Source organism: Prosopis cineraria, unplaced genomic scaffold, assembly GCF_029017545.1.
Source record: "Prosopis cineraria cultivar Desert tree isolate PC_DT_omini unplaced genomic scaffold, ASM2901754v1 PC10, whole genome shotgun sequence".
Classification (NCBI taxonomy): domain Eukaryota; kingdom Viridiplantae; phylum Streptophyta; class Magnoliopsida; order Fabales; family Fabaceae; genus Prosopis; species Prosopis cineraria.
Genome location: NW_026555341.1, coordinates 3,205,673 through 3,277,761, shown reverse-complemented (window position 1 = coordinate 3,277,761; position 72,089 = coordinate 3,205,673). Strand labels below are relative to the sequence as shown.

Below are 72,089 nucleotides of genomic sequence, written 5' to 3'. Positions count from 1 at the left end.
ATATCCAATGCAGAAGTTGAAATTAAATTCCTTTGCACAAAAGGTACATAAACAACATTGTTCAAATATAAAACATGACCAGAATTTAAATACAAAGAAACAGTTCTAATACATTCAACTGATGCCTTGCTCCCTGCTATGCCAAAGACTGACTTCTGTGCCTCACTTGAAACCTTCTGGTTTCTTAGCTCCTGTAAAGAATTCACAACATGTACAGTAGCACCACAATCCAGCCACCATGAGTCAAAGGAAGTTTCAATGGTATTAGATTCAAAACAAACTAGAGCTAGAGGAGCAGTTTAAAGAATTGTACCTTCACTTTCTTGTTTGTTCTTCAGTTTGAAGCAATTAGCTTTAATGTGACCTGGTTTCTTGTAATAATTGCACAACCCCTTAAAGGGTTTCTTCCTCGACTTCTCACTCTTGTCACCATCCTTCTTAAAGGTTGGATTATTAGGCTTTAGGGCATATGCTTCTTCCCCTTTTTCTTATATGACCCTCCAGATTTGCTGCTAGAGCCATGAGAAACATAGTTTATTGAGTAAGAGGCATTCTTCTTTATAGCTTCCTCTTCTTGAGTGACTATCGATATCATCTGGTCAACAGACCATTTAGCTTCTTGTGAGTTGTATGAAGTCCTCAAGAATGCGTACTCTGATGGCAGTGATTGAAGAACACGGTAAACTAAGGTACTTTCACCCAAATTAATCCCATATGACTTAAACTTGTTATAGTAATGAATAAACTTTAGAATGTGCTTCCTGACACCAGAAACTCCATCATATCGAGTATTATCAAGAAGTTACAGATAGTAGTTCTTTTGAGTCTTATCAAGCTTCTTGTATTTGTTACCAATAGCTTTCAAGTACTCTACTGCAGTATTCTTTTCAGGAATGCTGTCCCTAATTCCCTTTTTAATTGTGTACTTGATAATCGCTAGACAGATCTGGTTGGACTCACTCTATTGTTTATGGAAGGCCATTTCAAAAGCACTGGACTCAGAAGAGAGATCCACAGGCTTGGGGTTCTCTCAGAGCTAAATCTTTCTCAGAAATGGTCAAATACATAGTCAGGGACTCCTTCCAGTCATCATAATTAGTCCCATTAAAAGCCTTCATAAAGGATAGTTGCGTAAAAGCGAAAACTAAAATTGCAAAACAGAAAATGAGAAATATTAATTATGCGTGCACAACATAATTATAAAACAAAATTCCCCAACAAGCGATTATCAATTATGCAACTATAATCATGCACCAAGAAGGCTCATATACGATAAAATTTTAGCTCATACAAAAGTCCATACAAAATAATGCATTAAACATTTCCATACCTATAGGGTACAATAAATATCTAACACATTAAAGGAGTGCTATTAGCCTATCCTCAAAACCAACCATCAAAATCACATTAATAGTGTCACACCTATAGGGTATGTCCATTATCAATGCTACAAGATCCTAAGTATCATCAATAATTCACAAAATCATAAATTTTATGACCTTAGGACAAAACAAAATATTTTTTTTAAAAAAAGTCCTTAGGGTCTTTTGGGAATTAGGAAACAAATTTAGGACTTAAGTGAAATTTTAAAAGGTAATCAAGGGCAAATAAGTAATTCTTGAAGAGATTTGGGTCAAAATTGCAATTCTAGAAGTTAAGGGACTAAAATGTAATTTTCAAAAATATCCTAGGTTTAATTCGTAACAATTCAATAAATTATAGGCCAAAGGAGGTAATTTAAAACTGGGGCCAAAACGTAATTAATAGAAATATTTTTTTAATAATGATCTGGGTCTAAATAGCTTTGGCCCAGAACCACCACCTCCCTTCCCTTTTTTTTAAAAAATTTGGGCCCAAACCAAATTATGGGGCCCTGTCAGACGAACCGGATCCCTAAGACCCAGGATCCACTTTGTCTGACCCGGTTTCATCTCCTCTTCTAGCTGCCAGCAGCCCTTGGAAGCCATGGAAGGATGCTGTAACCTGTGCAGCGACCAAGACGCTGGCCAACGTGAACAAGGGGAGGCATCGTCAGCCACCCACAACACCGGCGAACCAGAACTATAGGAGAGACGCTGTCACAGCACCGTGAATGAGGGGCAAGAGGGAACGTTGAAGAATGGAATGCCACCATGAACCTGAAAAGGGGAGGAAACGTTGGTGACCACGCTGAACCAGGACAGTGGAGATGGCGCCAGCTAAAGAATCTCCGTCGATGGTGAAGGCAAAACGACGGTAACAGTCAAGGTGCAGCGGTGATGACACAACCCCCCCTTTTTTTATGCAACAGTACAGTAACTCGAAGAAGAAGCATAGATTCGCATACATAAAAAAAATTGAGATATATATAAATTCAAAATTCATAACCTTGCTCTGATATCAAGTGTTATCTTTAAATATCTCAATTTATATAAACAAGAGATGTAAAGAATATATGCGTACCTGAAGAATCCATGAGCGTTTGAGAAATCTCGATTACCTCGAATATAGGCAGGTACACAACCCACTGGTCCCCAGAGTCTTCAGAGAGTTCAGAGATAATGGAAGTAGAAGAATGAGTCATGTGTTTGTAGTTATTGACTAATTGTCTTATATATATCAGATCGGTAACCGCCTTATTAAATAATAAATAATTATATTATCTATTTTCCTGACTCAGTCAGTTAAGAGATAGAAAATAAATAACGGCTACTGGGTTGTGGGTTGGGCCTCTACCCATTGGGCTCACTTATGTGGTCCACCTATCACAGTCCACACAATATCATAAAGACCAAACTATTGGGCTTATTAATTAATGCTAATTCATAAATGATATTCCAACAGGGAGTAGATTTAGAATTAATATTCTCAAGATTTACGGCCGTTAGGGTAAGGAGCATTTGACATTTGAAAAACACTTTTTGGCTTTTCAAATGCTAAAAGTTGTTTGAAAATTTTTTAAGGGAGCAAAATAAATTTTGAAATGTGAATTGAAATGAATTTGGAAGTAGATTTTCAAAAACAAGTGAGAGTTGAATTTGAAATGTTAAATGGAAGTCACATCTTTTAGTAAGGGGGTCAAATTTTGTAAATGACTATACTACCTCTTAATTTTTTTTCCTCTTCTCTTTATACACAACAAGCCCAACTTTCCTTGGATTCTCTCTATCTCGTCTCTAATGCTCTCCTCCAAGTATAGTTTTAAGTGTGGCTTATAATATATAGATTAATAGAGTTTGTAATTTAATTAGAGATGAAACTATAAATTATAGATTGAATCATTATTCATGTTAACATTCAATTCAATATTAATTAATGTTAACTATTTATTATATAATTTTTTCAACATATTAAATTTTTTATTTTAAATTTTTATTATTTAACTTATTAAATTTTATGTTATTTTAAATTTTTTACATTTTTTAACATTTATAATCTAGTTGTAAAATAAAATTAAAAATAATCATGAATTAATGTCCTTTTTAATCATTATATATTTAAAAGTACATTTTAAAAACACTATTCATCATTAATTTAAATAATTTTTAGTTTATCTAATTAATTTATAAAAAAATTTATTCAAATATAAGTTTAGTTACAGCAATTAATTTAATTGAATGTATTCATGTCACCTTCTGTCACTACCACATCACCTTCAGGTGGCTACCATATCACCTGTAGGGACCAATTTTGTCAGTGTAGCGTTGCCTTTGAGGTTGCCGTTGGATCTTCATAAACATATTCATTAATTGAATCATCATTTGTATCATTGCTCCTTCATTATACTACACTCGCGTGAGTGTGATAACGAAAGGTTCAAATTAAAGTGGAAAAAATTAAACGCCCAACATTAAATGCATTGAAAAGAGATAAAAAAAATGACGAAGTCTCGTGCTTTGCACATGGGTGGGACATCTTCTCTCATGCAATTAACTAGCAAGTGATGAGCTTGGCGTGAACATTGTGTGGCGGAGATTCTGTGGCAAAATCAAGGTCCCGCATACAAGTGATCATAAGATTGATTAGATTTGGAATTAGTAACCATTCAATGAGGTTCTTAATTGTAACTTTTGAATTTTATCAATATTACAAATTATTAAGATGTATTTTTTTTAAAAGATTAAAAGCAATCCTCATGATTAAAATATTCCTTACTTACAACATCCCATCTTTCAAAAAATTAAAATTTAATATTTTCTAATTATTACATAATAAAATCATTAACAACTATTTAATTAAATCAAATCATTGTTATTGTGTCACTTGAAACACTCATCGAGTGGGTATACTTAAACTAGTCAAGACAGTGTGTTCGTGTATGAACAACAAATACTAGACGTGTCAGAAACGTTGAGTCTCAATTGATAATAAAAAGGATTTCTAGCTCCTTTATCATAGTTCACTCAGATGTAAAAGATACACAAGGCCTGGTAGAACAAGTGCTTTTGATTTTTATTGAAATGTGAAAAGGTTATAAGTCTAAATTAAAAACAAAACTAACTGATAAAACTAAAAGCTAGAGATGCAAAATACGAGTCTTTGATTGAGTATTGACTGCCTTTTTTTGTGTCTTTATCTTTTATTTATAGTGTCAGAATGGTGGTAGCCTTTCCCTTAAGACCTAGAACATTTTGTTGAAGAATTAAGGAGCCCGTGAAATTCATGGCATAGTTTTTACTCAGTGTTCTCTACTTTTGGTGATTAACTCGTCTCACCGAGATACTTGGGCATGATGTTCATAGATTTTGAAATTACTCGAGATTGTGTCTTTATGTGCCAACAGTCCAATGTTTATAACTGATGGGATTTCAGCATGTTTATTCTATCGTGGCCTTCTATTGAGCTCTGGGTCAGTCCCTTTATTTAGATTGGGCTTGACTCTTCAGTTACTCAATCCAAATAGCTTTGTGACCTATTTGAGTGAAGTTTTATGTTTTAGCCCAAACACAGTGAGCATAGCACACTCTGTTTTAATTTCTTTTCTTCTCCAATAGTCCGACTATTGTCTTCATGCGAAGTGCTTCAACCTTCTTTAGAATCGTCACGCATGTGTCGTCGTTATCCCCCTTCTCTTCAATGTCGATAGTGTTTTGTATAGTCTACATCTGCATCTTGCAAAACTTCAACTCTTTCCCTCGTCTTCATAGATTTTCGCCCACCCCTGAACTAGGTTACAGTGAGTTGCATTCTTGTTTTTGAAAAATAAAAGTATATGTTGAGAATAATTATGTGACTACATATGTGGTAATTTTTTATTCCAAGTTAGTTGTGTTTAACTACATATGCACAATATGACACCGTTTGTGCACGTGGCGTGTTAAGATGGGGTAATAATGTTTTGGGTAAGCATTCATTCCTATTTCCTTTACGTTTTCCCCTTCTTCTTTTTATAGCAATCAGATTAAAGTTTTGATGATTTAGATTTAATTTCCTATATAATATTTTTTTATTTTGTTGTTATGTATTTTTAAATTGCTCATGTTAAATTTTAGTACTTTAAATTTCATTGTTTTATATTTTTTTATTTTAACATTTCAATAATAATTTTATAGGAGATTAAATTTAAATAATTCAAATTTTGATTTGATGATTGAAAAGAGAAAAGGGAAGAGGTAGAGAAGAAAAGAGAAGATAATCCTTGCCCTTTGAGAAGTGATAGATTTGATAGACAAAATTGCGAGATTGATTTATAGCATTTAAAACTATTGAAACCATCCAGGTCAAAAGAGGGGATATAAGCTATAGGGAATGATATATTTTTCCCTTTATATGTTAGTTTTATATGCATATCACAATTTGTTTCCTATTTTAAGTGGATAATTTTTTAGAAGAATGACAGTCAAATCCCAATTGATCAAATTAATGACATCAGGTCCTTGATAAATTTTTTTAAAACTAAATTATAAATATCAATCCAAACAATACTATAAGAAGGCCTTTTTATATAAATTATTTTGAACTTTTAATGTTGATTAAAAGGGGGTACATTGTCAAAAATTCTATCATTGAAAGTATGACTTTTCACATTGATTAAAGCCCAAACCAACATTGAATGTTCATATTTTTTTTTAAATACAATTTGTTCCCCACTATATCCATAATTTAAACCTATAAACCATACAAAATATTCAACAAATAAAAATAGCCGACCAGCCAGCATAATCAATTACTATATAGTAAGTTAAACATATACATAACTAGTATAATTTTTATCCATTGTATCTAAACTAATCAATTTACCTATTTGATCAACTAATTGTAATTGATGTAAGATTTTTTCATTATACCTAAATTAATTAATCTACATATATGTTCAACTACCAATTTGGCAATCTCCAACATTGAAAAGTGCTCTTGAAAATTTGATCAGGGAAATTTTATTGAATGCCATTAATCTCCTCGTTATTACAGGGCTCTAAATTATCAAAAATCTAAATAATGAAACCAATCAAAATAATAATAATAAGATGTTAAGTGAAATAATTTAAACTAAAATTGCAAAACCAAATAAATACCTTCTTCAATTTTGTGGTACTTCTCACTTCCAACTATCTCATACATGCAACGGATAATGAAATATTCACATTCTATTTGTTTTAGCTACTTATGGCACTGAAAATAAATCAAAAGTTAAAATTAAACTAACACATGTGAATGATGATTAAAGATAGAAGCTAAGTGTTCATACTCAATTTTGGATAAATCCAACAAATTGCTATTTTTCCTTACATAATCTAATCGACATATAATATGATGGAAGCGCTCTATTATCAATTGTAATTGTAAATGAAAAAACATTAAAAAGTATACTATAACTTCAAGAGGGCAAGGAACACAAAGTGACTAATAATACCTGCAATATATAAAAATTTTAATGTGTATTAAATAGCATGAAAAAACTTTATAAATATACAGACATGAATAAAAAAAATACTTGCCCTTCAATAATCGACGCTAGATAACATGGCATCTTTATATCTGCCATATGATTCATTGTGTATGTCATCCTTCAACGTATCGCGTTGTTCTTTCCTTGCAAAGCTTCTAGGCATAGATATCAAAATTTTTCCTTGTTTTGTCCCATTTCACATTAAACATTATAAAGGGTCATATCATTGAAATGTAATCAAAATGTTAACATTATGAAAGAAAACTAAAAAAAAATGGACAAAATTAAACAGAAAAGTTACAAGATTCTTAATTTGCCAAATGAGATGTTCAGCTCTTCTAAAATTAGGAACTCCTTGAAATCTTTCTTGTCGATTGGAAAATATATTATGTTTTAAGACCCATGACCCTAATGGCATTTTAATGTTAATAGCCTTTGTCATATTCTTATAAACTTGATGCTACATTGCCAGACAAGAAAATTTATCATTCTTCAAGTCCTCAATCAAGGATGCCAAGTACACATCAATATTGTGTTCGAGTTGTTTTGGTCTTGAGATCATCATGATCAACATGATATACCTGTCTTTCATACATAACGAGGAGGTAGATTGTGAATTGCTAGAAGAATTGGCCACATACTATGTGTGTTGTTGAGATTATTGAAAAAGTTAATTCCATTCATATAAAGTCCAAGTTGAAGGTTTCTCTACTCACTACCAAAATCAAGAAATTAAACTTCTAGTCTATCATCTTTCATCAAGGAAAATTGACCAAATGCCAAAGTTTGCTATCGAACATTCTCTCATCAAAATGATATCTCAAGTTCTTTACTTTTATGGCATGAGAAAACAAATGCTCAAACCATGATATTATTAGAAAATACCATTACACTTTTAAATATGAACCTTTAGTGCTCCCATTATCATCACCACCGACATCTTTTCTTACTTTGTATAGTGATGTCCCACATTTCGAATATTTATATAGCCCTTCATACTCCTTTCTGTACAACACACAGTCGTTAGGGCAATCGTGTATTTTTTATACTGCATACCTATCAGGCATAAAATTTTCTTAGCCTCACAGTGACATTGGGAAATGTATTAACATATCTACTAATAATTCAAGCAACCAAGTAAAACTAGTATCGATCTTCCCACCTCTTACCTTCAAGTTGATCAATCTCAACACACCAATCAAATGTGTATACTTTTGACACCCTAAAAACAAAAGCTTCTTTGCATTACTCAATTAGCTTTCATATGCATGTGCTTGCGTATAAGACTCCATTCTAATATCACATATCATATCCTTTATTCTATTATCCTAAGCATTTTTACCTACTTTTTTCTCTTGAAACATAGAACTTCATCCTCCGAGTTCCCCATGTCATATCCATTTTCTACACCTTAAATTTATCTCATCACAAAGTAAATGCTGTTTTATTTCATTAATATTAAGTCGACTCTCATTTAAATATTTCACATATGGATAAAAATATAGTTTATTTTTACTAAGGATATTCTTTTTAGAAAATTTAAGAAAATATCCCACCCCATTCTCATATTCTTCAATTATTCTTTTAGCATTCGTTCAACCATGGTCCATTATTTAACTACATAATTAATCAATATAAATAATATTATATTTAAAATTTTTTTAACTTAATTTAAAAATTTTCAGTAGTTTTTGCTTAAAACAAAACCTCCCAAAATTTCAACAAAATCAAATTAAACACAAATCTCAATAACAATAAAATTGAAATCAAACTTCCAATCCATGACTAAATTATATCAATTTTGTGAAGATAATAAAAAATTTTGGCAAAATTTCTCCTCATAATAGGACCTCTCAAAATTTCAATAATAATTAAATTCAATAACAATCCATAAAATCAAGAAATAAAGTCCACCTTATTTAAACATATGACTAAATTATTTAGCAATCCATACCAAACTAAAAGAAATAAACTAGGTATTATAACTAAATGAAATAAATTTACAATTGAAACTATAATTTAGTTGAAGAAATTAGAGAAAAAATTGACAAAGTTTCCCTATAAATAAGACTATCTAAAATTCAAACAACAATCAGAACATGAGAACAATTGAAACAATAACAACCAATACCCTACAACAATTGAAATAACAAAAAAAGCATAAAATTTATATATTTCCATAGCATAGTTAAACAATAATTAAGTAAAAATTTTCATATCTACAACTATTAAATACTAAAAATTTCATAAATCAATGAAAAATTAGCCAAAAAAATTACCAAACTTACTTGAAAGAACATAGGAGTCAATGACAACGAAACTACAATAAGGAAGTAGATAGAAACATGAAGAAATGTTGAAAAATCAACAATGGAAGAAGTTTGGAACTCCAACTCAAAGGAATAAATGATGAAGAAATCAAGAATGGAAGAAGGAAGAAGAGAACCATACCAAACAGGATGAAAGGCAACAGCAACCTAGCGAAATGGTGATCGAGCGAAATGGCAAATTGTGGAATGACCTTTAAGAGGTGACGGTAACCTTCTACTCTAACAACGGATTGAACAAAGACAAGTGGCAATGACAAAGGTAGGAGCTTTGACGGTTTTTAGGTCTAGAAGAAAAGAGAGAGATGCGTGCAAACTGAAAATTTTCATAAGCAAAATGAAATGGGGGGCTGTTTGAGTTCGATGTGCCTCTTAAAAAGGGAAACAATGTTGGTTATTTGTTTAACCGACATGGTTACCTATTTACACATTGGTTACTTAAGCAACTGACGTGGAAAATGAGAACTAATTTTTTTTTTTTACACCCCACGTCAATTGGTCAAATAAATGCCATGGTATAGTATTTTGACGTCAGTTAAAGGCATAAACAATGTGAAAAGGTTTACACTTAATTATAATTATGTCACCACCTTTTTTATTATGGATTTTTAAATAATTGATGTGAATAAGCAACGTAAAAAGGTTACTTTATAGTAGTGAAATAGTTATAAATAGAAATTCATGTTTCAATCTAAAAGTTACATTTGGTACTTAAATATTTATTTACAATTGATGAAACTTTAAGATTTGTACTTATTTAAATTGATATTTTTAACTTATTTTTTTAAAAAAAATCACAGACTTAAGTGTCACCAATTCAATATGTTAAGACCTTATTATGATTTTTCCTAATTTTTCTTCAGTTATTATGTGTGTGTCTATTTCTATCTTGACTTCCATAACCAAGTCCTAGGTGTGCCTTCTGTGCAACAAGACCCGCAATGAAATAAAAAGAAAGAGAAGTACTACAGCATATTTTTAGTTTCATTTTCTATAAAATCTAGTATGTTATTTTATTCACCGCCATGAAAGGCACAATTCATGAAAAGGGATAAAGATGTAACGATGATTGCAGACCCGTCTGGCGTAGAATCATTTTCTCTGGATAACTTCCGTTATATATGTGGATTTAGTTTGGATCATCCGGGTCAAAATTATATGATTCAAGTTTAATATAATTTTATTTTCATATTTTTAATAATTTAAAATTTTAATACATGCAGAATTCAAACTAAGAATGCATCTCAATCGTTCTTGTGTCAAAAAATATTTTTATATAAAAATTATTAATTAAAAAATTTAAATCTAAATCCTGAAAAAATTGAATGTAGATAATTTAATTTGGATTTCATCACAACCATGAGCATCATTATCGAAACCCAACCCTCAAGGATGATAATATCATCAATCAGCCTATTTGATTTTTTCACGCCACATATTTTACATCTCGATCAAATGCAGTCAAGTATTAACAAATGAAGGCAGCTACGACACCTTCAATGAGATATGATGTGTGTGTGTGTGTGTTTTTGTGTGAGATATGTGGTCCCAAAACGTGTTAAATTAACCAATTAAGCACGTACGGCACTACGGCTACTTTCTCGGGGCCACCACGTGGATGTCATATTGTCGTCTAGTTAGCCAACGGATCGGACAAACAGTCAACAGCTCTTCTCTTACACCCTCGCGTTAGCCTCTTCCCTTGCGTTAATCAAAGCTTTTGGCCTTTTGTGCACAACACAGTCTTATACGACCCTATTAAAAATTGATATTTTAAGATTGAAAAAATAAAAAAGATTTAATTATTTTTTTGGGTTGGATTGGATAAAAAATTAAGCATTTGAATCACTTAATTCAGTTTAGTCCTATTAAATTTATTTAGTATAATTTTAATTAATTTACTAATTATTTATAATAATAATTTAAGACTATTAATAATTTAATAAGTCTAGTTCTTGGCATGATCAACCATTCAAACTAATAATTTAATAATTTGGACTACTTGAGTTATAATTGAAATATTTTTTTTCTTGTTGTAGGAAATTATTATGGATTTATTATGATTATAAATATTTTTATTATCTTAATTGAGTTTATTAGATTGAAATTAACTATTACTTCTCATAGAGAAAAAAATAAAAGCTAATTAAGTATCAAACTAATAGGATCACTTTTCAAATCCTATGGACTAAGTTTAATTTTATTAATTTTTGAGTTATTACTGGATTAAAATGGATTACATGTTGTCTACTCTAGTTTTTTTCATAAAAGAAATCGGATTTCATGTTAGACAGAAGTATAGTCCTATCCAATCTTTCGTGCGGCCCTACCAAGGCTGATTGAGATTATTAGAAATGTACAGCTACTCCACTATTGATGATGATGATTTTTTATATACAAATTTTAAACAGCTCATTTATATTGCTCAAATTACATATAGGTGAAATCTGTCAACCTCTGTAATAAAAATAAAGTTCAAGATATTCGTTAATGATTTTCATTTTTCATGAAACACGACTGGTTTAGGGGGAGGGGTTTGCCGCAAATCAACATTCCATACAACACGTGCTTAATTAGAAATACACAGACACAAAGATCGAATCATCAACACAAACACAACAAAATGAAACATTAAGAAAGAAAAATACTATAATAAATGGAATTTTATTTTTCTTCATATTTTTTATTTTAAAAACTAAAAATAATATCATTTTAAGTAAAAATGAAGACAAAGTAAATCTTTTTTGGAAAATATATAATGATGATGAATAATTCTCCATCTACACACCAAAAGAATGCTTAAATATTCCTTTGGTCTAAACTCTAAAAGTGATTGTCCCATGTTTTGAAAATAAAAAACTCTTTTGCCATCGAAAATATAGTATTGCTGATGACGATTTTATTATTTATTGAACATAATTTTTCGATTTGAATAAACTTCTATTTTACAATGTTCATTAATTACATGAAAACCGAGGCCAAAAAATGGCACAAAAAATTCAACTTAACTTTTTAATGAATCGAAATTATTTCATAAATTTATAAGTTTATTAATTAATTGTCCAGTAAAATATTTGTCAGGACCCGATGCCTCCTGCGGAACTTGAAGTGAGGTACCAGGTGGTAGCTGAAACACGACTCATTTTTCATGGACTAAAAACACACATCACTCATCTTTAATTAAATAACATCTGCGAGGACAGTACAACAAGTTAATAACTTTGCTCGCTTGCATGATCGCAAAAAACAGGAAGCTAGAAAATAAACGAGTCTTAACTAACGTATTAATTATAATTAATTAATTATAGAATGCAACGGAAAGTCGGAAACAGCTTCCATGAACTCAGAGTCCTTTCCCATGGCCTCCAAAATTTCAGAAGAAAGGGAAACTTCCACATCAATGCTCCCTTCTGCTACCCCGGCAAACACAGTAATTTTCCCGTACGTTTTATTACCGGCGCCACTTCGGACCGCCACCGGCTTTCCCCATCCGAAGTCATTCCCGTACACGTCAAACCTTGGCGAACTACTCGTAACCAGTGCATTCCCAGCCATCCCATCCTCTGTGAGCAGCCTAGGGTTTTTCACCCAAGACTTGACGTGGCTAACGAGCTTCTCTTCCGTGTGCAAAGCAACCATCTTGTTCATCTCCAAAGCGGCCTTGCCGAGACCCTCTCTGGCTAGCAGCTCCCCTGCTCTCATGCTCACAGTACCATCCTGCACCGCGTTTCCAAAATAGTTCTCAGGCATCGGCGGACGCATCCTCGGCCTTATACCTATCAGCAATCTGTAGATGACCTCTTCCTCAGGCTCAGTACCCTGGGTCCGAACGATAGAACGCCAGAGATGTGTCAAAAGTGCTTGTAGAGAAGATATCATATTGGAACATACCATCGCGTTAGCTTTTGCTTTCAGTTCCGCTATTTTTTCCTTTGAGAAATGAAACACCCTCTCTTGATGCAGCCGCGAATTGAGGTACCCACCGAACTTCTGCTTCTCCTTCGCCTTGGGGAGACGAATGCGTACAGGGCGCCGATCAATGCCATCGAGAAACCAACGCTCGAGCGTGGGAGGCTTGGATGGCTCCCTCGAGCCACGTGAGATTTCAGACCAGGAATTGAAGAAGTGCCAAAACGACGTGCCGTCGGCGACGACGTGGTTGATAGTGCATCCGATGAAAATGCTGTCTCTTAGCTCCGTGACTTGAACGCCTAGCAGTGGCTTGCACGTGCCCTCGTAGTTTCTTACTCTGTTAAGCGGAAAGAAGGAATGGACGATGCGAGGAGTGTAGAGGGGCTGAAGGATATCTGAGATCGTCAAATCAGCTGCTACGGCATGGACAAATAATGCTCCAGAGTTGTTGCAGAGAACAGAAACGGAGGAGGTATCGTCGTCGTGTTCGTCGACGGTGAGACGGCCGGCGAGGGGCGGGAAGAAATCAAGGGTGGATGAAAGAGAGGCTTTCAGGTGGTGGATTATCGAATTCATGTTTGCCCTGGGTTTACGGAAAAGAAGTCCTTTCTGAATGGGGTCCACGAGGAGGAGCTGAAGATCCCACGGACTTAGCTCGATCTTTCGAGTCGGATCACCGCTTCGAGTCGCTGCTTGCACGTTGCTCGTTGAGATGATTAGGATCTGGCTTGCCATGGCAACTATACTTAATTTGTATGTGCCCGATTGCCGATAATGCTTTGGCTTCACTTGCTCGGGTTGGGATGAGATGACTAGTACAAGACTCTATATGCACACATATATAGCATTTTCCGTGGTCATTTGTTATTGTATGTCTTTAATTTTACTTTAAATAATTCTACTCGCAATAATTTTGCCCGCGTCTATTCTTGTGGGGCGGCACACGCAACAAATTCTTTTATGATCTGGTTTCCTCCAGTTAGGGAATTGAGTTGATCCTCGACCAACTCGATTACTAAATTGAGTTACGCACGCAACTAAATCAAGTTAATCTGATTTGGTGAGTGTCCTTCAATTTTGCCCAACTATTCGAGATCAATTATTGTTTTCGATTTAAGAAAATACTCGACTAACGACTAACTATCTTATATATATATATATATATATGTATGTATGTATGTATAATAATTTTTTCGTTTTAAATTATAAAACACTTTTGGAGAATATTCGATATCCTAAAATATAAAACATTTTAATAAAAATAAAGTTTTATTAATAGATGATATTTTTAAAAGTTTATAATTTTGTTTTGACAAAATAAAGTTGTAAATTATATTTAATGAACTTTATTAATATGCATGATTTTATTTAAAAGTATTTTATAATTTAAGACGTACTTATATGTATATTTGCTATATTTTTTGTCAGATAAGCTCATGCCAACAATAAATTAATATGAGAACTTGTTGTATCTACAAAAAGATGATCGAGCTCTTGAAATTTCAGGTCCTTTTAATTAAAATTTGAGTTAACGAAATCAATAAAGTGTTGATGAACTGTAAGAATTTATTCATAAAAAAAATATTAATTAAGTGAATAATATCAAGTATATATTTTTGGAATGCAATTTTTAAAATATTAAAAGGCAAATAAATTTCTAAGATAATTTTACGCTAACTAATAAAAGCTCATCCATTTCTCTTTCTCTTTCTCTTTTACCACGGTCCTTCTTAAAGGAATATAAGCCCCGCTCTCTCAACTGAAGGAAAGAGCACTCTTCCAAGCATGAGCAATGGTCACTCTGCTTCCTCTCTCATTATCATTTCTCCTTTTCTTTTATCACATGAACTCTTTCATAAAATTGATGGAGCTAGCCAGGCGTGTATGCCCCTCCTTTTCTTTGATTTATAGACAGGATCGCGAACTCGATCTCACGCACTCGCAAGGAAGCTTTCATATCATTATTTGTAAATAAAGTTATTATTTTGCAAAACTACCGAACAACTTTTTGTTTTTTGGAGAAATTTATTATCAATAATGATATATGAATATATATTAACTTTATAAAACAAGTCATACATAGGCTCTAATAACTTAAGTTTTCGGGCTAACTTGAATAACGGAATTATTAAATATTATCTTCTTTTTTCTTTTTTCTAGTCAATTTCGTTTTTATATTAAAAATAAGATTTTAAATTTTTTATGTATTTTTATTTTTATTTTCTTAATAATAAAAAAAGGATTTTAGGTATTCAAACTTGGTCTGAATTTCTTCGAGCTTATTTAGGTGGTTCAAACAAGTAAAGAAAATTTTTTAAATTCTTGAACCACATCTTGAGATTTTTCAAGCCTATTCAGGCTAGCTTGTTAGGTTTAAACCAAATTATCAAATCTAACCTTTTTCAATATGTTAAAACAACTAGACGTTGGCTATAGTGTTCTAAAAGTTAAACTCAACGAATAGGGGAATGTTGGCCTATTTTGTAAAATTAATGAGTTCCCATGCACCATTATTAATTTTAGAATACTAGAAACTCTTGAGGAAAAAACCTATGGATATATCTGTATCTTTTGTTTAATTTGCTTCTTTTTTTTAACAGTCAACATCAATAAACGTAAGTCAGATTGAACGAAATGAGATTGTTGCACTCATCAAAACAAGCTCATGGGTATTATATTTTTGTTCACTCAATAATACTGGTTGCTCTTAAAAGAAAATTGTTAGGTATTTCTGTCCTTTAATTCTATTGTTTATAAAGTTATAATGTTCTTATAAGCTCGCCAGGCTTCTAACGAGAGTTTTGAAAAAATTTTGAGGATCCACCTTATAGGTGCAGGTAGTTCATGAGATATAGTATGACACTGTGACTTATCGTAACCACTTTTGCAAGGCTTTTTTGTGGTTTGTTTTGTTCAAAAAAAGTTCTTGGCTATGCCCTCATTTTTCAATTAGAAATAATAACATTCAAGGACTCTTAGAAGAATATAATATTATTTATAATTTAATATCATGAAATTTTGAAATTTCAAAAAAGACTATGATTTTAAATTGAATTAATTTTTCAAAGAAAAATATAATTGTTAGTCCTTATAGCTTTATTGCATTTTTCTTTTAATCTGTATAAGTTTTTCAATGTTTAATTTTCAATCTTTATAGAAATTGAAAATGTTGAAATAATAGAAATCTAAATAACAAACGTCACCCAATTTTACTAATAGTATAGAGACTGAAAAAACTATAAGAATTAAAAACAAAATTGGATAAAATTATAGAGATTAATAATTGTATTTTTTTTTTCTTTTTTTCTATTCCAATTTTTTCAACACTCATCTTCCATACCTCTGATGGGACAGGAGAAAAGTTAAGATTAAAGAAAATAATAAAAAGAGAAAACTAAAACAAAAATGTTAGCATCCCTTATGTTTGGAGGAGCAAGAAAAATAAATAAATATCACAATAATTATAATTCTTTAAAATCAAAATAAATCAAGCTTCATAAAATTATTTTTATAGAAATAATTATATTAAGGGAAAAATATATTAAAACTAACACCATCAAAATAAGTCAAAATTAAATAATTTTGTAAAAAATACATTTCATAATGTTATATTTTAAAATCAAATAATTTATTAAAAATATATCAATTTTCTATTAAAAACTAGGCCATTGATGACGGGATTCCAAGAACAAGTGGACCACATGATATACGGATGGAGGCCATTACAATTAATTTCATGAGAAGACTTGATTCTTGAGTAGGGTTGGAATGTGGACATGGACGAGGTCCTCCAGTGAATTATTAGAACAGGCGAAAATGATCGTCGCATTTTCAACCCGATAGTAGCATCTGCCCCCATTTAGACACATGAGCAGGTTCGCCACTTTCCTGGTGATGCAAAAGGCTCCACAAAGACGAAAACATTTTTTAATGCTCATTTTCCATTTTTTTAGTACTGAAAACATTTACCTTTATTTTTTCTCAGCATTGACACTATGAAAAATGAATATTAAAGACATCTAAAGTGACAATTAAAAAAATTTTACTGTTAAAATATGAAAAATGAGTTCTGAAAACTTTTTATTAAAAAAAATTAATTCAAATTAAGGTCCATAATCCTATTCAACTTTCTTAACTGTAATTAGTATGTTTATAAAGTTGTTGAATGTCAAATTGAATTATTGATGTTCGCGGGCCTCGCTCATCTGCACCCTTCGATCCACTGCTCATGTTTTCAATTTTGAATTTTTCTTCTTCGTATTTGTTGTCTATTCATTATCTAATTTGACTTTTCTCTCTCCTCCCCGAGACCCTTTCTATCTTTACATTTTTTTTGGGGCCAACTTCTATCTTTACATTTAAGAGAATGAACTTTTATAAACTACAATAAATGACCTTTATTTTCTTCTATATTGATAATTTTGATGATAAATTTTATTTTATATTATATATTTTAAGTCATTTGCTATCTAAAATAAATTTCTTCAATTATTATTCTATATATATCTCAATCATTATTTGAAAATATTATTTGATATTATTATATAATTATTAATTATTATTGTGTTGTCTATTTTCTTGGTGTATATATGTACCCTTAGAATCAATGATATATATGACATTTTTCCAATCTTTTCCTGGTTTATCTATCTTGGCTCTGATAGTTTTCATGATATAAGAACCATAGCATATTATATTTTCACAATAAATCAATTTTTGAAGAATGTTAGCCTTCCTTTGTGTAACATCCCAATTTAAATTTTAATAGTTAATTTGGGTTGATAGAAATTTAAAAAAAAATATTTAGAGGTAAGCAAATTAGAAGGAGATGATTGTTAAATCTAATCAGGATATAATTCTAAATTAAAATTTAAAAAAAATTAATTAATTAATTAAAAAAATATTAAATTATTATTATTATTATTATTAAAAAAAGAAAATGTATAAAGAAAGAAAGAAGAAGAAGGAGAAGAAGAAATCATGCTTTCGGTGCTCTCCCACCGCAATCATGACACACATATATAATAATAATAATAAAAGAAGAGAGAGGAAAGAGGAAAAAAAATATGTGGGACCCGCAGTATTTTTTTTATAAAACCACCCTCCTTCCTTCGTTTCTTCATTTCATCCCTGTACGCGAGCTGAGGCAAAGAGCGAGCGAGAGAGCAAGCGACATTGATGGAGAGGCTAACTGATTTAGAAGGTGAAGCTCCATAATAAGATACTTCATATGAGATTTTAAGTATTCTAAAACTAGGTAAGTGTTCTAAACATTTTTCTTAGTCATATTTTCTCTTTGGTTTCTGATTTTGTGGTGGTAGAAAATTTAGGATTTGGAAGAGGGATGAATTTATGTTGAATAAATATAGTTTTGAGGTTGTTAGTAGTGTAATAAATATTCTAAAGTATTATTTTATTGATAGAATTGGAATTTGAGGCATTTGAGTTTATCCCTAGATTTCTATGGGTAGATTTTTGGTTAAATCTGAAAATATAAATTGATTTGTTGATATTTAGATGATTATTTGAGATGATAAATAAATTATTATGACTATAGAATAATGATTCTAGGCTTGAAATCAAGTTTATAATTTTTGAGTATTTTTATGTGCGAATTTTTGGAATAAAAAGAGAAATTTTGATATTAGAAAAATATTTAAATGAAATTATTGTGAAGGAGACTATTAAACTAAGTAGATATGTTCAAATACATGAAATTAAATTTTAGAATTCAAGAGACTAAGACTAATTTCTGAAAAAAAATAAATAAATAAATATAAAATAAAATAAAATAAATACTTAGGTGTTAGAGTATGAGTGAAAATTGTGTTAATAATATTATTGACACATTGGGATATGATCAATTGTAGATTAATTTTCTTTTAACACCATTCAAGCTTTGGAAAGCTTTGGAAGTGTTGTAACTTAAAGGGTAACCTTTGACCTCTCAAAAGTTGAGGTAACCGGGGAAAATCTATTTTATGCATTTGTATATTAATTAATTAATTATGTTGGTGAAACAAAAGAATATATATATATATATATATATATCTACATTTGAAATAGTTGTTTGTAATGTATGTGGCTTTATTAAGACCTTATGATTTATGACCAAGTTAATTGTGACTTGGTATAAGTAATGATAATAATCACTTCTGTAGGCCTCTCTCCTTTTATGTTGATATGTGTATTTAGTTTATGATATTATCAATTAGGATAATATATTCTTGATCCATTTGCACCATGGGTTTTGTGTAGGATGGAAAGGTATTTTGGGCTCTTGAGATTGTGTTTTGATGCTTGTATTATATTAATGGGTCAAAATATTTGTGCAAGTAAAAATAGTTATTATCATACTTCCGCATATGTTTAATTGAATGATATGAGTTTTTAAAATATTTTAAAGACTTGGAATTCCTTTATATTAAATAGTTTGTGAAAAATAAATACATACTAAGAATTCATTTAGGTTAATCTTGTATTGTATAATCTATTTGAGTTAGTCCTTAATTAACCATGGTTAGTATGATGATTAAGTCCTAATTTAAGACGCCCGTTACACTTTGCATCAGTGTTGGCAACCTTCATCAAGAGTTCAAATCCACTTAAATCTATTTTCACATATCTATAGGACAATTTTGGTAAATTGATGTTTGTGAATCCATTAACCATTGGGTTGTGATGAAATACACACACCCATCTCCAATTCCTTTAGCCCATTTGCTGCCTTATCTACTCTCACTAATAAGTCTACTTGATGTTTTAACTCTGCTTGTTGCAATCATATAATAGGTCAGAAAAATTTCTTCTCCTCTATGACCCCTACCTCTACTATCTATCCTGTACACATTATTGATAATTCTCAAATGCTTGTTTATCACATTGGTACTGTCTCCTTACTTTCCTAATCCATTCATGATACATATTTTGTCCCTTTCATTAGCTGCAACCTTCTTTCTATTGGATAACTTGTTGGTACAGGTTATGAAATGTTATTTAATAAATGTGGTTGTGTTGTGATGGATTCTCATATAGGACAAGGCACAAAGTTGGTCATATGATCGAGCTCACCTCAATGCACCTATCTAATATCACTACTCCCACATTATGTACTATCTCCACATCCTCTTTTCTTGATTATTCTCTCGACTTATCGTATCTTCATCTTGCTTACCCTTCTTTAAGTAAATTACATCTTTTAATTTCTAATAGTCCTTCAAATCATGTTCAATATCGATTTTTGTAATGTATTTCTTCTTAGACTACTAAACAACTCGCTTTGTCTTTTCATAAAAATGATTATATTACTGCTTCTTTATTTGATTTGATTCATTATGATATTTGAGATCTTTTCCCTACTCTTTCTATATGGAGATCCCAATACTTTATAATTTTTGTTAATGAATTTTCTCATTTTACCTAGATTTATATGATGAAACATTAGTTTGAGTTACTTAAACTTTATATCAAATTTGCCATTATGATTCACACTCAATATTATAAAGTCATTAAAATTTTTTATCGTGATAATGCTTTGAAATATTGTGACTCTAGATTACTCAGCTTTCTTGATTTTCAAGGCACTATTTCTTAGTATTCTTGTCCCTACTTTTCTAAAAAGAATGGTCATGTTGAGCGTAAACATCATCATATTCTTAACTCTATTAGATCATTGCTCATTTCCTCTTCTTGTCCCAAACAGTTTTAAGGTAAAGTAGCCTTAACTTCTATCTTTTGCATCAATCGACTCTTATCTCTTGTCATTGGTAACATTTCTCCTTTTAAGCATCTTCATTGTTATCCTCCCAATTATAATCTTTTGAAAGTATTTACTTGTCCTTGTTTTGTTTTGCTTTCATCTTATGAGAGAAACAAACTTCAAGCTTATTTTCATATATGTTGTTTTCTTTGTTATGATTTTGAGCATAAGGATTATCATTGTTAGAATCATCTCTCTCATCATATTCACATTTATCAACATGTTGTCTTTTGAAAAAATATCAAATTTTCATCTCTAATCAACCTCTCATAATTCTCATCTTCTTTGCCTCCTATTTTTACAAATATTTTTGCTGATATTTTTTTCTAGTGACTCAGGTATAAACTTTTCTATTGAATTGTTTCGATGATCCATGTCGTACCTACTCTAGATATGCTTACTATCACACCTTCTACTCCTCCAACACAAGTCACACCTATTAAGTCCACATATTCTGCAAACTCTTAGCCTATTTATGTAAGAAACCCTCCCTTTTACCTCAATGACTACCATTGTTTTTCCACCATTCTCTAATTTTAAGAATCTAAATCTTTTAAGGGAGCCTTTCATGATCCCCTTTGGCAGCAAGCTATGGATGAGGAATTGCATGCCCTAGAGAAAATGCATACTTGGAACCTTATCGATCTTTCTCCAAGTAAAACTCTTGTTAGGTGTCGACGGATTTAGAAGAATAAGACTTATTTTGAAACCTATCTATAGTGTGAGTTCATCTTAGAAACTACTAGAATCCAAGTATGATGGAACTCGAGAGTAAGAGATTGACCTTTAATCTCTCAAAAGTTTGAGTAATTGAAAATTTAAATTGATATATATTATAGTCTGTAACACTGCGTGAGGGATAATTTATGCTTTTAGATTTACTAAAACTATGTGTTGCATTTGAGTTATGAAATCTGAATTTAAATGAGACATATTGATTTTGTAAGACGCTATGAAAATGATTTGAGTACATATAGCATGTTTATGTGTGATATAAAGTATTTATAATTGTCACACCCAGAAAATACAATGTGGATAGCATGAGAGCGGAGGTTTCGGCCTTCAGAAGGAAGACCGAAGAAATGGGAGTCGCCACCAAGATTTTTGAGAAAAATCTCGGGAAACTGATTAAAGAAGGAAAAGGGTGGTTTGCGAAAATAAAAAATAGGTTTGGGAGTCGATTGAGTGTGGGGAAGGTGTTAGGCACCCCACAACACCCATTCATGAGAACGGTTATCTGAAGTTTGTTGTGCTATATTAATATGATTTTAAAATTATTTTAATTATTCCTTTTATATTCATGTGTTTTATATAAAATGATAAGAATTAAGTAAGAAATATTTATTTATTTACGAGAGAGGACTTGACTCAAAATCTAACTCTGAGGCCTACATACCCTGTGATGAGGATTAAAGTCTACATCGTTCGGGCCTATAAGTTTGTTGGTGAAAATATTTTTTTGAAGAGAAATTAATTAGAAATAATTCAACATTTTTGCAACCAAAACAATTTTCTGAAATTTTGATATGTGTGTTTTAAATTACAAAAAGTGATTTAATTTCAATTATTTCATCTATTTTTAAATTTTTGGAATAAAGAAAAGAAAAGAGTTTAAGAATTATTTTTTTTATATTTTATGATCGAGAATTTTAATTGTTATACCTACAGAGCCTTATTGGCTCATACAGTAATACAATTATTCTTTATATCTACAGAGAATCCAAACTCTCACACGATAAAAGAGTTTAACAATTTAGTTTATTTACTTAAATTTTTAAATATTAATAATATCATTATTTTTTAGTACGTCTATACATATGTACTTTTTTTGTGAAAAAACTCTTAATCATCATACCTGTAAAGCCTTATTGACTTTTGCGGTAACACAATTATCTTGAATATCTGCAAAGATTCAAAATCCTTACACAATAAAGGATTAAATAATATATATTTTAAATATATTTTAATGCATAATTATACAATTTGTATTTTTAAATATAGAAATATTAATCATTATACCTGCGAAGTCTTCTTAACTTTCACGATAAGATGATTATTCTAGAGGTTTATAAATATTCAAAAATCTCACATGACCAAAAGATCTAATTGGAGAATATGATTATAATTTGAATTTGTTAATCTAATTAATTAATAGTATAAAAATATTTATTATTTTATTTACAAAATTTATTTATTTATTTATCATATAAATTATGAATCACGATATCTACAAGGATTTATTATCCTACATGATAATGTGATTAATTTAATTCTTTACGAAAATTTTTAAAATCTCACATGAGACTTAAATATTTATTATATAAAAAAATAATTTTAATAATGGGCTTTTAAAACCCGTATAAATACCAACAAAATTGATCCTCATACCTATAAAATCTTATTGATTTCCATGATAGAGGATCATTTTATGGGGATTTAAATTTTCTCTTATGATATGGGTTATTTAAGAACACATTCATTATGTAATCAATATTTTTAACCTAACAGAATCTAATTTATAAAAGTATGTCTAAGTTTTAATTATAGGAAAACCAAAATCAAATTTGTAGTGATATATCCATTACCTTCAACTGTTATACCTTATAACAAGCTATGCATACGTTGAGGTTAGGAAATGATATAATATAAGGCTATATGAAGTTATGAAAAACCTGTATTAGAACCTGTGCTGAATGAAGTTGATAGATCTTTTTGCAAATCCTTAAGCTCCTTCAAGATGTGTTTCGAAGCCATATCACTTTCTCCAATTGAACGTACCTTGAACCTTCTCAGACGCTCACCTTGACTCCTTTCTACACTATTGAGATGTCAAGAGAACAACACTGGTAAAGCCACTAAATAAATTACAGCCATAATGTCAATGTTGTTGCTACTGTAGAGGAAGAAGCCTCTCTTTCCAGTGAAGCGGCGAGATTACCTTCTGAGCTCTCTTTCCAGGAAGAAACTTGCACGATACTCGAAGGGTGGGAGACTGGGAGTTTTCACAGGGGACAAACCATAGCAAGAGTACAGATCTAGCCTTCTCCTTCAATCACACTGCGTCCTTTATCTGATGAGCCACCACTGGCCTCTGGTCTCCTTTTCAGGCTCTCCAACCTATCTACATGATAATCACGATCACGAGAACTTCTTTCACGTCCATCATAGTCCGACTGTGATCGAGAGAGAGATAGGAGATATGCGTATGCATGCTCTATTTCTGTGTTTGCTGTGTGCTTCTTCTTTTCTATGAGCGTGCTCTGTTTTTTCTTTCATTTTTCTTTCCTTCTCCCAGTAAAATTCGGTCTCTCTCTTTTTTATTTTTTTTGGCATTTTCTCGTCAGTTTTTCTCTTCTCTGTGTCTCTCTTCTCTCATTTTTTCTTTTTATTTTGCTCTATTTTTTTTTGCTTTCTCTCTCTAGATCTTCCCCTTGCATTAAATGTTGTTTGTGTTCTCCTTCTCATTCATTCTCTTCTCTTCTTCTTTTGCTCTATTTTTTTCTCAGTTTTTATGTCTCTCTAAGACTCCTTCTCATCTCCTACTCTCCGTCTCTCTCTCTTCTCATTTTTCTTTCCTCCGTCTCCTCCTCCTTCTTCCTTCCTTTCCTCTAGTTTTTATTCTTGTCTCCAGTCCTCCCTCCCTCTCAGTCTCTCTCTTGTGTCTTTTATATCTACCTTATTTTTGCTTCCTCCTCTCGTCCAGTTGTGTTCTATGTTTCATACTCTCGGTCTCTCCTCCCTCTTTCTTGGCTTTTTTTTGCTTTTTTGTGCTCCTTTTTAGCTGGTGTATGGGTGCTATGTTTTTGCTCTTTTCTCTGTATGATCGAGCATTTTCATGTCTAATCTTTTTTGCGACTACCTTCGGTGTTTGCACTCATTTCTCTGTGAAGCTTTTCTGTAGTCTGTGTTTTTGTGTGTGTACTTTGGTTCTACTTTTGTGTTTCTCTCTTTTTCCGTTGCATAACCAAAGCTTTGGCTCTAGCTTCGTATCTTCTTTTTCTGCTCTTTGCTTCTAGGTAATCTTACGTGTTTCTGTTTCTGCTTCTTTTGTTTTCTTCTTTGTGTAGGAACGTGCATGACACATAAAGGACCAAACTGAGTTTACACAATTTAATTTTGATAACTCTTTTTTTATGTTTATTAATTTTTGAAATTGGATCAAGGGACTTAAAAATTTGATTTTAGATTAAACAAAAAATTTTGAAAATTTAATCCTAAAAAGGATTAAATTTATTTTCTTATTTTTATTTTTTTGTTTTCTTTTGAACTAAAACAACTAAAATCCTAACAAAAAAAAATCTATCATAAAATAAAACTCTGTTAATTAAAGATTTTTTTTGAAATATAATTCTAAAAAGGATTAAATTTTATTTTTATGTTTTTATATTTTTTGGTTATTTATTATTATTTTTATTAAATTAAAAAAATGCCCGGACAAAATACAGTATTCACAATAATTAATGATATACGTGATGAAATGCTACACATTGTAAATTAGAGTATGTATGTTAACTTTGAAATGAGAAACTGCTTTAAAATATTTGCATGCGTAAATCTAATGATCTAAATGCATGCATAAAGGTGGGAATTCACTTGAAAGAAAGTTATAAATAAGATGAAAATCTATAGTCTTCCCTATTGAGGTCGCCCCTTAATAGTGATTTATATAAATATACATATATGCTTAGTTTCATTACTCAGATTGGTAGTATTGGTCGAGCACTTACTTAGGTTTATTGCTTGGATTAATAGTGATAGTTAGGCATATCATAACACCCTGAAGGTTGAGTAAGAGGAACTGTGGTCTAAATTAGAGTGAGGAAGCCTTTGGTCGAGCAACCCCTCTTGATTTGGAGAGCAAAATTAGCCAAGTAATGTGAACTATAGCTATAGTGAATTATCTACAAGTTCAATTAGAGGTGATAATGAGGTTATAAGGGGATCCAAGCATGCATAATCTAATACATATTTTCCTATGAATCATCATGAAATTAAATGCCTAATAAAAAGTCTAAAATATATCTTATAGGTTGTTTAAGTTGAATATGTGGATTGTATAAGTTCTATATTACCACTATGTTATATGTTGATTTAAATATCCTAGTTACTAAAATTTTATATGAAATCTCACCCCCATTACTTTCACTATTTCTAGAAGACGATAAGGGCAAAGATAAAGGCAAAGTCTTAGGTATGAAACACTAGAGCTGCTAAGGCTTTTGGTGAACTTCTTTATAATGCATTATCATTATTGTTGTTGTTGCTGCTGCTGCTATCGCCAACTATAGGGATATATAGATTTAGGATTGTGTTTCATATGAAATTGATATTGGAACATTTGTGGCATTTTGGCCTAATTTGGTTTGAAAGAGGCCTAGTATTATGTTTAAGATTTAAGAATTTGAGCTAGGTTTTGGCTTGTTTAATTGTGGTTATTCAATTTAATTTCAAATATGCTTAGAGGATAGTAGCATAAGTGTTTTACATAAGTGTTTTATGACTTGTTGAATTTGATTATGAGTGAGGAATGCATGAATTTATTGTTTAAACATTGTGAAACATACTACCCACTTAGGCAGGTAAGTAGCTTCTCACCGGGCAAGTAAAGGCCTACCAAGGTGAGTAAGGCAAGCCCTCATTAAGGCGAGATGAGTCACAAGCTGGGGTGAGTATGTAGGGTGGGGCAAGTGGTTTTATAGGCTAAGGCGAGTAAATAGGGACTAAGATAGTGAAGCTTTATATGTATGATTTATATACATTAAATGTTTATAAATGGTTGTTAAATTTACATAAAATCTAATTATATTATTTTAAGAGATGTGTACCAATAAGGCTAGCCTAATCTCTTTGAAAGAATGGTGTATGTTGTAAGTAGGGATAATATCTAGGATCATTACATCTCTCATGAGAAAAATGATATATCTCTTGTTCAAGTCAAGTATGTCATTAATTTGATATCCTGATCTCACCTTTTTGATGAGGAAGTTGAAAATACTCTTATTAAGCTTAATGTTCACTATACTTCTAATCATGGCACTTTATTGGATAATCTTACATGTTACCGCCAATTAGTTAGGGGCTTTATCTATCTTATCGTGACACATCCTAACATTACTTATGTAGTTCACATTGTTAGCTAGTTTATGTCAGAGCCTTAAACTATTCATTATACATATGTTGTAAGGTCTCCCTTACTAATCCACAATTAACTCCAAAATTTGAGATAACCATAGGAATAACTTAAATGAATTACCAAGTTTGTAAAATTTATATAAATAGGATCCCAAATTTTCAAAACTTAAAATGCTATAAAGTTATTTAAAGAAAACCACAATTAAAGCAAAACGTATATATGGAAGCATGGACAACATACAAGGTAAGATAACATCAAATTAAGGTCAAAATAGAAAAACGTGATTCTAGCTCAATCATACTACAGCATAAATTGTAGAAAAAGCTATCATAATAGATTTTTTGACTGAACTTTTGAAACACACCAAATCTCAATTCGACGTCCGATTAAGGTGATCTAAGTGTCCACGAAAAGGTCATTCAATAAGCACTAGTCTTATTTACAAATTCTATCATATCAAAAAGTTGGAAACTTGGAGCAAAAACTACTATTTTCTCATATTTCTCAACTTTCAAAGTATCCAAAACCCAACCCAAGTTACATTAGCCCACATAACCACCTAGACCATACTTAAGGGACTTAAGATGTCCTATGCAACACACCATAATTCAATATATATTACAGATCATATTTTCACTTCTCAACCTTAAATTTATCAAAAGCAAAGAGGGATGTCATCATCACTCAAATTATCCAATTACACATTTACAGCCCTTAAAATAACCTTAAACATACTTGCACAACATTTTAGCCTTGAAGAAGCATGTTTAACTTATAAAAACTGACTAAGGGCATCAAAACACTATGTAACAATCACAAATGAATGCAATGATGCAAGTAGTCAACATAATTATCCTAGTTAGTAATATTATGATAATTATACATTAGTCAAAAGTATTTGAGGCGTTATAGTAAGAGATCTAATTTCTTAACCTCGTATGCCTTTTTCTTATCCCGATCAAAGCTACCCCTATAAAATGTTAAATGAGGGGTGAGTACAACCACTTAGTAATCAAGGTTCACCTAATCTATACAGTTGCATATTAATTAAAAATAGATGTAATTTGTAATAAACACACACACAAAGCATGTGTAATAATGTAAAGCCTCGACCACAATAATAACAATCATGTGACCGAGCTTCGAATACATAATCATATATATATTTATCAATAATGCACAACATAGGATTGCAATAATACCAACCATACACCCCTAAACCACACCGGACTATAATACTAATAACCATATGATTGGGACTAAATGCATGATTATTTGCTAACCTTATATTCTCCTGTTATCTTCGATGTGAAATCAGTTACTATTTGGTAGCTACGTCTTTCACAGACTAACCCGACCTTCTACTTGTGAGGAGCTACTGGGCCAAAGTCAACTCACTTATTTGTGTAATTTGATTTCCTTCAATACTAACAACCATAGGATGTCGTATCCTTAATCTAGCCTCCTTATAAACTAGTGGAGATTGATTAGATTTGAGTCCCTCATAGAACAAGTGGGATAGTCATTAATCAACTATGGGATAAGAGTTACCTCCAAATTTTAATAGTTAGTGCCAAGTCAAGCTCCTGATTCTAACAGTTATTGCCAATATTATGTGGGTTTAATCAACTACTCCTCTCCCTATGTGAACTATCGCCAATGATCATGCTATGCACGTATATCATATATGTATGTGCATTCTAATCAATCATTCATATTATGAATTCACATATCCTTACTTACATACTCGTCACTTTCACGTGTCAATTACTACATTTTTATCAATTTTCACAATGATATGCCATCAAACATAATTATTAATCTCATATATGCATCATATATAGGGTTCTTCATTTTTTTCAAAATGATTTCACACACATAGAACATGCATATTATTTACAACCATTCAACACAACTTTCAAAAATGCCAAATTTGCATCAAAGAGTTTAAAATATCAATTATGTTTTAAAAAAAGCAATTTCAATCAATACGTAATTAATATCCAACTATACAAATTAGGTTTTCCTCGATTACCTCAAACCTTTAAAAGATCAAAGGTTTGCCCCTCATTACTACTTGCTTCCGAGTTAAACTCAAGTTCATCAGTGCTTTATGAGATTAGTCTACAATTACATTAACACCCACCACTAATAATCATTAAAATTATCACTTTCAGCATCTAATTTCATAATTTAACAACCAAGTTTCCTAACTACAAGATCAACCTCACATCTAATGAGTTTCTTAACTTCCATTAATTTCACTTAGTTCTCAACAACTTAAATAATTGTCAATATATCATCTAACAACCTAAAATCATCATCAATGTCACAACTTACTTTTAACTCTCAAATTTCAATACTTTAATAACCCAAAGCTCTCAACTATTAAGTTTAATTGTCACATTAGGTATATTAACTCTTATTAGCTCTAACTAATACTAATAAAATCTTTAATCAACATCAATGGTAGCTACTTACCTTAACCACCATCATTTATGGCACTTTAGGGCATAATCTTATCCATAATTGAGAGCCCACTCTCATGGATACATGAAACCACTGTATCAAGGCTTAGATAACTTAAAAAACTTCTATTAATCTCATTTAGACTAATGAATTTAGACCTATATCTTTAGGTTTGAAAATCATCATCTCCTAACTTTAAATCTCAGTTTCAAAACGTGTAGAGGGAAGAAGAAGAGATAAAGAAAATATACCTAGGTGAAAGGTGAAATCAAGCTCCAATCACCTCTAAATTGCCTAAAAGTTGATGCTCTAATAGAGAAATCACTCTCTCCATCGCCCTCCTTCTATTTTATTGTGTTTCTTCTCTATTTTCACGTTCTTAAAAAGATTGGTTTTGTAAATTATGATGTAGCATAATGCATAATGTGTTAAAAATTTAAATTTTCTCTATAATTTGAGTTTGGGAGACATAATTCACTTCCAAATCCAATCTAAAAGTTAAAACCAAATCCAATAGATATCTCTAAATAATCTTAAATCCATTTATATTTAAATTTATAAATTTAACCTACTTAATTAATCAGGGGGATAATTTTTTAGATGTTACAGCTGTTCTTCAAATCATTCGATAATCAAAGGCACTTTGTATTATGGGCTTCACTTCTCTACTAACTTCTTTCTTGCATTACAAGCTTACTCTGATGTTGATTGGGGTAGTAATCATGATGATTGATTATCTACGACTGGTTTTTCTATATTCCTTAGCCATTTCCTTGTCTCTTAGAGAAGTAAGAAGCAAACATTAGCCTCCTACTCTAATGCTAAATGAGAATACCATGTACTAGAGGCCCGACCATTGAGGTACTTTAGCTCCATTGGTTACTTGATGAGCTAGGAGTATCTCAGAGCTCCTTCATAAACATCTATTGTAATTATCAAGCTATAAGCAATATTGCTTACAATGATACATTTTATGAATAGACTAAACATATTGAGATTGACTATCACTTTACTCGACATAATGTTGTTTAAGGCACCATTCAACCTTTTTCAATTTGAACTAAACATTAGCCGGTAAACTTATTTATAAAATCTTTTCATTCAAGTCACTTTCATTTCTTGATAGACAAACTCACGGTTCTTTTTGTTTAGCCATCACCTTGAGTTTAAGGGAGGATGTTATCTAGCATATTCTCTAAATATCTTCTATTATTATTGTGTCTATATCTCAGTTATTATTAGATGATATTATTTGATATTATTATATAATTATTAGTTATTATTGTGTTGTCTATTTCTTGATATGTATAATGTACTCTTTATATTAATAATATGCATGACATTTTTCAATCATTCGCTAATTTATTTTTCTTGTCTCTAATAGTATTCATTATATAATGGTTTCTAAATGTATTAAAAATAAATATAAAAATGTATTCAAATAATATAGTCTGTATATTATATATAATTAGCCATTTTGACCTTACACGCGCCAACACTTAACATCAGCTTGGATGAGTAAAAAAAAAAAGGAAAATATTAAAGTCAAGGCGACACGTGAAAGAAGACTTTGTACTACAGGTAGTAGTATTGCCTAAATCATAAAGGTCAAAACCTAATTCCATAATTGTCCTCGGCCAAAAATAGAAAATTCCATGGGTGCAGGTGCACTTCCTCAAACCTAATTCCTGTTGTACATTTCCTCTCCCTCCTTCCTCTTTTTCTCCACGCCGACGCCGCAAGTTCCACCTTCATGATTTCATTTGCTTTGATGTTTTCATGGTAGATGAAGTGTTTTTGCGACTGGAATCTGCTGGCCTTGTATGATTTTGTTCTATTTTTTTTATTTTTAAAAACTATTTTTTAAATTAATTTTTAAAAATATTATAAAATAAGAAAGAAACTTTGTTAGATTATGTTAGTTTAAAAAACAATTTTAAAATTAAAAAAGTGCCTGATAATCGTGGTCGCAAATGGTTATTAATAATGGCTTGTGATTGTGGTTGGCCATGTTTGAAAGTAGTTTAAAGTGTAGCATGCTTGAAAATGGTTATTAAAAATGTTTTTCAATTCATTTTAATTGACTAACTAGTTGTTAGCTAATTTGTAACCTGATTTTGAGCTTTAGTAGAACAACTAATTTGAATCAAACTTAATGAGCCTGGAGATATTAGAGTCTACATATATTTTTTTTTTCTGTCTTTATTCAGGTAGCTTGAATAAGTCCAAACTCAAATGGGTTTGGACCGAATACTCAAGTTATTTTTTATTATTAATGAAATAAAATGAAGATTCACTTGAGTTTTCACTTAGTATTTATGGATTCTCTCTTATATTTTAGCACATTGCACACTCTTAAATAAAATTTCAATGGCCTGATGATTGTTTCTTCGGACATTTTTTTTCTAAAAACATTTAGGGAAAAAAAACAAGAGGTTGCATCATATCTTTTCATTTTTACGCATTTAATGACTGATATCATGTTAATTAGGGTAGAAAAGAATATGTGCATTGTAGTGTTGTGTTGTTTGGATAAAAATTAAAATTGACTAGACAAAGATAAAATAAAATAATTTCTAGCAAACCTAACAAGTCAGTTCGAATAAGTTTGGAAGCCCAAGGTGTTAGAATTGAATTAAGATGTATATATTTAGGTATTTTAAATTAGACTCAAATTGAGCTTTAACTCGCCCAAATTACAACCCTTTTTTGGGTAAAAGAGAGGATAAAGCCCAAATGTTTAAATGAGAATTACATAAAGGGATTGAGATTTTAGAATATCAGAAGAAACTACACTTCCTAGAAACATGGGAGCAATCCTAAATAAAGAAGAACAAGATGTTTTTCATTAGCTAATTTATCTGTTACTTGATTCTACTGATTCTGCTCTCTATTAATACATTGTGTTCTAACCTCCCAATTCTATTTTAGCATGTTTAGGATTTCAACTACCTATATCTATTGTTTACGAGTGAATGTGTTTCATGTACTAGTTGAGTTGTAAATTAAAATAGTGTAGTGAATTTAAAAAAAAATAGTGTAATGAATTATAAGTTTAATTTACTCATATTTATTAGTCTTCATTTAAAGATTGACAACATATATTTAAGATTTATAAGTAAATGTTTTTCCACACTTACTCACCCATATCCATATCTCAGATTATTTTTATATTTAAATATTATAAGATTCAATTGGAGGTTGTTTTTTTTAAAATATTTTATGTATTTGTATGAATTTAAATTCAATACCTTGTATTTAAATGATCATCACAACCCCCTCCTAGCAAGACCAACGCATTGATTGTGTGAAGTTTTCTTCTTAGGACGGTACATTTTGCTTTGCAACAAAAGTCGGAGAAGGAGGAGCTCAACTGCTCAAGCTAAGCACACGCGGCTATTTGTGTTTTTTTTTTTTTCTGTTTTTCTTTTTTGGGGGAGAGGAATCACAATAGAGGATCAAGAACATTCATTGCAACTAAGGATTAAATAATTATGAAATTGCTCTACAAAATTAGGGGTACTTAAATGTAATTAAAATTTATTGTGAAGAGATAAAACTACCCCTTACATATATATATATATATATATATTTGTTGTGATGTGATTAAGTAAGCAATTATTGTTAAAATGAAAACGATATTGGAAACTTGTTCACTAGATCATGATACTTCCTTTATATTATTAAATTAATATTTTAGAGTTGTTAATGAAAGAATTCATTGTTATTAAAATGAAAATGTGATTTTTTTTGAATGAAAATTTATTCACACAATCACAACACTTATTTCTCTTCATCACCAAGTGATTTTTTTTTTGGCCTGAATCACCAAGTGAATTTTAAAGTTATTAATACAAAAATAATTATTATTAAAATAAAAATTAAAATTTTTTCCTAAATAGGGAATTGTTGTTAAAAAAGTGTATACGTGTGCATGTGAGGTAGTTTTATCTTTTTACAAAAAGTTTTAATAACATCAAAGTCCTCTAATCTAGTAATTTTAGAATTATTTGATCATTGTTTGTAATAAATGTTTTTCCCAGATTCTCTGTTGTTGTTTTCTTCTTTTTTCACATATATTTTTCTCAACTACCCAAGCACTAAAGCTCAAAATTTGAAGGCCCTTGCTGAAAAAGGCTTTACCTTATTATTTTCCCCCCTCCAGGCTTGTGTAATTAAATGAAAGTAAACTCGTAATATAAAATAAAAGCAAATTCGCTTGTGGCTTAGTTCATCTATCTTTATATATAAGATATTTTTAATTAATTTATGCAAATTAATAAAAATTAGTTATCTAATTAAAAGCATAATAATATCTTAATTTTACTCCTAATTATTATAGATAAAAAATAAATTTTTTTTAAAATAAATTAATGAGAGTACTTATTCTTTTCTCTTTCTAATTTAATAAAGATATAATAGTTCATTTATTAAAAAATATACTAACAACCTTTTATATTTAAGAATAAAAAAATTTTAAAAAATTTTTTATATATAGAAACAAAAGAGTAAGTCCTAACATTAGCAAATAATGCACCCCTGGGAGAAAAACGAAAGCCCATAATTCATTCACAGACCCCATTGGCTGACTCCCATTGTGGACATTAAAGATTCCAACAATTATTAGCCTATTTAAATAATCCTCAAAAGTATATCAAAATTATGCCTGGAATATACTTTTATCAAATCTAATAAATAATTTAATTTTTTAAATATATTTTTATTAGATGTAAATTAAGATTCAAATAGGCACTATAATTGTAAAAGTTAAATAACTCATATATATAAATTTAGAAAATTTGTTAAATAAAATATTTGTAAAATTTACGTTGATTTCTCTACCTCTTATGTTAATAATTTACAATGAAAATTAGTAAATTATTTATTATTCTCAGAGTAAAATACAACGACCTTCATTTTGTTTTGCTAAAATTATAGAGATATCCCTTTATTTTCAACACCCTTAGGAATATTCTGCTAAGGATTTTAAAACACTTAATTTTTTATTTATAATTATATTAAAAAATTTAAATTATTATTTTACCTTATAATCTAATTATCTGCCCTCTCTCCTAATATAAAAATTTATAAATAATTAAATATGTTGATATTGAAATGAGTAATTTAATTTTTTTAAAATTAATAATATTTTAAAAGATAAATATAGCTTAATTTGAATAATTTATTATATTAAAATCTTATTTTATTAAGTTTCTCAACAGCTTGTTTTAAAAAATAATTTAGTGTGAAAATTACTTCACTTATCAATACAAGATACCCATCACTCATAAAAAAAATCAAAAATAAAAATCAACCATAACCCAATTTTAAGACCTTAGTTCAAGGTCTTGAACTCTTGGCCTTTTACCATCAATCTCGAGAGGGGGGGGAAAAAGACAAGACAATGGGTAAACATGCCCGTGTCTGCATCGAAGTAAAAAAAAAAAAAAAAAAAAAAATTGGTGAGTAAGATTGAAAATCCTAAAGACCGTAGCTGGGATCATTTAATTAAATAATTTTTCATATTAATTCTCTCCACTTTTTTAATTTATGCGTGTCATTCTTCTGGCTTGACTTTAATTTTTGTAGGAAGAGTTTCTATAAAACCAACTTATTTAAATTTAAAGCCCTTAAATTTATGAAATTATACTGTAGTTTAAAGGTAATAATTTGATATTAAATTTTTTATAAAAGTGACAAAAATGACCCTTTCTTTAAATTGATATCAAAACTTTCCTATTTCATTTATTAGTTTACTTACAAAATATTATTAATTATCCTATTTAACTTGTTTTTATTTTAAATATTTAAATCATCTTAATATAATTTATTGATTTCTATGCTGTATGTTATTTATTTATTTACGAACTGAGTTTATTGTCATATTTTCACTTGATTTTATTTCAAAAAAATAAATAAATGAAGTAGGACAATTAATAACATTTCATAAATAAATAAATAAATGAGATATGTCAGTTTTGATATTAATTTAAATAAAAAAATTTATCATTTTTTTAAAAATTTAATATCAAATTAATACTTTTGGATTAAAGTGAAATTTTAAAAATTTAAGAACTTTGAATTTAAATAAATATAATTAAGGGGTCTTTATTAAAATTTTTTCATTTTTAAATTTTTGCATCACTTCCTTCCTGCGAAAGTGAAGTGATGTCACTTTTCCGGCCGGTCGGTCAAAAAATACATACATATATACACATCTTTTCTGATTATTGGGTTATATAAATGAGTGAAAACATATCACAAATGAATCCATTAAAAGAGGATTGCATGGTATAAAGCTTCAAAACACTGTATCTCAACAAATATTACATCATTTAAGGAAATTATTATCATCTTAAGTACATGCTTGCTCATGCACAAAAAAGGATAACAATTAGAGAACATTAAGATTAATATATCTGTCTTTATAGTTTTATTCAATTTAAAATTCGGTCTCCTTATTTATTTTCATATTATAATAAGCCGCTCATTCCGAAGGATCAACTGAACCTCTAACCCTGTTTGTTTGCAATATGCTGAGGTGGTTAATGGAGGCTGATGTGGGTGCTGAGTGAGCATCCAGGTGGATTAATTCTACCATACAGAGCATGATGTGGCTAAAAAGCCTAAAACAGCTTGGGCACGAGAAGAACAAGATCGTTCTCGTCGTCAAGTTATGACAAAACACACCTAGCGAGTTACGGATTGTCAAAGCTGGTGAAATTAAAAAGGAGCATATCGTCGTTGTTCATCCATTTCGATTCTGTAACAATTGACGTTTTCCTTTCTAGCTAGCACGAAGATATATCTTCATGTCGTGAAGTGGAAGAGAGCAGGGGGGTGAAGTCAAACCAAAGACACTTGTCGTGCCATTGGCCTGGTTGCAAGCACGAAATTGTCTGATAAGACTTGCATAGAAGGGTGAGGCAACATTGCGGCTGTGGAGATTAAGTTTCGAGGGAACTGTTGATTGTACAAAGAACACCACCAGTAAATACTAAGTAGTAACTAGTAAATACCACTGGAGCCAGGAAACTTCCTGCACTTGTGTTTAACAGGGAGATGTCATGACGTGCCTCACATATTCGGCCAAAATGATCCCCCCCCCCAAAAAAAAAGAGAAAAAAAAAATCAACAAAAGTTTAACTGAAAGAAGGCAAGTGTTACTTTAATCTAATCTACATATTTCTTTGCACAGGCCAGAGAGTTTTTCTACGGTCAATTTCAAATTAAATTTCTTCTCTATTTCTGAAACCTGCTCAGCACTGGAAAGCTTATGTGCCTAATCAACCTCAACATCTTCCGAAGAATGAGAAATTAATTACATGAATGTAATGCCCAATGATCCTATATGGAAATAATTATAGTAAGAGTATAATGACATTGCAAAGTAAAACAACATGCATATGATTGAATCGCTACGCTGCACATCAGTAGCATTAATTAAGGTGGAATACCTGAGGCACATGGTACGGCAACAAGTTTTTGCTTATAAACAAGAATATCATTTATATGTCGTCGCCAAAGGGAACAATCTTGCATTCAAGTCAGCCTTCCCAGTGGAAAAGCATATGAAAAGTCATCTCGCAGAATCAGCCACGGCCTATGGATGAGATCCAAATCTATGATGATCAGAACTCTTCGGGAACCCTGTGCATGACGATAAGGTTATGAGTATATGTTAGATCACAACTATATCAGCCACACGACAAATGAATGAACAAAAATAAAATAATAACTACGCCTGAACATCAGCAATAATAATGGCATTCAAAGACTTGATGATTTGCCAGGGAAGACCTCCGTCAACTTCCCAGAAAAACCCTTACCACGAACTCTGATAATGTAAGCAGCATTAAAAACGGTGGTCACCCACGGAAAATTGAAGATAAAGATGAAAGATTGATGGACAGAAATGAGAAGATATTAAGAAATAAGTAGACATGCGGCAGTATTAGATGCAAACAGGAATAAAAACTGCGTGTGAAAAGACACCAAGGTAGATCTGCACACTGAATAAGATAAAGATTACACCTAATTAAGGAGGCAGGTAGACGAGTAATATTAATATTAATAATATAATTAAATTGATGACACTCGAAGAATATCAGAACGCCGCATGATATACAGGGATGGATAGAAAAAAAGGAACAAAAATCGTAATGGCAAGCAATATATAATATTGCATGTGTGCTGGATGTTGATCAAATAAATTAAACAAGATCTGCACTTATATTTACACATTAAGATTCTAACAATTACACAATCAGAGAACAACGTTTTTACCCAAAAACCAAGTGTTGTTAAACGTCCTTGGACAAACTTGCATAAAAAGCCCATAGACAACTCGTACAGGTACTTTCCATCGTTACCTACACGGTAAGCAATCAATCGATCGAACAAATAAAGCATAAAAATTAAAAATATTTCATGCTAGTCTAGTGCAATAATCAACAGCCAGTCTCTTGAAAATATTTTCAATCCAGCTTTGATTTGACGGTCTTAACGTGGAAAAAGCAGATAATGTTGATAACGCATGATCCACACTCATATATATATATATATATATATAGTGGAAGCAATGTGGACGTGCGGGAAAATATTTAAAACCTAAAAATCATTAAGACATAATGAAAATTACATCAAAAATAAGTTCTCAACGGTCAGAGGTTATAAGCTTACCGATGCTTATCATCATCAGTGTATATGTAAAGCATGAAGAAGATCAAGTCTTGCATAGTTGCTTCAGATCAACTAATAAAAACTCCAGCTCCTCTGCCAATACAATTAATACATCATCAGGGCAATAAGGGGGAAAAATAGAAAGCTTATTGCTTTGATAAAAGAAAAGCAATGAATTGAAAGATAAAAAAGAGAGCATACGTGCGTAGATTTTGAGTAGGAGATGACTATGACAGAAATACATGAAGGATATAGTAGCTGCTTACGAAGACTTATCTGAAAGTCTGCAATGGAGATTACAGAATAATACTCTACATATTAGAGAGGATAGAAATAATCCATCACACATCAAAATAGAAATAACTAGAAAAAGACTGCAAGCTTGAGAAAGTAGATGAACAAATGCCATTATATGATGAAGGTTTGGCCTCGACAGAATCATACAACATGCCTGTAATATGAAATTCCTGCAAACACTTTTATCCACATTTATCCCTCGTAAATTATGCAAACTATAGAGTTGTCTATCCTTTAGAAGGGAGAATCTCTGCCGCTGGCAAATGCTGTGGAGCAGAGGCTACTCAGTGACTTTCTGATGGGCTTGGGTGGGCTCATGGGGCTTGACGTTGCTCTCAATCACAGTACCCAAAGCTCCATAGATTTTGCGGTAGAATTTATTCATTGATTGACTATGCTTTCTCAGCTATCAAAGATCCCCAATTCCCAAATAATATAATAATAAAACTGAAAGTACGTAAGTTTTTCTGTTTCAAGAAAGCAGGGATGGGACTGTCTCCTCTCTACAGTGTATGATTCAAAATGTTCCCCCCATTCCAGTCACTTCCCGAAACGTAATAAATACCGAAATATTAAAGTGACCAAGTCCTGTCAAAGCGGCAGGATGGGGAAGCGTCTCCCTAATTCCAGAAATTTGAGACGTGAGTAACTAGGGTTTCGACGAGACCCGCCGATTTCACTCAATTCTATACCCAACCATTCTCCGTATCTCGCCATTATTCGCGAACACTTTTCTGTATGAATCGGGTCTCGATCCGATTGCTCATTGCCGCACCGGGTCCTTTTAAGCTTCGCCAGTCTTGCCGTCGTCAATGGCATCAAAGCCTATGGCTGTCGCTTCTGCTAATGTTAGATTTGGGGCTACCAATGACTCCTCGGTATACACTCTAACTTCGCTCTAGTGGCACTTGAATGCATTCATTCGTTTCTTTATTTTTCTCTTGGAAACTCACGGCAGCTATTTTGCTTGGCTCCGCTTCCGGCGGTAATTTCGGCTCTGACTTTGATTCAATATATATGTTTTATGATCTATTGGCGTTGCGCCGTTCACTTTACTCAGCTTATTTTGGAAGTAATTTCTTAATCTACTGGCTTCGGGCCGGCACGAAAGATTACAGTTATTAAGCTGTAATCCGTGCACCGAGCATCCAATGGTTATGCTTCATTGAGTTCACAGTTCTTTTGCAATACTTCTCGTCAGGAATTCTCCACGTTGAGTGCGACTCACATATTCACTTGAGTTATCTTGCAATATGGTTGTAAGGATGCTAGTTTCCTTGTCTGATGCAGATGGCACAAGGCCCAGGTCCGACTCCTGAGGATGTGTTATCGGTTATTGATTCATTAAAAAAACATATATCTGCTGAGCGGTGTGTTTCCATCAAGGTGCAGTATGTTACGTATTATTGGAATGTCATTGATTTTATGCCGGTCTCTTGAATATTTCACACAAACTACAACACCTTTGCATGCATTTTAATATCAGAAAAGAATGGAAGACAATAGACAGAAGCTGACTGGCGTCACAAATCATCTTTATAAATCATCAATGGGAAGAAGAATTTGTGGCATTGCCGATACTAATGGAAATCCAGACCTACTGACGAAGAGGCAAAAAGATGCAATCAATATGCGCAATGATATTCATGCAAGTAATGGTGACAAGGAGAGCAACGGTTCCCAGGATTGCAATTTTTCTACAGCAGTCCTTCTAGGATCTAACGTTGCAGTAAAGAATGCTGTTCGCCCTATCAAGCTGCCAGAAGCAAAAAGATTACCTCCTTATACTACGTGGATTTTTCTGGACAGGTTTGTCGAGAGACTTGTGTTTTTCATTCTCAGCGTGCAAGAATCCTGTCCATGTCATGCTTTTATTCTAATGCTTAATCAATTGTGTATCTGTGTAACAGACTGAATTGTAACTTGCATTTCCATTTGTCTGTCAATCTGATCCCTGGTTGCTTTGGTGACCTTATATAATAAAAAAATGGCAGACATCATTTAAAGAATTTTACTTCTAATGATGATTTTTCTCTCCCTGAAGCGCTGAAGCCTCTCCCTCTTTACTTTTTGTTTTTATTTGCTTTAATTTTCCATATGATACTGAGTTTTCCTTTTCTGGCATTGTAGTCATTGCCCATTTAATTTGTTGATTTTTGGCTTTACTGTTTTATGTCCTCCTAATAAGCACAATATTGATCTTTTTCAAAATATTAGTTAACTGTGTCAATTCCGGTGCAGAAATCAAAGAATGACTGAGGATCAGTCTGTAGTAGGTCGAAGGAGAATTTATTATGACCAAAACGGTGGAGAGGCACTTATCTGTAGTGACAGCGAAGAGGAAATAATTGAGGAAGAAGAGGAAAAAAGGGATTTTGTGGAATCTGAAGATTATATACTTCGGTTGGTATAGCTTAGAAAAGTATTGTTCATGCTTTCACCTTTTTTCTTTGCCGTGTACTGGATTTTTTTGCGGTATATTTTGTAGGTTTAAACCCTATGCCTCTACCGACACCTCACCCTTTTACAATCTTAGCTTTTGTTTATTGCACCAGCGATTTGAAAAAGGTCTTGTGTCTGGATGTTGCCTGAGGCTTCTTGCGTATTTGTTTATAGGATTAAGTTTTGTATTGGAGGAGGTGTATGTTGAATTTATACTGTTTGTTTACTTTATTGTTCTTTGTGCCCACAGCTATCCATTAAGAGATGGAACTTTGTACAGCTGTTCATCATCTGTGATTTATATATTGAGGAAATCCTCTTCTTGTTTTTTTTTTTTGGGTTGTTCGTATGTTACTGATTCATGGTTTTTTGAGTTTAGATGTCCAACTCTCATGTTGAATGGTGTTTATCATCAGTATATGAGACTCGTTTCATAATACTTGTCTAATTTTACAGCATGGCAGTCAAAGAATTTGGTTTGTCTGATCTTGTACTGGAGTCTCTGGCTCAGTGTTTCTCTAGAAACACTTGTGAACTTAAGGTATGAGATGTTGTTCATTGGTATTGTTCCCTAATGTCTTTTTTCACCTCCACCATCTTTCTTTCAATTAGCCTGATGAAAACTGGTCATAGTATGAGCTTTGGTCCAGCTGTTTCCCATTTGCTTTGTGCTGGCTTTACAGAGATATGAACCACCATCAAACATCTTATACAGGCAAGATATGAAGTTATTAGTAATGGAGAAAACATTGGTGGGGTTTCTAAGAGTGCTGGTACTGAAGAGAATTCACTAAGTGGAAACTCTTTTCTGGAAAAAGATCTTGAAGCAGCTCTTGATTCTTTTGACAACCTTTTCTGCCGTAGATGTCTTGTGAGCTTTTTATCTTGAATTGCACCATATAGCTAGTCCTTTTTTTTTTCAACATTTAATATCTCACTTGCTGCATTTAATTTCACTTTGTAGGTTTTCGATTGCAGATTGCATGGATGTTCTCAGGATCTTGTGTTTCCTGTAAGTTTTATTCATTTTGTTATTTCTTTTGCAGTTGTGAGAATATTTCTTGACTTAATACAATAACAGGCTGAGAAACAACCTGTGTGGATCCCTCCTAATGCTGAAAGTACACCGTGTGGTCCAAATTGTTTTCAATTGGTAGGCATTTGGTCTTTCGAGAATCTGTTTATCTTGGTAACGGCATACCTAAGTTTTCTTAACTTATTTCAGGAACTAAAACCACAAAGATTTGCCGGATTGACCTCTTCTTCCCAGGGAGATGCTGAGAAGAAAAGCTCAGGTGGTGCTGGGATGCATATAGCATATAGGAAGAAGTCTTTTGGCCCATCTGCTAGAAGGTGGGTAAAGGGCAGCCAAAGTGAAAGTACTTCATCCAATGCGAAGAACATATCTGAAAGTAGTGACTCAGAGAATGGTAATGGTCCTGGACAGGAAACTGCCTCAGCCTCCCACTCAGCATCTCCTAAAACTAAAACTCTGGGGAAAGGTGGAATAGGTACAAGGAACAGTAAGCGTGCAGCAGAATGTGTCCTAGTTTGTTTGCAGAAAAGGCAGAAGAAAACACTGCTTTCAGATTCTGATTCCATTGTGAGTGATCTTCTTTTGCCAAGTGATTGGAAAACATGGATTTAACTTCAGGGCTTGTCGGCTTGACAAAAAAAGCATATTTTGTCTCCATGTATAAAGATATTTCCCCGTAATTCACTGGACAGTTTTGAGGAACAAACTGGTAACTCATAATAATCTTGCAGGGTGAGGCTCCTGATTGTTCATTGAATGGGATAGCTTCTGACCCACCTGTCAGTAGTAGCAATGACATCTTGAGGAAGGAAGAATTCTTTGATGAGAATGTATGCACGCAACAATGTACTGGCAATAAGTTATGGAAACCTCTTGAAAAGGGGCTTTTGGAGAAAGGAGTTGAAATTTTTGGTAGAAACAGGTCTGCATATGCTATTGACATTTTTACATGGATAAAAATATATTTTTCTCAACGTTCAGGCAATTTGCAAGAAATTTAATAGAAACATGAATGACCCGCGATTCAAGTGTTTATATGAAGCACAACTTAGCAGTTGGCACTTTCATGGGGAAAGAATTTATAATTTGCATCCATTTGGAAATACTGTGTTAAATCTTTTTCACGGCTATTTCAGTTTCAAATGCTCTTGTCTCTGCTATTGAGTTAACTCTCTGTTTTTATTATGATTTGATAACAGATCTCTTACATTCATTGGTCTTGAAATAAACACTAGCAGAATGTTAATATACTAGTGTTGCACATCTTTGTTAAATATCTAAGGTAGAAAACATAAAGTTATGGGAAAAAGATTTGAAGTGATTGAGGCTAGATAATCCAATTTTCATAAATTATCCATATGTTATTAAAATGTTGCTCTGCTTTATATGGACAAGAAAACTTCTCTCATTTTTCATGAATAAGTCACTGATCTATTTTTATGGCAGCTGTTTAATTTCCAGGAATCTCTTAAATGGTCTAAAGACATGTTGGGAGGTTTTCCAATACATTAATTGCAACCAGGGAAAGGTGTCAGGCTCTACTGGTGATGCTGAAATTTCCCTCATGGAAGGCTATTCCAAGGTTAATTTTAAAGCGATGGCATTTGGTGGTTTTTAACATGTTATGCTTTTCTTTGTCGCATCTGCTGCCTGCCCTGACCATTATTGTGGTTAAATGAACTTAAGGGTAATAATGAAGTAAGACGAAGATCAAGGTTTTTACGTAGAAGGGGAAGAGTTCGCCGCTTAAAGTACACCTGGAAGTCTGCTGCCTACCATTCAATCAGAAAAAGGATCACAGAGAGAAAGGATCAGCCCTGCCGGCAGTATAATCCATGTGGCTGTCAATCAGCATGCGGAAAGCAGTGCCCTTGTCTTCAAAATGGAACCTGCTGTGAGAAATACTGTGGGTAAGCTTCAGATTTTTTTTTTTTGGGTACAATTTAAGTTTTTAAATTTAACCCAGATGGGAGTAGTACCATAAAAGAAGGAGAGGGACTTCATTTGTGGAGTTGTGCTACTGCTCATTATTTGCATGCTTTGGTTGTTTGAGAAACCATAAAGATTCTAGTCATAGATTGCATAGGTAAATTGCAATTGGGAAATATGGGAAGAGTTACTCTAGGGGTGGAAGAGTTCAGGGATTTTAATTAAATTTGTTTTATGTTTTAGTAAATTCTTTTATTCTTTAATTTTAAGTTAGTTAGGGTTTATTTTATTTTACCTAATTTTTTATTTAGGTTTAAGTTATCATTTATTATCATATTTGGGACTCTAAATAGCCTAGGGTTAATTGCATTGTAGACCTCATTGATTATTGAAGTACTATTGAGAATTTTGCTGTTACATACTTTGCCACTTCCAGTTTGTTCCTTCATTTCCCTTATTATTCCTCTCTCTCTCTCTCTTCTCCTTCTCTTGTCCTACATTATCTATGTCATGTTTCCATCAAGCATGTGGATTTAATATCCATTAACTGATAAGATTATTTGCTCCAAGATGCCCAAAGAGTTGCAAGAATCGATTTCGTGGCTGTCATTGTGCAAAAAGTCAATGCCGGAGTCGTCAATGTCCATGTTTTGCTGCAGATAGGGAATGTGATCCAGATGTTTGTAGAAATTGTTGGGTCAGGTAATTTTTCTTTCGTTTTTTGGACTGAAGGGTCTGGTAAAATATTATTTGTTAGCAGTCTGATGTGTGTAGCATTGCTCTAAGCTGCATAAGTTTTGCTTATGGATTTTAAACAATTGACAGGCTCACATTTATGGTGCATGATATATTTCTCTTGTTTATCTGGAAAGTTATCATAGGAACTTGTCATTGATGACTCCTAGAAGAGCAGAAAGATTGAGGGAGGATGATAGAATGAGAATCAAATGAGAAGGTAGAGGTGGTGAGAGAATTGGTACTAATTAGAATGATAACAAACCTTATCCCACTAATCAGCACTAATTAGAACAAGGTTCATATAATTTGATATGTAACTTGGATGTCAATGAATGGAAAAAGAGGATTTATTTGGCAATCCTTTTTTCTTTTCCTGGAACTAATCAGAACAAGTTTCATATGATATCCTGCCAATTGCAAAATTTTAGCCTAGGTGATCAAAGTTGTCAAAGGTGAAAGGTTTCCTCAAAGTCCTAGAATTGTAATACACCTCAAGAGATGCTCGAAAGGTGCTCACCTAAACGAAACAAGTCACTAAAGTGAGAAACAACTTGAAATAACCCTAACGTTGACCTGTTGTTTACTTTTCTATCAAACTAGAAGCAAGGCAGAACATGGGTTTTAAGACAGAATGGATTGCTGTTGTTATCTGTTGCTTAACTCAATTTGCAGTTGACGGGTTGGCAATTTTGCCTTGGTCTGTCTATCACAGTTCCCCTGATAGTGATTGGGTTTAAATAACATCTAGGATTGGTTCCACTTATGTTCTCTTTTCCTTTCTTTTAAATGAAATTTGGTTGCTTGTTATACTTGTGATGTCAATGATTATGTCTCAAGTTTCCTATTCGACATGCTAGTTTCTGCTATATGAGTGATCAATCATATTTGGCAGTTGCGGTGATGGTACCCTAGGGATTCCCAGCCAAAGGGGTGATAATTATGAATGTAGAAATATGAAGCTTCTTCTCAAACAGCAGCAAAGGGTAACTACATTGATACTTTTTCAGCCCTTCCTTTTTGTTTCTTAAAGCTAAACAAAGTTATTGAGACCATTTAGTTCCTTTTCAATAAAATTCTTCTCAGCAAACTCCGAAAAGAGGGGGGAAACTGGATAGATGGTAATATATACTTTTCAGACATAATCTAGTGCATCTGGCTTGTGTTTGTTTTTACTCTTCTAATTTTTGTTGATCGCAAAAGCTCAGTGTTTGTTTTTGGAGAAGCTTAAATTTTGATATTTTAGAGTAATAAGAAAGAGTTTTATTCTCTTTTAAGTTGCATTTTCGGCCTCAGTAGGAGTGTTTTTATTCCTGATGGTCATATCACGTTCTGGCAAACTAATGTCATCAAAAGCTTTGTTCTACAGTCAACTAGGCATTTATAAATCCAGACTCAAACTATATTTTCCTGTAAGCCAGTCTGAATTGACAAGTTTTGACCGAACCTCTATCTAGTATTGAATCTTGCAGGTTAATCGAGCTGAACATGGATGATGGTTTGCCATGTCAAAGCCAACGTTATGTGGGGCATGTTGTGAACATTTCACGTTTGAAGCTATGGAGACATAATTAAGTAAACTGGGTGCACCACATCATTTGTGATCTATCCAATAAAAACATAATATTTAGATGTCATTAAATATAAATTAATTCTAATATTAGCAATAGTAGAGAGAAAAAATAAGAAATCAAAAGTGCATTCTGTTATAAAAATAAAATCAATTAAAAAAATGTCAAACAAGATTTTATTTAAATCACTTGGAGCATTTTTATTGAACAGACCACAAATGTCGTGATATATCCAGTCTACCTAAGTATTTCTCTAAAACTATGATATAGGATAAGAGGTTCTAAGTGGAATAATGAGCCAAGTGCCTATATGATAATGCATTTTCTCAATTTAGTCCTAATGAGAAAAACTTGTTCTTACACACTACTGGGATTTATTGCGATAAGGACTTGATCTTTGTACTTTTTTAAGGAAATTAATAAAAAAATATAATTAAATAGAAAAGCAGAGGTTTTGAAATTTTGATAACTCTATTTCAAGGGGGTTTGCGTGGACTTGTTCTATTTCATCAATCAAATCTTCATGTGGGTTTTGTCTGTTCTTTGTTATCCCCCTTGAGATGATGAGCCTCTTTTGTTGTCAATTTACGTCCTATATATATATATATAGGTTCTTCTTGGAAGGTCTGATGTATCTGGCTGGGGAGCTTTCTTAAAGGTATTGGCCAACAACTTAACTGATCATGGCATATTGCTGCGCAGTTGTTTTTTCCTTCTACTGATGCAATCTATTCGTCCTTCAGAGCAGTGTTGGAAAGCATGAATACCTTGGAGAGTATACTGGAGAGTTAATTTCACATCGGGAAGCAGATAAGCGGGGAAAGATATATGATCGCGAGAATTCATCTTTTCTCTTTAATCTAAATGATCAGGTATGGGGTGGTTCTTTTGTTTTTCCCCCCCGGTAAATTAGTTCTTTTTATGGATGAGTCGTCATATTGCTATATGCAGTTTGTTCTTGATGCTTATCGAAAGGGTGATAAATTGAAGTTTGCCAACCATTCTCCTGATCCGAATTGTTATGCCAAGGTATTTAATTTCTGCTGCTTGGATGTTGGATCATTTTGATTTGTTTTACATAGCATGAAGTGTCTCGTTGGTCAGTCTAATATACAGTGGCTATCAAATTAAACTCTGGCAGGTTATTATGGTTGCTGGAGATCACAGAGTAGGGATTTTTGCCAAGGAAAGGATCAGTGCTGGGGAGGAACTTTTTTATGATTATCGTTATGAGCCAGATAGAGCTCCAGCTTGGGCTCGCAAGCCCGAGGCATCTGGGACCAGGAAAGATGACAGCGCTCCTTCAAGTGGTCGGGCGAAGAAGCTTGCTTAACGTGAGGATTTTTATAAAGAAGTCAATATTCAATTCTTTTGTTATTCTTTCACAGGTAGAGGAAGCAATCTAATTGATAGCGGAAAGCAATGTTCTTTTTGTAGAGGCCATGCCATTGTTTCTGCCGTAGGTAACCTTATAGACAATTCATTTTCATATTTACGCAGTTACGCTTACTGAACTCGCTATACTAACCCATGTGAAAGTAAAACTTGCTGCCTGAATCAAATTACTCTGAATTCTGTTCCCATTTCCCAAGTTCAATGGTCAAGTGCATTCGGGGGCTTTCTCATTTCCTGTAGTTGGTATGATTCCATGTTTGATTATCAAGTTCAATTCTGTATCATTACTGGGGGTGGGGCCACGACCTGGCTTGGAAATTTCGATTGTTGAAATAGTAATAATAATGATGATGACATGATGATGATGATGAGGATAACGACGACGATCGTTATTATTAAACTTAAGATAGTGGGTGCAGGTTTACTTGAGTCCCAACTCTTCCGTTGGGTGGTTTTCTGCGGCATATTTGTAAAGGAAAATTGCAAAGAAAAAAAAAAGAAAAACCTGACCAGAAATTAATTTGCTCACAACGATTTGATACGTATTTCAAAAGAAAGTTCTTTGTTGTTAGTAATTGCTAAGGCTAAATAACAGAATTGTCCTTGCTGATTAAAAAAACAAAAAGTTGAGTGTGGTTCATTACTATCAATATTTCATATGAGGTTTTTGCTGTCAATACGTCACAAAGTCCTTTGCTATTGATGATTTTGGTGTCGACATGTCAAACAAAGTTTTTTAGTGTTAATATGTCAAATAAGGTCATTTAGTGTCAATATATCAAGTAAGGTTTTCATGAAAATAAAGTTTTTCACGGTATGCAAGCATTCTCTAAGTAAACTCAATCAAACTTTCATACATTTAAATATTCAAATTGTATATTTGAAATTATGTTTTGGTGTCAAAAGTTAGGAATGCAATTTACATATATTGAAAATTATGTGTTGGTGTGAAATATTTATATTGAATGCAATTTAGCTTTAGTCATATGCAATCTTTTTTTCACTGTGCACATGCAATTTTCAAGAAAATGTAATTTAACTTCTGTATATTCAAACATTACTTTTGTATATTTGAATATCACTTATTAAAATTTTTAATGGATGTCTTTGGAAGCATATGTGATGTTTCTTTCATAGTATGCAATTTATCTTTTACAAAATGTAATTTTCTTTCATATATTTGAATATCCCATATTAATATTCTTCATGGATGCTTTTGAAAGCATATGCGATGTTTTCTACACGATATGTGACTGATTTTCAACATAATATAATTTTCTTTTATATATTTAAATGTTACTTTTTGCATGTTCGAATATAACATATTAATATCCTTTTTATATATTGATATCACTTTTGCATATTATGAATCTTTTTTCAAAAATTTTCATAAATGCACCTTATATTCAAATAAGCTTTTTGCATATTAAAAAAAAAACCTTGATGTCAAAATTTTATATGAAATATACATTATATTTGAATATACTTTTCCATATTTTGAAAATTGTAGTATTTTTCACGAAAATAGCAATGAATATTTTAAAAGCGCAAATGAACATTGGGTTTTTAAGATGTAAAAATGTATATTCAAATATAATTAATTAATACTATCGTATTTTTAGGATATTACAAATATATATTCTGCTAACATCATACTTATGAGCAAGATAATACTTACAGTAATAGGATGTATTCAAAAATTCTTTATCATTATACAATAACATGTTCATACATTCTTTGATAACATAAACTATATTACAACATGATAATACATAATAATTACATTACAACAAAATAAAATACATAATCAACTACAAATAACCAGGAATCATTCTTCACAGTCTTTGAATTTTTTTCTGATAAGTCATTCTTTTACATTAATTTGATGATCTTCTTCAGTGGCATCCTTTTCAGAATTTTCTTCTAATTCTTCACATGATCACACTTTTCATCTCCAAAAACAAGATCTTGCTCCAGCTGTCCAAGTTCCCGCAGTCATGGGTACTATTCCACGTATAAAGAAGATTACGTGTCACCAATGCATATATAAGAGAATTTTTAGCTGCATACAGTTGGCGCATAGCTTGCATTTTTGCCCTCTGTAAGCTACAATGCTGCAAAAACAAGCATTCACTTTCGGATTAACATGAAGTCATCCCCATCAAAAAATTTGCCTATATGGATCTATCATGAAGTCATACCTATCAAGTGAAATCCACATATGGATCTATCAACATTACCCAAATTACAGAAGACGCATCTGGGTCACTGAAACTATGTCACTTCTGTGTTATACAATATTGAAAGGACTAATAAAAAGCGAGATAGGTATAAATCAAGTTTGGGCCTCAACACGAAATGCAGATTAAGAACTCAGCCTTAGAGCATGACAATTGAGTACATGATGATGCTCAGATTCAACCTAGAAACATAACAACAAATCTAAAACACAAAACTCTTTCAAGAGTTTATGTGAATATTATTACTTGTTACCCAGTAGAGCAAGCAAATGAATTATCATTCCTTGCTCGTGGGGTTTAATTGATTTGGGAACCATAAATCAATAGTTATTCTCCCTCCTTTCGTATTACACTAACATTTATATGAAGCACTACTTGAGCTGCTATGGGAGTATTCTTGGGATCCATTGCCATTGAAGATCATGACTCAAATGACATCTGCATTGATTGAAAGGGGCGCAACAAACAAAGACATTAATGCCATAGCCTTTGCCAGAGATTTTGAATGAAGAATTCTCAACAATTAAGGCAAGTACTGTAACTCACTTATGCTTATGAATGATGTGTGTTCCACAGGCTGGTATACATGCTAAAGCACTCTGTTAAGTCAGAGATGTGAAACTAGTGGAGAAATAACAAGAGAAATTTTTTTCTGCAGAAATTATGACCATAGACCCTTGTATGTCAAGTTTCAAAATTGCCCTGCTCTAAGACGTAGAATTAATTCGTTCAAATGCCAAGTGGCTTGGAGCCTTAAGCCTGATTATATTGATCTTGTTAAAGACTCTTGGTTAGGTGATAACTGAGTTCACAATGTAGAAAAGTTCACAAATGCTGCAACAAAGTGGAACTTGGATAGAGTCGGAAATATACCTCAAAAAAAGAAGAAATTGCTTAGAAGATTATAAGAGGTTGATAGAGCTAGAATAAATCGTGATCCTTCTCACTTGCAACAGGTTGAAAAGGAATTATGAGCTGAGTACAATAAGGTGTGCTCAAGAAGAACTGCTGTGGCCCTAAAAATCCAGGTGTCATTGGCTTTAGTTGGGGGGGGGGGGCAAGAATAGTAAGTTTTTTCATACTTCTATGCTTGTAAGGAGAAGGAAAAATTCAATTGATGCCCTAAAAAAGGTTGAAGACCAATAGGTTGTTGATAATAATGAACTTAAGTGCATGGCTCAAAATTACAATCAAAAATTGTTTCACAAGGAGTTTATTGATGATAGAAGACTTGTTACTTCAAAAAGCTTTCCTCATCTTAGCAATTTTGAATTATGTGATATTCATCGTGAGGTGTGTAATGTCGATATCAGAGTTGCTGTTTTTGAAATAGGTGCTTTTAAAGCCCCGACGCCAAATGGCATTCAGGCTTTTTTCTTCCAAAATCATTGGGATGTCATCATCCAGTCTATTTGTGAAATGGTGAAAAACATTTTTAACAATCCTGAGAGAGTAATTGATCTAAACTCCACCCATCTTGCTTTGATACTAAAAGTGGAGAACCCATCAAATATGAAGGAGTTTCGGCCTATATCGTTATGTAATTTTAGTTACAAAATCATCTCAAAGGTTATTGTGAATAGGCTAAGACTAATAATGGGTAAAGTGATTGGCCCTCACCAAAGTAGCTTTACCCTCAGCTGTCAGAGTAACCATAACATCATTGTGGCATAAAAAGTAATCCACTCAATGAAGATTTTAAAGAAGAAAAAAAGGTACATGGCTATCAAAGATGATTTAGAGAAGGCCTATGACAAGTTGATTGGAACTTCATATCTCATACACTCTATGAACTGGGCATTAATGAAAGTTTGCGCAAGGTTATTATGGCTTGTATTACCACTGCAAGCTTCAAAGTCCTATGAAATGGTGAGCAATTTGATCAATTTCAACCCTCAAAAGCACACAAACAAGGAGACCCTATGTCTTCGTATCTGTTCACTTTATGTATAGAGAGCTCAACCATATTATAGCTAATGAAGTGGAGAGAAAGAAGTGGAAACCCTTCAAAGACATTAAGGATGGACTTGATATCACACATTTGTCTTTCTTTTTCTAATAACCTTGTTCTTTTTTTAGAATCATCTTTAGAGTAAGTGGAAGTCATTAAGGGGTGTATTCAGAAATTTTGTTATTACCTAGGTTAGAAGATGAATAACAGCAAAACTCATATGCAATGCTTAAAGAATGTGCATCTGAATAGAATAATTGAATTAAGTAGTAGGTTACAAGTTAAGCTAACAAGGGATCTTGGAAAGTATTTGGGAATACTACTTATTTATCAGAGAGCCTCGTATAGTCTTTGTGCTCCTATTCTTGATAAATCCAAGAAGCGTTTGTCGGGGTGGAAGAAGAAGGTTCTTAATACTGATGGTAGAATTGTCTTAATTAGATCAGTAATTTCTACAATGCCTAGTTACTACTTGCAAACAATGTTATTACCCAAAAAGATGATTGTTAAGATTGATAAAGAGTATAGAAATTTTTTGTGGTGTGATACTAGTGAGCACAAGAAGATACATTTACTTGCTTGGAAGGATGTAATTCAAGACAAGAAGAAAGGGGCTTAGGTATCAAAGATCTTAATATCCAAAATAAAACTTGTTAGAAGCTTCTCAATAATGATAAGTCTCTAGAGTTTGGGTTCTAAAAGCTAAATATAAGTATAGTGTTAATGATGTATTAATTGTGAAGAAAAGGGCAAATGAATCACTAACATGAAGGAGTATTGTTAACTGTTGGGAAAGTTTTATCATGGGAGTAGGGAAGAGAGTTGGGAATGGTCAAACAATAAAGCTCTAGACTAATTTGTGAGCACCTTTTGATGCGCCCCTAGCCCACCTTGTTGTGAATGACAACTTTGATGTAGAGGTTCACGTTGATGAGTTTGTTGGTGAGAATGATGTTCGGAAGCTTGATAAAATAAGGTTATGGCTACTTAAAAACATCATTCATAGTATTGCTCATACTTATAGCCCGATAATTAAGAGAGGAGAGGAATCATTCATATAGAAGCCATCTTCATATGAGAATGTTAATGTTTCCTTTGCATGTAAATTTCTTGTTGCAAGTACACCATCGGTGGTGGGAGAAATTTGGAATGAAATTTAGAGTTGGCTTAGACCAAAAAAATCAAGATTCATATGTTGCTCTTAGCTCAAGAGAGACTACACACAGCCGCTTTAAGAGTCCAATGTGGTTGTGGGGAATCCAACTAATGTTCGTGGAGTTGCAATCAAAAGGAAGATGTAATGCACCTAATTAGAGACTATTCGAGAGCGGAGGAATAATGGAATAAACTAGTCAAAGCTGAGGAGTAGAGCAATTTCAAGAATCATAATGGAGCGAATTGGGTGAACCTGAAACATTTTGCAATGAATGAGAACAAAAATTAGTTACCTTAAGATGTATTGTTTGGGTATGTTTGTTGGGATCTCTAGTGTTCTAGATGTGAAAAACTATTTTCTTAAAGGAGGAGGTGGAGGATAAATAGCACTTTGACATGATATGAAGGGTATATAATGATTTAAAGCTGAAAAGATTTTCATATAAGAGATTTCATAAGGGAAGGAGGTAAGAGTCATTGGTACAGACCTAAAGATTCTATTTTGAGGCTTCATATAGATGGCTCATATAGAATAGGCATCTCTAGATATGGTTGTGTATTAAGAAACAATAATGCTAATTAGATTGCTGGTTCTAATTCAAATATGGGAAACTTTCCCAGCCATCATCAAAATATTGCTATCATCTAAGGGTTAGAACTTTGCTCACAAGTAGGGTTCCAACCATTAATGTGTTTATAGATTGTGTAGAGGTGATGAATCTTATCACTTATTTTGATTTAACTTTGCATTCCCTTAAAGATATAATTGGTCATGGTTGATTTCTTTTGTTTAAGAGTAGTTTTGTAATACTTTCATTTATGTTTAGGGAGGCTAATGTGTATGCTCATTTGTTAGCCACTAATGAGCCTGATTTATTATGATCTTTTCGTTCTTTTAATCAATTTTTCTTTTACTATTGGAAGGTAGTAGACGATAATAAGAGGAGATCCTCTTTGTTGTATTTTGTTAGAGCTTGAATAGGAATGATATCACTTTGAATTAAAAAAATGATGAGTATGCAAAAGTACCATGCAGAACATACAACAAGCTGCCTTGAGGCATGTATTTGGAGATGATGAGCTTCTTCTCTTTGTGAAAATGATGAGTCAAAATGGTTAAGATGTTGGCATGTCTAATTCTCCCAAAACCTCTCATCTTGGCATCAAAATAATCTCTTGCTCTCTGATTGATGGCTCTCGCTCCCTTCACCACCACCGACGACCTACTCGCCATGGTTGCATTATACGCCAATCCCAACCCTTTATTTCCTAAAACCTTTGCAGCCACCTTCATCAAATTCGGCAACCCAAACGCGCCCTTCTCCTCATTTACCATGACCAAATCCACATTCCCTTTCTTCACCGCACCCCTCCTCGAACCCCATCCCCCTTGGCTTGGTTCCAATTCTCTACTATCTATTGAGCTAGGCACGTGCGCTTGAAACATAAAGAGCTTTGCAAATAAAATCGACAAGATTCATCCTTTTGTTTTGCGTTAGCAGCGTGATCTTGATCAACAAAAAACTAAAGGTTTTAGTCTTTAAAGCGAGAGAGCGTAAACTTGCAGGATCAAGGAAGGATAAGCGATGATTGATAGTTTGAGAAAGAAGGTGAGTGAGCAGCGATTGGCAGAGTGAGGGAATAAGGGCATTTTGATCTTTAACTTGAGTTATTCTTTGCTGCCAAATGACCTCTTATTTGAAAAGTTTTTTGGTCCTTCTCCACAATTAAATTTGTGGTGATAAATGTTTTTAACAATTTTCCCTACTTGTGATGGTGGCGTTGACTTTAAGCTTCTCAAGGCACTATAATCATATAACGCGAGTCGAAAAATGTTATCTCATTGATTTTTGTGGTTTATGTTCTCGAGTGTTTTGCTTCAATATTTGCTTCAATAGAAAATTCAATTCCATTACATCGGCAACCAAAAGGTACAAAGTACAAACCGTAAGCCATCGAGCTCAGCCGCGAGCAAGGAAACTCTACCTTTTTTGGGGTCAAACTTAATTTTTCTTTTAATTTCAAAACTGTACGAAAATGATTTCTTTAAAATAATACATATAGGATGACATCTTCGATAGAAGAATTAACAAATAAATAAAATCTAATAGATAAAAAAGAAGATGAAAATATTTACAGATGCTAAAAATGGCTAAGGATAAAACTACCCTCTCTGGCTCCGGTGAAATAAAGTCACACGACGAGGAAGAACTGAAGAACCATTTCCATGGAATGGGAGACAGCAATGCAGGGCGATCCTACCCCACCACGTGTAAAGCATATGAAGAGAAGAATTGAGAGAGAGTGGAGCACTTTTTTTCTTTTCTTTTCTTTTCTTTTCTGTTTGGTGGGAGAGGGTGGAGCACTTTTACACAAAGGTAAATTGAGACACTGTCTTTGTTGGGTCCCAAAATACTTAAAGAAAGAAAATATTGTCACCCATGCGTTGATTCTTGAGTGATTTTTGGGGTGTATTTCTTTTTATTTTTAGAGAAAATTATTCATAGATATCAGGTGACAAAATTAAATATAAATAAATTTGCTTAATTTTATTTAATATATATATTGATAGGTGTCATGAGAGTTGACGGTGACTAAAAAAAATATGTGACTTGTAAACATTAAATTTAATTTAATGTATGAAAGTTTGATTTGTGAACACTAAACTGTTAAATTTAATTTATAAATGATGCAATTTTACTTATAAATATGAATATTTGACAAGTAAATATTAATTTTTTTAAAATATTTGAATTAAAGGCTACTCTTTTCAATCTTATTTATAAGATAGAAATAAAATTTTTGCTACCCAATTTATAAATCATGTAATTGAATTTTTATTACAAGTTTTTTGATAATTTTATTAAATATTAGTGAAAGAAAGTATGATAGCAACTATGCATATTTAATATGAATAAAATTAAAAATTTATTAATTTTTTTTTTAAAATAATGAGTTTGAAGTTTTTTATTTTAAAGTATGTTAAGAGTGAGTTAATAACAATAATAATAAATATAATATTAAAAATTTAAAATTATAGTTATTTTTTAAAATTTTAAAATATCGTAATTAATATTTTAAGAAGTTTAAAATATTTTTTAAGAGAATTTTTGAAAATATAAAAATGATGTAACTTTTAATATTTTTAGAGGTACTACAAGTGTGGCAAGTTTAGAAAATGGAGGCAGTCCATTGATGATAGTTAAAGGCAAAAGTCTAAAGTAGCTGGAGTCGTGGCCTCAAAATAAGAGAAAATTAAAGGCGACGATAAAGCCCGCGGCCAATGCCCAAAGCAATGATTGATCGACATCCTCTCTGCACACTTGCTTCCAACTATCCAACCCACCTCTCTCTCCTCTGCGCCGGGTGGCTTCCACCGTCTGCATAGGTATCCACCTCTCATCTACTCGGCTTCTTGATGTACGGTGGAAAATGCAGAGCCTCTCTCATTGGCTCCCTCATTCTATCTCTCCTATCTCTCTTCATAGCCTTTTCCACCGCCTGCTCTAATGGCAATTGTCAGGTTCTCTTTCTCTTCTTTTCTTTCAAGAGACCCTTGCTCTCTCCCCCTTTTTTAAAAAAAAAAACTTTTTTTTAGTTTGAGCTGAATTTCACAAGAATTCACAGCTTCTGGAATCATGCTCAGCGTCCACGGATTGCGGGCCAGGCCTCTACTGTGGTAACTGCCCTGCTTTGGGCAGGACGCAACCTATCTGCACCAGAGGTCTAGCCACCATTCCATCATCGATTGTAAGCATCTTCACTTATGCAGCTAGAGACTAGAGGCAGCTACACGTTGAATTTGCAGTCTACTTCTTTCTTTTGTCGTGCGAATTTGGTGGTCGATGGTGGTTGCTTTCCTTTAATTTTGCAGCAGAATGACGAGTCAAACGATTAACTATACTTCTTTCATATGCAGATTAATGGATTACCTTTCAACAAGTATACGTGGATAATGACCCATAATTCATTCAGCATCGTTGATGCACCACCGCTGCCTGGCGTGCAGAGGCTAACATTTTACAATCAAGAAGACTCCGTGACCAACCAATTGAGAGTATGTGTTTGCGCTCTTCTCTCCCTATTCTGAGATTCCGGAGGGGAAGAGACCAAGTTAAGATTTCACTATCACATTTTTTCTTGTCGATTTTGTTTTTGTCCGATGCTTGTTTCATACTTTTTCCATCTCTCCCTTTTTGGGTCGAGTTGGATTCTCATTCAGCTTCAAGATGAACGATGGAGAATGATCTTCTTTCCTTTCTCTTGGTCCTTGACAGCTACGCAAGATTACAAAATTCTATTAGCCTTCTCCGCATTTTTTTAAGGGAAAACACAGTCATTGTTCTTGCTTCAGGGCCGTAGTTTTTTTAGTTTGGTCTTGTTTCAGGGTTTTGCTTTTAGTCCGGTACTATTTATAGTATTTCTGATTTTGTAGTCCCTGTATTATTAATAAAATTGGGTAAGGCTTGTTCTTTGTATTCTTAACAATGTTAAATTACATAAACTATAAGTACTGAAAATATTGAAGACAAACTACAGGACTAAAAACAAAATATGATAAAATTATTGGATCGATAATTATATTTTTTTTCCTTTTAATATAATCATTTCATCAGAAAATCTCATTCATGCGTTTTGATTAATATGATTTAGAATGGAGTGAGGGGACTGATGTTGGATATGTACGACTTCGAGAACGATATCTGGCTCTGCCATTCCTTCCGGGGACAATGCTTCACCTTCACCGCATTTGTACTCTACTCATGTTCCTACTTTTTTCCGTACAATCTAAGTATACTTTTATGGTTGCACTTTCATGGATCGTCTTTTAACATGTCCATTGAAATATTCTCAGCAACCTGCAATAAATACTTTGAACGAAGTCGAAGCATTCTTGACAGAAAACCCAACAGAGATCATCACCATAATAATTGAAGACTACGTGCATTCTCCAAAAGGATTGACTAATCTATTTACCAGAGCTGGACTGGATAAATATTGGTTTCCTGTGTCTAAGATGCCAAAAAAAGGTGAAGATTGGCCCACTATAACGGAGATGGTTCAAGCAAACTACCGTCTTCTTGTTTTCACTTCCATTGCTTCAAAGGAAGCTGAAGAAGGAATAGCTTATCAGTGGAAGTACATGGTCGAAAATGAGCGTAAGCACAATAACACAGCAACATGCATTTGTCTGTTATGAACGATTGAGATAAAATATTCATAGTTTCTTGTCTGTTTTCAGCTGGAGATCCTGGAGTTCAACAGGGATCTTGCCCGCATAGAAAAGAATCAAAGCCATTAAATTCTAGAAGTGCTTCACTTTTCTTGCAGAATTACTTTCCAACCTATCCGGTTGAAGCTGATTCATGCAAAGAGCATTCTGCTCCACTTGCTGCGATGGTTAATACGTGTTACAGAGCTGCAGGAAACATGCTGCCCAACTTTATAGCCATTAATTTTTACATGGTATTCCTATTTGTTTAGGGTTTTAACTTGGTATGTCCTGGTTTATATATGCATAAACATGACCTTGCATTTTCGCTTTAACATTGAGTGTAATTTCATGCAGAGAAGTGATGGAGGTGGTGTTTTTGATGTTGTGGATAAAATGAATGGCCATGCATTGTGCGGGTGTAGTACCATTACAGCTTGCCAGGTTTGTCTTCGTTGCTTTATTAATTAGTCGGTCATGCCCTGATCTGAATCTTTTTGTTTTGGACCTCCTTCTTTATCTTAACAATTTCCATTTTGTCCATCTTATCAATTTGCTTTATTAACTGCATCTATTAGTGGACACATCCTGGATGTGGATGGCTTTCATCTTGCCAGTTTCTACTTGTACATTTTTTGTGAATGAAAGTCAAGCACGATAGTCACATCGTCATTGGGGATTTGCAGGCTGGAGTGCCTTTCGGTACCTGCAAGAACATTGCGGTACCCAGTACAAGTCCAGTGACCAATACCTCTGGAAGCTTTGGAAGCTTTACTGGATCTGTTCAGTTTACCAGATCTGCTTCACCGGCTCATTGTCCAAATTATATGCTATTCTTACTTCGCTTCCCACTTGTAGCAGTTTTGCTACTACTATGATATTAGTCTTGTTGTATGTTATATCGGAGGTAATTTTTCACTGCTGTCTTGCTTCAACCTGTGAAATTTCATGAGACAAAAATGTTGGATTGATGAAGCAATATACATGGATATGTGCTGTCATCTAAGGAATACAGTGATGAGGAGAGAGTGAATTTTTTCTGGAGCTTGAAGTGTTTTAGGTACGTTTTATGGTTGGCTTATAGTTTGATTTCTAGATGTTTCACTCTTAGCTAACTCATTCGGTAATTTCTCTTATTTACCTTTGGGCACATCAATTCCATAATTTTGAAGTAGTGTGGTTCTAAAGAAAGTAGTCTGATGCTGATTATGATTTAATATTTGCATATGCATCGAGTCTGGTGTTTTTGACTAAGTTATGGTTAGATACTTAAAATGTTAATTTTCCCATGATTACCATAACTCGAGTGAAAATGTTAAGATGCTATAACTTACATAACTTAACAAGTGACGTCGGGAATTCTTTAACTTAAGGGAAGGTTGTGATTCAACTGAATATAATTTAACTTTTGAAGGCTTTTGCATTGGAAGAGATCTAGCTCACTTTTCCAGCCTATTATTGCTTCACTCACGCAATTGAAGATTTCCTGGCTAATCATGAGCTCGATGGCTTATTGTGCGTCTGATTTAATTTACAGTTCCAAGGGTTAAAAAATTTTACCCTTTCCCGATTTTGAAGATTATGAAACATTTGCTTTAGGTGCTCAAAAACTGAAAATATGTTGTTACTATATAATGATTGTAGTTATTCGAGATTTAATTTCTACCATTTTAACCAAGGCATCTCTTTGGTAAGTTTGAAATATATCTCTGTTCCTTTCGCTGACAACGTGTTTGATCATTACTGCCCGAATGCACATTTTTGTCTCCTGTGTACCTTATTTTAATCATGTGCTAACAACTTATTTATGCTAATGTTTGTCGTGTTTCTTCCTTTTACGTTTCAGGTTCAATACCCCGGCATCATTAGTGAAAACGACAGAATATGAATGGGATAAGTTTAGAATGGGTGGCTCTCGGTCATTGTCAAATTGTGATCCCAATATCCTAGCAATTAACAAACTTGTTTTGAGTTTCTTTCCTCTCTGATAACTTGGTTCTTCCATTTCTCCTAAAGTCGGGAGTTGGTACAATCAAGTCTTAAGGTTTGAATGCCTCATAACAAATTTAGAACACAAACCTCTCTTTGTCTATCAGAGGAACTTGTAGGAGGTTTAACTCGTATGGCTTATTAAATGAGAACATCATCGAGATTTGTTTTGAGATTCAGATATATTTGTGATCATCGAAAATCTTCTCGAGGTAATCATGGACTTATGAAGTATGTTTCGATCGAGGTAGTCTGCTTAGATGCTTTTAAATACAGCTATGGGTTTGACACAATCCCACCGCTAGCTTATTCCGCTGGGCTTCAATCGTCCGGGAACTTACGGACAGCCTAATAATAGAGTCAATCTTTTTAAATATTCCTTCCATTTCAAATTATAAAATAATTTAATATAAAATTATATATATTAATAAAACTCGATTATGATATTTTATAAACTTATTTTTTCAAAATAAAATTTTTAAAATATTCTTACACATTTAATTATTGTATTATAATATCATGTTAATTTTTTCTCTACTAAAAAGGTAATATTACAAGAAATTATTAATAAAATTTTATTCTTAGAAATTATCTTATATCCTGAGATAATAAAATATTTTTAAATTTATTTTATAATTTGTGACAGAGATAGTAGCTCATTAATTATCACAAATAATAATCTTTGAAAGAATGACAACCAAGTGTTAAGGAGATCAATTTATTGAATTTGAATCTCAAATCAATTTCAAAATACTAATAAATTTTGATGGTCCTTAAGAGTTTGCTTGTTTTCTGCCCTATTTGTGAGTGGCAAACGCCAGAGTAGAGTAGTCGCACATCGCAAGCTTGTGGATGCCTTTTGCCTCTGTTGCTTCTCAGTGATCAACCGGAGGTCATTTCTCTTCTGCCCTAATCATGAGTGGCTAGCACCATTGGCAGAGCGGCCACAAATTACAAGCTCGCGGATGCTTTTTGCGTCTGCTGCTTCTCTGCAAGGAACTCGAGCAACCAAATTTCAAACCAAAATCTTCATTCTCAGCAACGATCGATCACCAATCTCCTGTGTGTTGTTGATCACGTTTCTGCTGTTGTAGCTTCTGTGCAACGAACTCCCAAAAAATCAATTGGTTGTTGCGTGAGCTTCATGGCAAGGACCCTTTTTTCTCTACTTTGTTAAGTTGCTTGTGTTTCAACTGCTAACCGATTGAAAAGGGCATGCAAGAAGCCTGGATCGACTTTAATGATGTGTGTGTGTGTTTTGATTAATGTGACTGATGCCTTGTACTTAAGTCTGTGTAATGTCAAAACAGTTTTTGTGTACTAAAACTAATATTATATGTTTCATCACAACTTGGTCAGCTTGAAATGGGGAACATAGAAAGTCTAAGAAACTTGTTGGATCCAACTGCAACTTTGTCATTATTCTCCCACCTTTTGGATTTTTTAATTTATTTTTTAATTTTATAATTTTATTATAATAAATTTATAATCCATTCTTTCAATTATAATAGAAAACATCAATGTTAATTATTAAAGTTAAAAAGTAACAAGTCATTATTTTAATAGTTTTAAAAATGTATAAGTTTATCTTTTAATTTTATAATTTTATTATGATAAATTTATAATTTGTTCTCCCAATTTTAATAGGAAACACAACTAATAATAATTAAAATTGAAAAAGTAACAAGTTATTATTCTAACTGTCTTAAGAATTTGCAAATTTATCTTCTAATTTTACAACCTCATTATGATGAATTTATAACTTAATTTTTTAATTTTAATAAGGAATACAAATGTTAATAATTAAAGTTTAATCATACATTTAACTTAAGGGCATTTAAAGCAATTCATTTGTAAGTTAGATTTGTCAAATTTGTCTATAAAAAAAAAGAATGAAAGTATGGGACTTTATTGGCATCTTCAAATAAAATTGATTAAGACTTAAATAAACTAGTTCACTCAGTTGTCGCTCTCCCGTAATCTTTTCGGTGATTACTATGGCCCTGCAAAATACAATTCAGAGTTTCAGACCTTCTAGCAAGTTCCACTGTTCTTCATAGCCTTTCTTCAGTCTCAATATATTCTTCAATCTTGTATCGTTTGAAACAAAACTAACATTAATTTTTCATTTATGAAATGTAATCATGTATCCCTTGCTTCATTTTCGAGTTTATCTTTTTCCGTAACCTCGCTTAATCTACAATTAGCTCTGATTTCCAATGTCAAACGACATACAAATAATTTACAAATTCAAATCTCAATATTTGAAATCATCAAAAATTTGTTCAAAATTCTGGCTGATCCGTGATTAGTACGCCCAAAAAAAAAAAAAACATTTGGGGGGGGGGGGCGATGACGAGAGGATAATTCCAATACAAGGCATATGAGATTTGAACACATACTCGGTTTTCTTGGCAGACGAATTCAAGAATACAAGAAAATGTCCATGAAATTTACTGGCAAGAATCAACATCTTGAAAACTGAGAGCATAGAAGTAGCCCAGATCAGTGCTTAAACTTTTATCTGAAGAGTTGGGCATCTGATAAGCAAGTTGTTCAGACAGTATTCAGGAACTCCCGTTCCCCATACATTCATCGACTTGAGCTTCTGACATCTATCAACTAATGCCACAAGCCCACTCTCTGTAACATGACGGCAACCCCACAGTACAATGGACTGAAATGAACAAGAAGTAATCATGAAAAATAGAAATATCAGACGTCATCCTCTTTACATAGACTCAAGCCAGCAACAGTCTCTTAAGCCAGTGATGAATGATGATCAGATTAAAATGCTTTTGTATATCTCCATTTGTCTTATTGGAAGGGGAAAAATAAGAAAGGGAGATAAACTTCAGGATCTTGCTCCGACGAAACCTAGAGTTCAGTTCCTATACAATATAATAATTTACCTTCAACTTTGGACAACTTCTTGCGATAGCAAACAATGTTTCGTCAGTGATAAATGTACCGCCAACATTCAGATGTTCCAATGATTTAGTTCTCGATATCTGTTAGAATAATAGTTTAAAAAAAGACACTAGTCAGCCTTCAGAAAATGCTGAAAGGTCCAAGCTAAATATTCACCAACTGGCAAGCGCCAGGAAACTATGTGAAACCACCCGATCTAGCTAGTTCCGATTAACTAACAGCAAGAATTAAAAGATGTATTTAACTGCATGCTATTGGTTTCAGTCTAGCCGAACTGACGCCTAACATTCAAAAATGTTTCATAAAACTATTTTTCAGTCCAATTTTCTTTCCACTTTGTTTTTTTGGCTCTTGAAGTCAATATCATTTTTCTCATGAGACTCTGCATGCAGTCAAGTTGTTAATAACACAAAAGATAGAGATCCAAGTATTAGCTCAAATCCACCAACAATGTAATCTGAGCTTGAAAAACATAAAACTATGTATTACCAGTTGAACACCACCTTCATCCGTGATCCCTGTTAAACCCCATAAAGATATGGATGTGAGATTGCTGACACACTCCGCCGAAGATATCTTGAGAAGTCCGCTATCAGTGATTTGGCAACCCCATCTGCTCCTTGGGCTGAAAACACTAGAAATTTTAATATAGTACACTTTATGCATTTCATGCCAAGAGCATACAGTGTAACAAGTAATTGCTTCTAAATGGTAAAAAATGGATCAAAATAGCAGCAGTAGCTTCTTTTTTGTAACAGTTTTTAGTAGTCAATGCCACCTTTGGATGTTTCATCTATTCACCAAAGGTTAAAATAAAGCAATGAGTGTAATATGATTTGTTAATTGTTGTACCAAGAAGAGTAAGAAAATGGACTGACATTAAATGATATGATCATATTATCACATCAACATTGTCATGGGAAATTAAGCTACCATGTCGTTAGAACTACTAGGCTCCATAAATTAATAGACAAGTATCAGAGATATGGCTTTAGAGAGGGCAATTGATTGTGACTGTGGTATGCGACAGGACTGTCCGGTCATCATTCAGCTACTCGAGTCCCTTCTTAAGCGCATAGTGGACAACACCATGAAGTTATGAAAATCAATTCAATTGACATATTGTATTACCAATTTACTCAGAACAAGAGAGTCAGACGCTAAAGACAGATTAGAACGTGAAGTTGACAACTTTCAGGAAACTGAGAATATCTTCATGCGCATGGACTGTCGTCAGTTGTATCCTTCACTCATAGAGAGAAGTGTGGTGAATGTACATTCATTTAATTACAACTGATCAGGTAACTCCTCAGTTTGACTACTCATATATATAACACCCCAAGGCTAAAGGGTTTTAAATTGACAGGTTAGAGTTAGACTGAAAATTAAAAAACAGATAACCCACAAAATGTCCGAAATTTTCAAAATTCTTTCACTTGTTTCTCAAGAATGCAATTAACGTATGATTTATGCACAGGGAGTGGAAGAGTGAAACATTGTTAATCCATTACAAATGGACACAATCCTGATGGGTGCGGGTGATGGAGATTCATATCAAAAGCGGGATGTTGCTTTAGCTTAGGATGTCGGGCCATTGAACACAAGCTTCTGGTGATTATTTCAAATAAAACAATCATTTTCTCAATGTCCATCAAGCCAACAAACATGTTATCAACCTTTTCCAGATAACCTTTTCTCCTTGACCTCGAAATAGCAGGAGGACCGTCACTCAAATAGTCCATTCAAATGCTCATACAACGCCATTTTTCAAATCCAAAATGTGTTGATCATCTCCGAGACAGTGAAGCTCATTGCTTAACTTAAGAAAAATACTAAAATGCATATCGGTTAGCCAGACAATGCAGCGATCATGTCAAATAATGTCTGAGAAAAAGTCAACAAACAGAAGTTGACAGGAACATTCTACCCGATCGAGCATCATATAATGAAGAACTGTAAACGGATACATACATGTCAAGTTCTCTGAGGTTGTAGGCAAGGCAAACGAGGCGAGCGGTGGAGTCATCATCCATTTTCCAACCAGCAAAGCTCAAATATCTTCTGTGAGCCAGAGACTCCCTTACCCCTCGCTTCCATTTCTTGCACACAATACTGGCCCTCGTAATTTTTACACGATCGATAACATTAAGAAGAGAATGAGGAACTGAATAAGTATAGACGTGGCAAACATGAGAAGACTGAGTAAACTTACTGAGCCAAATCTGTAAAGGAAGCAAAGAAAAGAAATATGTGAGCCAACAAGTCGATGGGTAACTGATCAATCTGGCCATCTTCAAGTTGCTCCATTTCCCAGTGTGAAAGTTGAAAGCTTTTCTTCCTTTTCCTAACGAGAGAGACTGGAATTTTTTGATGCCATAAGCGGCTGCTTCTTTCATGTTTTTCCGCCTGGTAAGTAAAGCAGCCATGGGCAGACGCGCGATGTGCAGAAGCAGAAGTGTCCTCATGTTTCGTCATTGTGTCACCAGATGCCACGTGTTCACATTTTGGTGTACGGGGCCAAATACAGGGGAAGGGCAATGGCAGACTGGCAGCACACGCATACAAAAGATTTGTTCTTGGCTTCTCTCGCACGGCGAGGCTTTAAAAGGATGAATTAATTTAAATTTTAAATATTAAATTTTAAAAATTTATAATTTAATTTTTTTAATTTTATAATTCTGGCGTGATGTATTTATAATTTATATTATAAATTTTAATAACAAATAATTTTTTATTCTTTAATGATGTTAAAATTTAAAAAAATATGCTATAAATTTATTACAATATAATTATAAAATTAAAAAATTGAATTATAAATTTTTAAAATTTAACATTTAAAATATAACTTGGATTAATTAACCTATTTGTCATTCTCCCTTCTCCCCACCGCACCGCGATTATTTGGCAATTAAATCAAATTATTATGGGTTATATTCGATGCTTGAATAGTTGCATTTCATGCTAATTGCTAAGCCACAGACTTCTGTCCTTTTTGTTTTTTTTTTTAACAATGTTTGTGAATGCATAGACTGAGGTTTTTTTTTTCTTTTTGAATTCCAGGCAATTTATTTAAAAGTTAAAACTGTATACATATTTTTATATTTCATTATTTTTAAATTGTTGCCGGCGCGCGCATCAATATTACTAGTACTATATAATGTAAAAAAATTGTACGTAGCCAAAAGTAATAAATTATGCAGCCTCGTTTTAGATTTTACGCAAGTATGTTGGATCACTTTAATTTACATTTAATATTATATGGCTTCGTTGTTGCTCAACATCATAGTTTTTGTTTAACAATATAATTGTTATCTTTATTTATAAACTAATTATTTTATTTTACTATGCACTCCCTCTCTTTTAGAATGAAAGTCCATTTGCAAGAATTTTTTTTTATTTCATTTCATATATCCTTTTAACATTTATTGTATCTTCCTATTTTGCCTTTATATATAATTATAATTTTAACGTACTCGTATTCATAGGTGCACTTGTTTCTTTGTTTATTTTATCAATTATGAAATGAATTAAAGGCGATTTTATAAATGTGGAAGAGGTCCGGACATACTCATGTATTTCTTAATTTGTGCGCTGAAACTATGTGTGTGTGTGTGCTGGTAAAAAAAAAAAACTTTATATATGTGTGTGTATTTACATAAGGAAAAATTTCAGCCAAGGATTACTTGAGGAATTTATTTACAAGCAAGTATCAAATGTTTTTAAAATTATGCTACAGTATTAAGAGACTAAAACATAATTAATTTTTAATATGAAAAGATAAAATTGCCCCTTAATTTTTTTTAAAAAAAAAACTCCTTAACTGTTGGGCCCAAAGCTTTGAGTCTGATGGTCGAACCAACCATCTAAGCTTTGGTAACAATAATCGAACCACCACTGAAATTCCAGCACTGATCACTGAACCAACGAGGGAGGCTAACTTTTTTTTTTTTTCAAGGTGACCAAGGTGAGGTTTGAAATCTTCGTTTTCTTGGCCACCAAAAAAATTATTAGCTACTAAGCTAACAAATTCTTTAAATTATATAATACAAATTTATATATATACATACTTAATTCTGTTTTCACTTTTCATGCCAACATTTATTAAAAACTCAATAGTTACTTATCATTTTAAAAATAATTACTTGTTAAACTATTAATGAAATTTGTTAAAAAATTTAATACATATTAATTTTTATAAATGCTTACTTGTTTTTATTACGAGGAATGACAAGTTTTTATTAATAATTTAATAAGTAATCATTTATGAGATGATAAGTCTTGTTATTAGTTTTAAAAATTTTTCTTGATAATTTAATAAGTAAATTTTAATACAATAATAAGTTCATATAAATTTTTAACATATAAACTTTTGATAATAAAAACAAGTAAACATTTATAAAAAAACTTCATATTAAATCTCTTTGACAAGTCCCTATTAATAATTTAACAAGCAACTATTTGTAAAATGACAAATTCAATTATTAACTTTAAAAATTTCTCTTAATAACTTAACGAGAAAATTTTAACAAAATAATAGTTCCTATGAGCTTTTGGCACATAAAATTTTAGTAATAAAAACAAGTAAACATTTATAAAAATATACACCATATTAAATTTTCTCGACAAGTACCCATTAATAATTTTACAAGAAATTATTTGTAAAATAACAAGCCCCATTAACAGTTTTAAAAATTTCTCTTGATAACTTGAAAAGAAAATTTTAACAAAATAACAAGTCCCTATGAGCTTTTAACATGTAAAATTTTAGTAATAAAAACAAGTAAATATTAATAAACATCACTCCATATTAAATTTCTTTCTCAAATCCCCATTGATAATTTCACAAAAAAAATATTTATAAAATGACAAGTCCTATTATTAGCTTTAAAAATTTCTCTTAATAACTTGACAAGATAATTTTAACAAAATAATAAGTTTTTATGAGCTTTTAACATATAGAATTTTAGTAATAAAAATAAGTAAACATTTATAAAAATTACTCCATATTAAATTTCTTAAACAAGTCCCCATAGATAATTTAACAAGTAACCATTTATAAAATAATAAATTCTGTTATATTTTAAAATTTGCTTTCACTTTTTATGTCAATACTTATCATGAAATTAATGATTATTTATCATTTTACAAACAGTTACTTATTAAATTAAGTAAGGGGACTTGTCATAGGACTTGTTATGATAAATTAAGTAACAATGACAAATCCCGTTATTTAATTTAACAAGTAGTTATTTATAAAATGATAAACAATCATTAAGCTTCTGATAAGTATTTGCATAAAAAGTGAAAGCACATTTTAAAATATAACAAGACTTATCATTTCACAAAAAATTACTTGTTAAATTATCAATGAAGACTTGTTGAAGAAATTTAATATGAAATAATTTTTATAAATATTTTCTTGTTTTATTATTTAAATTTTACATGTTAAAAGCTCTTAGAAACTTGTTATTTTATTAAAATTTTCTTGTTAAGTTATCAAGAAAAATTTTTAAAGTAAGTAACGAGGTTTGTTATTTCACAAATTATTGCTTGTTAAATTATTAATGGAGATTTGTCAAGGAAATTTAATATGAAATATTTTTTATAAATGTTTACTTGTTTTTTATTATTAAAAATTTACATGTCAAAAGATTATCTGAGCTTATTATTTTACTAAAATTTACTTATCAAATTATCAAAAAAAAATTTCAAAGCTAGTGATAAAACTTGTTATCTCACAAATGATTACTTATTAAATTATTAATGAAAACTTGTCATTCCTGATAATAAAAATAAGTAAGTATTTTATAAAAATCAGTGCATATTAAATTTTTTAACAAGTCTCATTAATAATTTAACAAATAGCCATTTATAAAATAACACTTAACCATTGAGCTTCATAGAAATGTTGACATGAAAAGTAAAAACGGAATTAAGTATATGTATAAAAATTTATATTATATAATTAAAAGGATTTGTTAGCCTAATAGCTAACAATTCTTTTAGTGGTCAAGATAGTGTAGGTTCAAACCCTACTTTGACCAGACCATCTTAAAATAAAAGGCCTACCTTTTTTATCAGTCTAGTGATCAACGCCAAAGCTCTAGTAATGGTTTGGCTACTGCTATTAGAGCTCAGGTGGTCAATCTGGCGAGGTGGTCCGGCCATCGACAGCCAATGGCTAAAGAGTTTTTTTTTTTTAAATGAGAGACAGTTTTATTTTTTCAGATTAAAAATTAATTATATTTTGATATCTTAATACTGCAGCATAATTTTATAATCATTTAATAGTTTTGTGTAAATAAATTCTTTCAACAGTCTTCGACTGTAATTTTTCCTTTACACAAAGTGGCTTTAGATGACGACTTTTTATCGTACTCTTTGCTAGACCGAATCCTTTGGAGTTGCATTCCTACAAAATTCGTCGTGCTTCACCGTTTTATGATCAGGTTGGGTTTTTATTTTCCGAAAAATTATTAATTTATTAAATTATAAATATCATATATAAAATAATTTCCCCAAATGCATGAATGGATTACGAAGAGTTGTTATTGTTTTGACTTTCTGGCTTGGTTTTCCTTTTTTTTTTTTTGCCCGTTAACAGAAGTTAATCGTTTTTCTTAAAAAAAAAAAAGAAATGGAGTATGGAGAGCATTTAATTTGCTGAAATTTAGTGTGCCTATTAAAAAAAAAACAGTTCACTTCGGGAGCATAATTAAATTGCATTGGATTAAAATACATTTTTATATAAACTTAATATACTACATCTATACTCCATCCAATAAAAGAACCAAAAAGTCAAGTTTTTATTTAACAATAATTTATTTTACTTTTTTTATCTGTGATTAATTTTTTTAGGAGTGCTGGATGTGATTTTCTTTATTTAACATGGCATAATTTTATTAAATAAAATATAAACAACGTAATAGATCAAATTTATGGAAGAATTTCACATAGATTAGTGGGTTCGGCGGACCAGCTTGCAAGATCACGTGACCGGCAGGCATTCTTGAGCCCAGCCCATTAAATAAGCCAGCGTAATTTGTGCAGGCGTGCACGCGTGGAAATAATTTGTGTTTAGTATGGTTATTCTCATTTAGTGACTTTCTTGCATTTTCTTCATTCTCTAAGTAAGCACTTTTGTTGAACTCTTGAATCAACTTTTTAAATGTATTATTTTTAAATTTTTAATTTATTAAATTATATTAACTCACTAATAAATTTGAATTAGATGAGACGTGATTAAATTTATAAGTTGACATTTTAAATTTTTTATTTTTATATTTCTAACTTATAAAATCGTATTAACTTACGCATAAACTTAAATTATATGTAAACTTGATAAACTTGTTAAGTTCGTCAATTTTTTTACTGAGTTAAGTGAATTAGGCATATATTATATAGAACTCAATTCATACAAGTGAAAAAACCCAATTCAAAGAAAAATAAAACTCAAAAAGTAAAAATTAATATTAATAAAAATGAAAACAAGAACTGCAAAAAATAAGTTGTCCTATATTAAAATTTTTATGTTAAATATGATAATCTATTAATGCAAATGGATTTAATTCTAGTGATTTAAGGCTTGTTTTAAATTATTTTTGTTTTATCGTTATAAGAACTGGTGTTTTATAAAATATGTTATCAATTTTTTTTGGAGAATAAAAAACTATTTCCAAAATATGTTGTCAAACATATCCATATATTTAAAATATATTTAAATTAAATTATAACTATATTTTATATTCTAATTATTCAATCATATGTTTTTAGTAATTATTTATTAGTAAAAATAAATTTTTACTTATTTATAATTCGAGGCTTAAACTTGCAAGCTTGATAAGCTTGGTCAGCTCGACGTGATATGTATCTTGTCATTTGCCTCCTTCCTCCTTTATACTTTTTATAAATGCTCATCCCACGTCACTTCGAATTTTTTATGAATACAGGTCTTTAATAGAATGCCATTAATTATTCCTGAACTCATGTCTTGGTTAATTATGGTTAGATTTTGATATAAAGCACGCCACTATATTCAATGATTTTTCTAAGTTTAACTGTATGTATAAAGTGGTAACCATTAAGAACCAAACAAGATTAAGAATATAATATGCACACAACACACCTGCATACCCATATAATATTACACTTTCAATCTTCTGTTTCTTATGACAATACAAAATGATATTGGGTAATATGAAATTTGGACCTTGAGCTACGTTGTAATAGTTGAGTGGTGTATCAAAATAACAAATCCCACATTCCTAACATAAAACGAGCTCTAAGGGTATAAGTGTTAAAAAGTAAGAGTGGCTAGTAAAAGGACTCGAAGGATAAATGTTGTAATGATTGAGAGTGTATCAAAATGACAAGTCCTACATTGCTCACACAAAAGAAACTTTAAGGGTATAATTATTAAGGAGTGAAAGTGATTAATAAAAGAGTTTAGAGGAGAAGTGAGCTCATACACCTAAGATAGGCCAGCAAAAAACAGTTACAATTGAAAACAATTTATTTGCCCTTATGCACGAGTTAAGCCGATATTGGGATTTTTTTACTTGATTATTTTTGCAAAAATGAATAATTATTTATTCAAAATTGCTTACCAAAAAAAATTTTATTTAGAAGAGAAGTAGGCTCTTATGCTTGAGACAAGCCAATACAAAGCAATTGCAATTGAAGACAACTAATTTGCCTCCTCTCTCGAGTTAAGATGATATTGAGACACTTTTTTACTGGATTATTTTTGCAAAAATGAATAATTATTTATTTAAAATTGCTTACTAGAAAACCTTTCATTTTAGCTATTTGAAATCCGAATTTAAACCTCATATGTTTTCTAAGCTTTAAACAGATTTCTTAAAGCAAATCTCGTTAAGGATAATTATCTTTTAAACGGCTCCAAACAAGTGCTTAATAATATTTTATGTGCTTGAAACCAATGCTTAATGGTGGTTTAATCTAAAGTTTTAGTCCCAACGTTCATGTCTAGGTTAGCCTATACAAGCTTGCATGTAGACAAAATATTGGTGCCAGCCTTTTGAGCCTTCAAGCTA

At 32.1% G+C, this 72,089-nt stretch overlaps 4 protein-coding genes and 1 pseudogene across 8 annotated transcripts; 2 read left to right on the top strand and 3 right to left on the bottom strand.

Moving 5' to 3' along the window:
* Positions 1-12,337: 12,337 nt before the first annotated feature.
* On the bottom strand, positions 12,338-13,924 carry LOC129323061 (uncharacterized acetyltransferase At3g50280-like). Its single transcript, XM_054969602.1, has one exon. It carries the CDS (start codon positions 13,840-13,842, stop codon positions 12,490-12,492), a length of 1,353 nt encoding a protein of 450 aa, XP_054825577.1. The 5' UTR covers positions 13,843-13,924; the 3' UTR covers positions 12,338-12,489.
* Positions 13,925-38,726: 24,802 nt separating this feature from the next.
* Positions 38,727-47,794, top strand: LOC129322268 (histone-lysine N-methyltransferase CLF-like). Of its 4 annotated transcripts, XM_054968477.1 has the most exons (18): positions 38,750-39,325; positions 39,738-39,833; positions 39,934-40,256; positions 40,689-40,850; positions 41,346-41,430; positions 41,605-41,760; positions 41,854-41,901; positions 41,971-42,042; positions 42,115-42,492; positions 42,657-42,847; positions 43,372-43,507; positions 43,612-43,835; positions 44,425-44,556; positions 45,485-45,575; positions 46,771-46,818; positions 46,904-47,032; positions 47,112-47,189; positions 47,302-47,794. In XM_054968477.1, exons 1-18 carry the CDS (start codon positions 39,260-39,262, stop codon positions 47,491-47,493), a joined length of 2,607 nt encoding a protein of 868 aa, XP_054824452.1. In that variant the 5' UTR covers positions 38,750-39,259; the 3' UTR covers positions 47,494-47,794. The 4 variants fall into 4 exon arrangements, 2 of the variants coding, with proteins under 2 accessions (XP_054824452.1, XP_054824453.1); XM_054968478.1 differs by lacking the exon at positions 41,971-42,042; XR_008596238.1 differs by lacking the exons at positions 47,112-47,189; positions 47,302-47,794 and having other exon boundaries at positions 38,727-39,325; positions 46,062-46,818; positions 46,904-47,005.
* A 1,673-nt stretch (positions 47,795-49,467) lies between these two features.
* Positions 49,468-54,515, bottom strand: LOC129323103 (pollen receptor-like kinase 6). Its single transcript, XM_054969668.1, has 2 exons — positions 53,931-54,515; positions 49,468-49,669 (listed from the first exon to the last, which is right to left on the bottom strand). The coding sequence occupies exons 1-2, from the start codon at positions 54,346-54,348 to the stop codon at positions 49,662-49,664; spliced, it is 426 nt and encodes a 141-aa protein (XP_054825643.1). The 5' UTR covers positions 54,349-54,515; the 3' UTR covers positions 49,468-49,661.
* Positions 54,516-56,138: 1,623 nt separating this feature from the next.
* On the top strand, positions 56,139-60,281 carry LOC129323102 (PI-PLC X domain-containing protein At5g67130-like). Of its 2 annotated transcripts, XM_054969665.1 has the most exons (9): positions 56,141-56,424; positions 56,529-56,651; positions 56,821-56,958; positions 57,555-57,653; positions 57,757-58,060; positions 58,144-58,367; positions 58,471-58,557; positions 58,800-59,173; positions 59,960-60,281. In XM_054969665.1, the coding sequence occupies exons 1-8, from the start codon at positions 56,320-56,322 to the stop codon at positions 58,989-58,991; spliced, it is 1,272 nt and encodes a 423-aa protein (XP_054825640.1). In that variant the 5' UTR covers positions 56,141-56,319; the 3' UTR covers positions 58,992-59,173; positions 59,960-60,281. The 2 variants fall into 2 exon arrangements, with proteins under 2 accessions (XP_054825641.1, XP_054825640.1); XM_054969666.1 differs by lacking the exon at positions 56,529-56,651 and having other exon boundaries at positions 56,139-56,424.
* A 2,185-nt stretch (positions 60,282-62,466) lies between these two features.
* LOC129321221 (F-box protein At5g67140-like) lies at positions 62,467-65,577 on the bottom strand (annotated as a pseudogene).
* Positions 65,578-72,089: the final 6,512 nt, after the last annotated feature.

Coding starts and splice junctions, on each gene's coding strand:
- LOC129322268 (XM_054968477.1), top strand. CDS start 39,260: ATGGCATCAAAGCCTATGGCTGTCGCTTCTGCTAATGTTAGATTTGGG. Junction 39,834..39,933: donor AGCGGTGTGTTTCCATCAAG/GTGCAGTATGTT, acceptor TTTTAATATCAG/AAAAGAATGGAAGACAATAG. Junction 41,431..41,604: donor GAAACACTTGTGAACTTAAG/GTATGAGATGTT, acceptor CATCTTATACAG/GCAAGATATGAAGTTATTAG.
- LOC129323102 (XM_054969665.1), top strand. CDS start 56,320: ATGTACGGTGGAAAATGCAGAGCCTCTCTCATTGGCTCCCTCATTCTA. Junction 56,425..56,528: donor GCTCTAATGGCAATTGTCAG/GTTCTCTTTCTC, acceptor AAGAATTCACAG/CTTCTGGAATCATGCTCAGC. Junction 58,558..58,799: donor GTACCATTACAGCTTGCCAG/GTTTGTCTTCGT, acceptor GGGGATTTGCAG/GCTGGAGTGCCTTTCGGTAC.
- LOC129323103 (XM_054969668.1), bottom strand. CDS start 54,348: ATGTTTCAAGCGCACGTGCCTAGCTCAATAGATAGTAGAGAATTGGAA.
- LOC129323061 (XM_054969602.1), bottom strand. CDS start 13,842: ATGGCAAGCCAGATCCTAATCATCTCAACGAGCAACGTGCAAGCAGCG.